A 72,089-nucleotide genomic window follows, 5' to 3' on the forward strand; every position below is an offset into this window, starting at 1 on the left:
CATATTTTTTATTGGACCAGTCAAAGGTGGACTGGCCCTCCCCCAAAAGTCCGCACTTTCGGAGCCTATCCTCGTGTAAAAGGTATAAGAGAGACCTCCTGCCATGTGGGAGTTGGAGCAGGGTCTCTCTATGCTCCTTCATTGTCTCGTCAAGAGTGGGACGCTGAAAATTGGCTGAAAGACAAGACATATTTCTACTAAGTATGGATCTAAGAGCTAAAATCTCGAGCACAGAAATAAAGATAACGAGAATACTTACGAATCCGCCTGAACGAGTAGTGTCGAGACGGGGACAGACCGTCTGTCCAGAAGAAGGCCCTTTTGAAATCAGGCGGATGATTGGGAAGATCTTCAAAGACCTTCTTCTCCTTGGGATAGCTCGAGAGATAATAAAAGCCATCCCCTCCCTGAGCTCGGGAGGGTTTACTTTTCAAACAAAATAGATATAAAATCTCTTGAGGCGAAGGTCCTTTCCACCCCATCTCGTGGTATAAGGACCTCAGGGCAGACAGCACCCTGTAAGAATTGGTGTTGAGTTGGAACGGAACCAACCCAATGAAATCCGTGACGTCTTTGAAAAAAGACTTCAAGGGCAACAGTGCTCCCGCCCTCATGTGTTCCTGGCTCCATGCCACGTCTTTCACATTGGCGTCGTGGCCCCCAGGGGCGAAGCAGCTTCGTTCATGGTCGACCGGAGCTCGACACTTCAAGGAGCCTGACAGGCTGAGGCCGTGGAAAGCCAGGATTTATGTTATCTGACTAGTTGTGGTAACCGAGCTCCAATAATGCTCGGCTTCAAACATTTCTCTCCTCGGCTGCGAGGAAGAAGGTTCCCCCATTAGTGAAAATCGGAGCTCTCCTGGATGGTATGCGACAGTGACCTTTAGTGCAGGGTCGAGGGGAATCGGCCTAGGTCCTGAATTGGATTCCGGATAGAGGACCTCCCGAAGAACTCTCCTCTTCCCCTCTATGACCTCGTCTATCTGGCGGCGGTAATGAGCTCGAATATCCTCCTGCTCGTGCGGAAGCTCGTACTCCCTTATCCGACGTTGATTCGGGGCAAACAGCGATTCTGGGCTCTGGGTTTTTCGCTCGTAAGGGATTGCCAACAACGACCCCCACCGTCTTTCCAGATTCTGTGACATCTAGCGAGAAAGAAAAAATGGTGAAGGCCATGCATGCAAGAGTTGCGAGCTCGAAGTTACGAGCTCGGGGTTTAGGAACAAAACAAGCTATATATTAAGGCCCTTATTAAAGAGTCAGGACGTGCGTTCCATGAAAAAGGAAGGAGAGTGGATAATTTTTTGAAAATCCCAAAAATCAAGGGAAAAAATAGTGGCGGTTAACCAGAAAAGGCTGCCTTGGGTTTCGTGCATTTGTCAAGGCCCATGTTTTTTACCCGAAATCTTGGTGCACAAGAAACATCTCTTAAAATTTTAAAACCCAGAAAACAGGAATCTTGCTCAAACATCAAAACTGGATATGAACCAGCGATGTAAATCCTGTGTTGGGAGTCTAAAAAAAAAGAAAGCCAAGAACCTATCGGATAGAAACCTCCTATAATATTATGCTAAGGATGTAAACTAGTACATACACATACACAGCAAGAACAGCATGAACAAAAACTAACAAAATGGAAAACAAAGATTGCATACTTACACAATAATGGCGTTTGCAGAGAGATCGTTGATTGAAGGAGAGGTTGCAAATAAGAACTCACGGACTCGAACAAACTAGGGTTTCTTTGTTTCTTTGGCTAAGAAAACATGCACGGGATAGAAGCTTTATAGGAAGGTCTCTGGTTCTGTTTTTCCTTTTTTCTTGCTCCTAGTGAACGAAAATAAAGAAGAAGATGATGAATGGGGTCTCAAATATATAGATGAAAAAAGGGGATTAATCCGGGGCGTTGAATGAAATCCTTGCTAGATCCAACGGATGGGGATCAATGACAAGATGGCGCCGAAAAGGTGGCAGACGGATGATCGTGGGCATGTTTCCAAGGTACTCAAGTACCAAAAATGAGCAATACCCAGCTGACGCGTGTCCATTTTCAAAAGTGTATGACGGTACAATTCTCAAAGAAATTAGTTCAAAAGTTTCCTTCTCTTAGGATTCGAACAAATACTTTTGAGGGGGCAAGATGTTATACCCAGATTTCGAGCTATGTTAAATATGACCTCGAAAGGTGGATTCGCAGCAAGTGGACTCATAAGGTTTGAAGTATGCTCCAGGATTGAATATCGAGCCTGCAAGACATAGACGACCTCGAGTATGGTGACCTCGAAGTGTTCATGATCTCGAAAGGTAGTTTCCGAGACGCATCTATCTTCAGGAATGACCTCGGATCAGGGGGTCCGAGCCTGACGAACGTACGATCTCGAAAGCCATGTGACCTCGGGAGATGTCTCTAGCTCGAAAGCTGACGAGAAACCTGGGAAGCTAAGGCCTTGGAGATATATGATGAAAACCTTGAATATCTATAAGTGTTGTCCATACGAGATGTAATCCTCATTTATTACTGTAAATCCCCTAGAATCGTGGGATATTATTTGGTTAGTTATACGTCCCCTGGTCTTCAGGGGACGTTTTCTTTTATATCTGATTATAGGCATTTAAATCCGTTTATTTTATTTACACAAAAAGAGTAACTACCCAAAATATGTGGGATAGTATTCTGCAGCCTTCTCTATAAATAGAGAGGTCATGCACCATTGTAATGGATCGAAATTCTGAACATTGAGAGAAAACTCTGAAGAATCCATGCCTAAGAATTTTCAGAGATAATCTTGAGTTTAATAACAGAGACTCGTGGACTAGGCAGATTTAACTGCTGAACCACGTAAAAATCGTGTGTTTGTATTGTCATATTTTAATCGGCCATTATCAGTTATTGTTTACGTGCTCTCCTTTCACTGTTGACGAAAAACGGCGTCAACAAGGACAAAATGAGGATAATTGGGAGGATTTTCAAGAATTAAACATAGAAGAGGAACCTCACCAAGATGCTCAATCAAGTTCATTGGTGGTACTAATGATGAAGTTTATTGCTAAAAGCAATGTCTTGATTCACAGCCAAGCATCATCATTGAGGAATTTGGAAAATCAAATTGTGTTATTGGACATTGAGTTGTGTAATAGACCCTAGGGTGATGTGCTTAATGATTGGGAAAATTCAAGGGGGAAAACTCAAAGTGAAGATGTCAATTTGGGAAATGGCAAGGAGATGGAGCCACCAATGGAAGAATTTCGGCATCAAGTGGAGTCCTCTTCAATCTAAAGTGACAAAGAAAAGGGAGAGAAAATAATAATGTTGAATGCTATCTCTACCCAAGAGGTGGATAAATTATTTGAGAAAACTAGTGAAGAAAGGCTAATCCACCACTACCCCTCATGCAACAAGTACTTGGTCCTCAATATAGTGAGCTAATGGTAATGGAAGAGTAAACATATGATGATCCCTATTGACCACCACAACCACCACCTCCATCAGCATCATTTCTTGGCATCCATCATGCTTATTTTTCCAATGAAATTCAAGTTGAACATTGGAGCTCACAAATTCCACTTCTCGCCAAGCTTGAGGGCATCCATAATGAAGACCCATATGAGAGGGCATATGCGACTCTCTATGGGTGGAAGCCTCACTTTGATGTGTGCTTCTCCGTAAAGTCAAGCCGACAACTTTAAACCAACCGCTCCTTGGGAGGCAACCCAAGTTTCTAAACTTTGTTTTAATTTAGTTTTATTAAATATGTTAATGCTTGAAAAAAAAATCAAAAAATTAAAAAAATTGAAAAAAAAAACTTAGTTATTTTAGTTTTAATTTTTGTTATTTTAATTTCATTTTATTGTGATGTTTTTGGAGTAGTTTTGTGTTTGTTGATGAATTTCAGGTGTTAAAAAGGAAGGAAATGGTGTTTGTCAAGTAATTAGAGGGTTTGATGCTTTTGCAGACATTTTGCTGAAGCAAAACAGGGAGAAAAATGGGTGCTTTTTCCGAAAAAAATGTGAGTTCTACTTGCTAGAGCAAATTTTTTACTCATAATTTTGTTGCAGAGAAAATTTTACTCATATAGTTTTGCTGCAACGAAATTTTTACTCATATAATTTTGCTGGAGCAAAATTTTCAAGATTGGGTAACACAAGTCAGAGGGCTTCACAAGCCTGTGAGAATGGGACTTGGGTTGACAATGGTAGCTGAGTTTTCTTTAAAAGAATTTAAAAAAAATAATAATAACAAAGAAAAGCAAGGTTGTTTGATACCCTCTCTTCTTCTTCTTCTCTCTCAATTACTTCCTAACATGGTCGCCACCCTCCATCATCTCCACCACCACTCCAAAATGAAGACAATCAATTCTAAATCAACCCTATCCCTTCGGATGACAATTCTAAAGGAAAAGAGATCAGAGTTTTCTTCACTCAGCTCGTTTTTTTTTTCTGTTGTTGTTTTTGTTATCAACTATATTGTTGGTATCTTTGTCTTGTTTCTAGTTTTTCCTTGTATTGTTGTTGTTTTGTCATTCTTTTTTAGGATGTACTTTTTCTTTGTTAGTGTAGTTGTGTAGTTTGTCTTAGTTGTATTTTGTTCTCGTTTTCTTAAGAGGGTTTTTGTTTCTTTAGTAGGTGCTTAACTTGGAGCTTAATGATGAACCATCTAAAAAAAATACATCAATAAAATCCACCATTTTGCCTCTTGTTGTGTGATTGACTAATATTACTCAAGTGTTAATGGAGTTGGAAAAATATTGATGATTGTGTGGATCCCAATTTTGTGTGCATAGCTTGACCAATAATTTCTTGAACCATTAAAGTTAGCTAGATTTTCTGGAGAGTTTAAGTTTCTAGAATTGATTAGTGGTTCCCTTGAGGTGAAATCCTAGACAACACTTAACCAAGGATATGATTTAGGTCATCCTTGGACCGTTTGAGCCTTTAGAGCCAACCATTATATACTTTTTATCCCTAGTTACCCCTTTGAGTTAAAATAAATCATTTACTTTCTATACGACATGCTAGCCTAGCTATATACACTTCCATTGACCATACCCTTTAAGCACTTTGGTTTTTCTTAGATATACATCATAAGGGAGGATGAGAGGAGTGTACCTTTGTTGAGTGGTATTTTAGTGAGTGCTTACATTGTTTTCCTTTTTTTTTTTTTTAAATATTGGGGACAATGTTGATTATTAAGTTTGGGAGGGGGGAGTGTGTGTCTCATTTTAATGCTTTCTTGCCATGTATATATATACATATAATTATAATTAAAATAATTTTTTGTTCAAAGAAAAAAGTGCACCCCTAAAAAAAGCAACAAATTTTAATAAAAATAGAATAAAACAAAAAGTTTGCAAATTATATACATATATAGTTAAAAGCATGTTTGAGGGTGTAGCATCTTATAAAAAAATTATGTCTCATTTTCTTTGTTTCTTTTTTTTTTATCTTAGCAATAAAGGATAATGTCAAGAGTAACATTGATTTTTGCGAGGTAATCTTTTGGGGAAGTGTTTCTGAGCTCTTACTTGGTCTTAAGAAAATTAAGGTGTTTTTAAGGTGAATTGAGCCTAAAATGACTTCTTTTAACCACTCTCACCTAAGCCTTATATTACAAGCATGATAAAGTCCTTTTGATCTTTGGTTTAGTATTTGTCTACATTAATGGAGATGAATTTATTAAGTCAACCTATTGAGACAATTATTAGGCTTTAGGATCAAAGCTTAGTTTGCTTTAGGGGAGAACTGAGAATGTTTGGAAAAAGTTATGTGCACACTTTAGGGAGAAACACTTAATTCTTGGTTTGATAGCATTATTAACATTTGAGAATTTGGTTGAAAGCATTTACTAGAGGCATAATCATCATCATCATTCATCATCTTTTTAATAAATTTCGGAGACCATTTCCCATTTTAAACATACTACTAAGTAAACATTTCCTCTATTTTTATGTGTCTATGTGGTGTTTAGCTTTTGCATTATTGTGTCTTATTTTTGTTGTCTTTCAATTTTTCTTTAGTTGTTCAATTTTTGTTGTCTTTTGTGTGTTTTGAGTATTTTTAGATTCATCACTCGAGGACGAGCAATGACATAAGTTTGGGGGTGTGATAACTCTTCAATAAAGAATTATTTTTCTTATATTTTTAAGCTTATAAATATATAATTTGGAAGAGTGGTGTTTTCTTTTTGTTGTTATTTTTAGTTCATTTCTTTTCTATTTTTCTGTTGTTGTGAGTTACTGTGTCTTTTTAGTTTTTAAGAGCTTAAAGTGTGAAAACAATTAATTTATGCATGAATTATCCAAGAAAAAGATGAAAATAAAATTGATTTCTAAATTGTTTTATTTGTGCTGAAATTTCAGATTTTGTTATTGCAAGAGAAATTTTGTTGGAGCATTTTCATTAGGATTCAAGTGGGGAGTTTTAGCATATGGGGAAGATACACTTGGAATGCCATTAATTGAGTTGATAAGGAGTGATGAGGTGTCAAAAATCAAAGGCAATGAGCTGTATTTTGGAGAATTTTCAAGAAAAGAAAAATAAATTGGGCAAAAAATAGAGACAAATGATGTCGAGCTTCTAATTAGGGAAAGATTGGTACCCTAGCATCATTAGGCATCTCTTATTTATATGAACATTCCCCTCTGAAGTTGAGAAGCTGAAGATGGATATCGAACTCTGGGATTAGTGTAGCAGCTAGTATTCTTGTTATCAAATGACTTAAGTGATGTCGGAGGACTCGCTATGAGGATGCAAAGATCTGATCCCCATTAGAACTCGACCTATCCCAATATCCCTCGCCACACACTCTCACCCAGCTTCATGGTCACACTGATAAATGTTCACTGTCTTGCTATCTAAACTCGAAGATTCTGTTTGTGTTTCGTGCAGACACCATTTTAGAAAGGAGAATCCTAAAGCTACCATTGGAGAAAGAGGAAAAAGGGAAATGAAGAAGAAGAAGAAGAAGAAGATGATGATGAAGAAGAAGAAATTCCAAGCTTGAAGAGGAGAATCCAATGAAAAAAAAAAGAAGAGGAGGAAGAAAAGATTATTGATTCATCTTCTTTGGCTAGTTTTATCCTTTTTAATCTCATTTAAGTGTGTAACTTCTAGCTTTTCTATTTAAATACCTATGGGTTGTTTTGATTTTTTATTTGTGCTCTTGAATTTAGCCATGAACTAAATCTTTCGAGGTTTGAATTATTAATTAACTCTATGCCTTAGTGTTTAAATTTCTAGCACTTTATTTTAGCAAAAATACCCATTTGTGTCATTCAAGTGTGCTTAATGATGAATTCTTGTTGTTGGTTGGCCATCAATGGCAAGATATTGAGTTATATTTGTGTTGGAAAGTTTGAATATAATGGATGAACTTGAATGACACAAGTAGATAATTTTGTTAGAATATGTTTTGTTAATAGTATAGGAATGTGTTATTTTCCTTGTGTAACGATTGTGAATTGAAGCTTAAAATTGAATTCTTAAACTTGATTGGCATAGGAATATGTTTAATTAGGTAAAGGAATTAATACCATAGGATTTGGGAAAGTTCTATGAGCTTATTTGGAATTTTTGTTAACTTTGGGAAATTTGCTAACATTTTGTTGCAGCAAACGTGACAGGCGAGAGGTGATCTCTGGTTTCTCCATGGCAAGACGCAAGAAGAACAGCCAAAAGCCTGCTTCAAGATCTACGGTGACTGCTTCTCCTTTTCTCCAAGAGACGTGTGAGGGGCAGAGGTCTGAGCTGGAAGAAGATGTACCAGAGGATCTGGAAGAAGTGTTCAAGGATTCGATGGTGGAATTTCCAGAGTTTGGGATTCGAGGACCAATGGAAACTGAAGGGGATTCGTCTGGCGGTTTGAGAAATGGAGAGATAGGGAAGGATCCGGATGCTGGTGAAGATGACTATCTGAGTCAGGCAAAGGATAAATGGTCCCAGTTTCGCTCCTTGTTACCAAATCAGGGAGGGGCTAAATTCACATTTGAGGAGCCAATTGTTCGGGGAGGCCTTCGAATTGCCCAGGTTGACTTGGAGGAGATCCAAGTAGAGACTTCTTTCTGGAACTCAGCTGTGGTTTGTATGGTGCTTGGGGCTAACCCACCGTTTGCTGTTTTTGAAGGATTCATTAAGAGGATTTGGGGTAAGCTAGGTATTGATAGAATTGCTCGGCTGAATTCTGGATTTACACTTGTTAAGTTTCGAGATGAAGCCACTAGAGACTTGGTTTTGGAAGCTGGGGTTCTGGACTTTGATAGAAAACCAGTGATGGTGAAGCCTTGGTCGGCTGATTTAGACACTCTTAAGGCAGTGAAATCTGTTCCCGTTTGGATAAGATTGTCAGGGCTTGGGCTGTAATATTGGGGTACTAAATGCGTAAGTGCCCTTATGAGCACAATTGGGAACCCGTTATTGGTAGATAAAGTTATTAAGGATAGGTCTATGATGCGATTTGCTAGAGTGTTAGTGGAGATAGAAATTTCTGAGGATCTCCCTAAAATTGTTCAGTTTCTCAATGAGAAAGGGCAGCTAATGGAACAACTTTTGGAGTTTGAGTGGCTTCCAACACAATGTAGAGGTTGTAAAGTGTTTGGTCATACTGAAAGAATGTGCAATAGGAAGCAAACTGAGACTTGGAGACAAAAAGGTCGAAATGGAGAAGTTGAGGCTAAGCAAGGTGCTGTGGAACAGGTGCCAGTTGCAGAGGATAAGGGTGTTACTAGTGGGGAAAAGGATACTGATACACAGAGCACAGCTGATTTGGGGTTGTCTGAAGCCCAGGGAATATAACAGCTTCAGGGTCAGTTCACATATACATCAAAACAAGTAGTCGAACCAGATAGGAACACCAAGGATAGAGCTAATTTAGAATGGACTACCCCTAAACGGGTAGGGGGTACTAAGAAGGAAACTCTAAAGGCACAGAATAAACTGAAAAATTCTTATAGTGCTTTGCAAGATAAGGTGCTGGAGGTCACAAACTTGGGACTAGCAACAACAAGTTTGCTTATTGGAGAGTCACAACATTCTTAGCTGGAATGTTAGAGGTATTAATAAAAGGGAGAAACAGATTTCTCTGAGTAAGTTTTGTTTTGTGAATAAAATTGGTCTTGGAGCCCTGTTGGAGACTAAACTTCGTGGTGATAAAGTTGGAAAAATGATGAGCTCTTTTTTCATAGGGTGGAATTACTACTCGGGTTCTGCTTCAGAAGGTCGTATCCTGATTATCTGGCAGCATCAGGTGATATTTGTTGAGGTTTTGAAGGAGAGTGACCAGTTTGTTCATATCAGTGTTAAAGAGGTGAAGTCTAATAAGTTATTCTATGTTACTTATGTGTATGGTAGAAATTCTACTGAGGGAAGATTACCTCTTTGGGTTGATCATGCTGGGTTGAGTTTCCCAGCCAATCCATGGATTATGGCTAGGGACTTTAATGCTGTTTTTTAGGGTACTGATAGAGTAGGTGGCCGAACCATTTCTGCCCTTGAGTTGGAGGATGCTCAAAAGTGGAGAGCCTTGGGTTTAGTTGATGAGTTGCGCTCCAAAGGTTCTCATTACACTTGGACAAACAAGCAAGATAATGAGAATAGAATTTACTCTAAACTAGACAGAGTTTTTAAAAATGAAGAGTGGTTGGATTTGTTCCCTCAAGCTGAAGTTGTTTTCAACTGGGAATTGCTCTCTGATCACTGTTATTGCATTATCAAATCGGGAGCTACTGTTAACTGTGGTTTTAAGCCATTCATATTCTTTAATATGTGGACTGACCATGTGAGCTTTAAAGATACTGTCATGCAGAGCTGGAGAAAGCCTATTAAAGGAGTTGGGCTGGTTCGAATTGTTAGGAAACTGAGTAGACTTAAGGTAGTTTTGCGCAAGTTCAATAAGCATTTTGTGGGAGATGTTGCTCAGAATTATAGTTTGGCTAAGGATAATTATCAAAATGCCCAAGTGTCTCTTCAAAAGAACCCCCACTCGAAAGAGTTGCAAAGAGAGGAATATTTGGCTGGTGAAAGATTTGCTTATCATGCTAGAGCATATGATAGTTTCCTGAGACAGAAAAGCAAAGTTGACTGGCTTCGATATGGGGATGATAACACGGCATATGTTCATGCGTGTTTAAAACAAAGAAGAGCTTTTAATTGTATAACCTCAGTTGTTACTGAATCGAGTCAATTAATTGAGAAGTTTGATGATGTTGTGGCTCACTTTGTGACTCATTTTCAGAAAATCATGGGTAGCAACAGTAGTGCTTCGGTTCTTATTCAGCATTCCTGTTTCAGTCTTGGTCACAGATTGTCTTTAGATCAGCAGATCAATTTAGTTAGGCCTTTTACTAAAAAGGAAGTGAAAGACGCCTTGTTTAGCATTAGCTCTATTAAAAGTCCGGGGCCGGATGGGTACGGATCTGGCTTTTTCAAAGCTATGTGGAGCAATTTAGAAGTTGAAATTTCAGAGGCCATTTTTGACTTCTTTGAGCGTGGTGACCTGCCCGAAGAGGCTAATATGGCTACCATTTGCTTGATTCCTAAGATTGAGACTCCAGCTAAGACAGCGGATTATAGGCCTATAGCTTGTTGCAATTCTATTTACAAGTGTATTTCTAAAATGCTCTGTGATACATTGGCAACGGTTCTTCCTAGCTTAATCCATCAAAATCAAGGAGCGTTTGTTAAAAACAGATTGTTGGCGCACAATATTCTTATTCTTCAGGATATTATTAAACGCTATAAAAGGAAAAATGTTTCCCCTAGGTGTGTGATGAAAATAGATCTGAGCAAAGCCTATGACATGCTGGATTGGAATTTTATGGAGGATATTCTCACAGCGTTTTGTTTTCCAAACAAGTTTATTAAGTGGATTATGGCGTGTTTGAAGGACCCCACTTATTTGATCCTTATGAATAGTAGGATTCAAGGGGAGTTTAGAGGTAAAAAAGGTCTTAGACAAGGGGACCCAATCTCTCCTTTGTTATTTGTTCTAGCTATGGAATACTGTACCCGGCTATTATGTCAAGCCTCAATGGACAAGAGTTTCAGATTCCATCCGAAATGTAAACCTCTGAAGATGGTCAATCTTTGTTTTGCCGATGATTTGGTTATATTTTGCAAGGGAGTCTCAAGCTCAGTTCAGATAATGAGGGATGGTTTTACTGAATTCTGCTTGGCATCTGGTTTGTCTGCTAACATGGCGAAATCTCAGGTCTACTTTGGGGGTGTGGCCGAAAGAAAGACTCATCAATTGCTAGATAGGCTTCGCTTCTCTGAAGGGGGCTTTCCTCTCAAGTATTTGGGTGTTCCGCTGCGAACTACGAAATGGAAGGCTGGAGATTGTGCTATTATCATCACAAAGATTCAGCAGAAAATTCATACTTGGGCTAGTCGTCGTCTCTCGTTTGCTGGGAGGGCTCAATTGATTAATTCTGTTCTGTTGAGTATTAGATCATTTTGGATGAGCATTTTTATTCTCCCCAAGAGTGTCACCAAGGAAATAGATCGCTTGTGTAGGAACTTCCTCTGGGGAGTTAAAGACAGCAATACTAACCGTTGTAAATTGTATTTCACTGCCTGGAATCAAGCGTGTCTTCCAAAATGCATGGGTGGTCTTGGCTTTAAGGAAGGTTGCACTTGGAACAAAGTGCTCCTTGCTAAGTTTGTTTGGGCTGTTTCTACTAAGCAAGATATTCTTTGGGTGAAGTGGGTGGACTCAATTTATCTGAAGGGTCAGGATTTCTGGGCTTATATAGTTCCCCAGGATGTTAGTTGGTATTGGAGGAGACTAGTTAATCTGAGACCTGTTTTTACTGCTAATGGTTTAGCTGAGGCAATCAAGAATAATAAGCTCTGCTTGAAAGATTTGTATCACCCGTTACTCAACAAGGAAAGAGTTGCCTTTGCTAACATGGTCTGGTGTTCTTTGGCTGTGCCTAAGCATAGGTTCATCTTTTGGCAAGCTACACTTGGTCATCTTCTCACTCGAGACAAGCTGCACTACTGTAATCTGGAGTTGCCTTATTTGCTATGTCCTGTTTGTGAAGTGGAGCAGGAATCCCATGCTCATTTATTTTTTGCTTGTCCTTTCTCTCAACAGGTCAGAGCTCAAATGATGGACTGGCTGGGTAGGGATTTATTGCCGAGCTCTTATGAGCATTGGTGCTCCTGGATGAGTGGTAATCCGAAAGGTCTGAAGCATCAGGTCTTGGTTGCAGCTTTGGCAGCTTCTGTGTATATGATTTGGAGGAATAGAAACCATTGTTTTTTTGAGTTTAGTTCTTTATCTATTGGCAATGTTACTCAGCAGATCAAGTTCTATTTGAGAAATAGATTAGCCAGAATTCCTAAATTGAAAGTTAGGATCAGTGAGTTAGCGATTTATGAGTCGGTTGTTCAGTTGTAATTTTGTTTAATTGGCTCGGTGGAGCTTGAGATGTATCTGTTCTGTTTGTTTTCAATATATTCATCTTTCCATCAAAAAAAAAAAAACGTGACAGGTTACTTGACACAGAGGAGTTTAATAGTTCAAGCCCATTTCACCAAATTCAAAGCCATCTTAGTTTATTTCAAACATTTTCAATTTATTTTTCATCACTATTAAATTGTTTGGTAATTGATTTGTGCACAATTATTTCCTAATTCAATCCCTGTGGAGACGATACTTAACATGTCATTATATTACTTGTTGACCGTATACACTTGCACATTATTGATCAAATTATATCACAAGTTTTTTGCGTCGTTTTCAATGATTGAATTTTGTGAAATTTTATTACTACTACAAAAATAGGCTTTAACTTCGGTTTTTATACATAGAAATGTTGGGAAATACATAAAAAGAAAACGAAGTTAAAGCTGTTGATGGACTTTTAACTTTGCCTTTTGGTTTAACACTCATAGGAATGAACCTATTACTTCGGTTAATTACGTAAAGTGAAGTTAAAGGGTAATAGTTGAAGGGGTATTTTTGCGAGAAAAATGACGGAACCCTTTAACTTCAATTTTTTGCTAAAAACCGATGTTAAAGGTGCTTATATCCAAAGCCCTTCGGCTTCTCCCTCATTTTTGAAATGCTGAAACCTCCCAAACAAAGAACAAAAACCTTCATTTCCACCGTGAAAAAAATGAGGGTTTCGCCATTTAGCACCATTTTCCCTCATTTTCTTCCATCAATTTTGCTAGAAAACTCAAATATATCATAGAAACTTGTTTTTTTTTTAGTTTTGAGTGAAAAAAATAGTGTCTTGACAATGGTGACATGTGGTGGTCGGAAATACCTATTGTATTTTGTTTTTCAACGGATTTTCATCTTCTATACAAAGTTTTGATGTTTTTTATATATATTATTTCAGATTTTTTTTATATAATATATTGATAACGTATATGTGTTTATGGTTGATAATAGTGTTTCAGAGTTGTATTTGATTATTTAAGAATGTATGAATCTTAAAAAATGTGTTTGTGTTATTTTTTTTATTAATCCGAATTTAATATTAATGTATTACTAAATTTATAATTTATTTGATTTATTTTTTTATTTTATAATATGTTTTTATTTATAATAATTATTTAGAAAACTAATGAAGTTTATATTTTGTTGTTGTTATAATAAAAAAAGATCAAGTTAATATCTAGTTAAAAAAAATCATTTGTAAAATATAGTTTTAATGTTTAGATATGTTGTTGTTGTAAAAAAAATTCAAGTTAACATTTAGTTAAAATAAAGTTTTATTTGTATAACATGCTTTAATGTTTGCTACTAGTTATTATAAACTCAATAATTATAATATTTAATTTTCTTTATATTATTTCTAGGACGGTTATTGTTTTGGAGGTAATTTGGTTTTTCATTGGTGATTACTAGCTTGAAGATTAATTTTAAGGTGAGTGAGAATTTTATTTTTATTTATTACTATTGTACATATTTATAGAATTATAGTTAAACCATATTGAATTTAGTGGAAATTAGGTTTGAAAACTAGTGAAGTAGGTTCTAATAAATTTGTGTGCTGAGGTGGTACAATGATGAAATTATGCATGTTGATTATTGTGTTTGTTTGTGTTGAATTAATAGGTACTTATGAAATTGTGATATGTTACAGAAACAGAGGAAACTCTGCCCAATTTTTTAAGATTTATCAATTGAATATGTTTTTAAATATGTAGTATTTATTCATAGAGTTATAATTTAAACTTTTTAGGTTTGGTGGTAGGTTTTGAATAAGATATCGAGAATTTGTGCGATGTGGTGATAATCATAAGTCCCTAGTTTGAAGTAACCATATCATTCCTCTTGACTAGATAAGATTACTTTGAACTAGGATACCGTCAAAATTTAAGGCAAGCATTCAAGATGAAAATGAATTAACAATTCTATTGTAATTGGAGACTAAGCTTTGCTTTTTTGGTATGAGGTATTCCTCCAATTTCTGATAAACTTTACATGATTACGCTTATCTACTCTGTGAACTGTTGCAAATTTTAGTTGTAAATTGAATGTCAACAAGTTTGGGTAGCCCTATTTATATGGGAAATTCTGCTAATTTTTTTTTAAAAATATTTAATACTTAAGAAATTTCAATATTTCAAATAATTACTTAGGTGAACTTCACATGTTTAGTTGTATGAAAACTTTAGAAGTTTATGTGGTACTTAGCTTTTATTTCTGTATGAATGTGTATATATATGTACATTAAGCCTATATAGTTTGTGAATTTTATTTTATTTTATGTTTATTGGAATGTTCAAATATATTTATTAATATTAAAATAATTACAAATTAGAATTAAAAAAATAATTATTAAAATATTTTATAAAAACCAAATTAATAATACAAATAAAATAAATATATTTTTTTTAGGAAAAAATATCTTTAATTTTGGTTATTATGTAAAACTCGAAGTTAAAGGGTACCCTTTAACTTCGGTTTTAAGATACTTTTAACTTCGGTTAATATCTCCGCGAGATCCGAAGAATAACAAGCGAAAAAATTGAAGTTAAAGCCTATTTTTGTAGTAACATGTTTGTTAAAATCAATTGCTTTTCAATTTGGTTTGGTAATTTTCATTTGTTTATTTTATTTTTCCTTATTCTATTTTACGCTTTTTATTTGTAGATTTCTTGCGAGATACTTAAGATGTCACATCAACAAGTCTTCTTGAATTTTGTTCAACATGACTTGGAGCTTTTGTACAAGGCATGGTGGAGATACAAAGAGTTTCTAATGAGGTTCCCATGTCACGAATTGTCCAAAGAGTGTCAATTAGAGGCTTTCCTCAGTGGGTTGAATGTCACAACAAGACAATAAGTAGAAAGAGGAGATAATACTACCAATTTCTATCAAGTGTCAGTGGATGAAGCCTATTGAATGTTGGAAGACATGGCAGAATTCAATGAATGGTAGAATTGGAATTGTTCAATGACCAACCAAGGGTGGGAGAGCAATTATATCAATATGGAGCCAACTTTTGACACTTGTACTCAAGTACAAAATGAGGATAATTGGGAGGATTTTCAAGAATTAAACGTAGAAGATGAATCTTACCAAGCGGCTCAATCAAGTTCGTTGGTGGTACTAATGATGGAGTTTATGGCTAAAAATGATGTCTTGATTCAAAGTCAATCGTCATCCTTGAGGAATTTGGAAAATCAAATTGGGTTATTGGCTATTGAGTTGTGTAATAGACCTTATGGTGATGTGCTTAATGATTGAGAAAATTCAAGAAGGAAAACACAAAGTGAAGATGTCAATTTGAGGAATGGCAATGAAATGGAGCTACCAATTGAAGAATTTGAGCATCAAGTGGAGCCCTCTTCAATCTAAAGTGAGAAAGAAAAGGGAGAGAAAATACTATCGTTGAATTCTCTCTCTACCCAAAATGTGGATAAATTGTTTGAGCAAAGTAGTGAAGAAATGCTAAATACAACACAATTCCTTCAACTTCGGTTCTCCATAGAACATCCATATCTATATGGTTATTCGAAAATCCCAACAACTCTGCTTCCTCCTTATTCCTTATTTCTCCACAAGAAAGCTAGCCCCCCACTCCTTCCGTCAACGTCGACAGAGAAGAAGCAATCAAACTGAATTTGCCGACATAGCCATTCAACTCTATCTTTTCTACATAAAGTTTCACGTAAAAAAAATAAAACTGGGCCTCTTTTTGGATAATGATATGGGATAAGTTAAAAATTAGCCAGTTTAATGAGTTCTTATCTAAAATTACCTCATAAATATTTTTAGTCTAGTTCTACCCATTTTTATCACAGACAATTCCAAAAATATCATTCACTACATGGTTCTCTTCTAAAAATAGTATCTACAGATTATAAAGGTATAATAGATATATTGATTGAAATAGTGAGTATTATACTAAAAGTTAAAAATTATAAATAAAAAAGAAATGACTTACCTAAAAGTGGCTACTCGATCTAATTTCTACTAATGATATCCTTCATGAATTATAAAGCCCGTGGGTTCCCAAGCCCACGGCAATTCTAGCTTAAGCAACTCATTTCTGCTGGCGGCCCGGTTTCAATTTTTTTGGAAGCCCATCATCACTTTGGGCCATTGTGACATCACTAGTTTCCACATCATCAACCCCTTGAGCATCTGTTACACGCCTCCTATTCTGTTCAATTATCACAATCCTATCATTTCGAATATCTTTCCCGCCTGCTACTTCTTCATTGACGGCCATATTCTCACACAGCCATTATTAGAGACCACCAAATCTGGATGCCCATTATGCCCACTTTCCTCTCCCTGATTCATACTACCCTCCTTAGTCAGCTGTGCAGTATGCGAGATACCAGGATAAAAAATAAAGGCCATTACCTCCTGCCTTGTAGAGTGAAACCGACCCTTTACTGTAGTCGTCCGCTTTACTGGAATGTCGAGAACTTGACGCCGATCCACTCCTTAACCACTTTGCTCCACTGGGAAAATTCTAGCGCCGATCCTAGGTACTTCTCTCATCCACACGTCATATGTCTTCTCTATTAGTTCAGCAGATTGATAAAAGATCTTGTCACAGAATCGTTCCGAGTGTCCAATAACCCCACAAATAAAACAGAATGTCGGTGCTCTTTCATATTTGAACTTCACCCAAAACTAGTCGCTAACCTTTTTCCTTAGCTTCACATTTCCTTTGAGAGGGTGATCAATATTAATTGTAACCCTGACTCTTAAGAACTCTCTCCATACACCAATAAAGTTGTTAGGGTTTGATTCAACGAACTCACCAACGTAATTTGGACCCTTATATCAAGTCTATTCATGTTTAACGACCTTGGATTGTCACCTTGTTTCAGCCTTTCAAAGATCAATTGCATCTTATTGCAAGTCTATGGGCTCCCTTCGATAACCCTTCTAAAGTCAACTTCATGATAAAAGTAGAACAAAAACAGATTATTCTTTAATGCCTTCACATACATTCCCATTCCCGGTTTCCATAATATTGCCAACATATTCTACATTAAATCAAAATCAATGATGTTCTTTGTCATGAACCTCCCTACCAAACACCATCGCATATCAATACCATCCTCCTCTTCGTTGATAGAATCATAAGATATGCCACCACTCTCTTCCTCTTCCAGACGTATTCTTGGACATTGCTCTTCCAATTCCCGCAGAGCACTATTACTGGAGGCCATTATCCTTCACTCACGCACAGAAACAAAGCAAACTAGACTAACACAACAGATAGAATACTAACCATGTCAAAAGAAAAGACTCAGACTAGTTAATCATCAACATTAATTCAGCAAAAAAAAAATCATCAATAATTTCTGCAGAGATAAGATAGTAAATACATTTATCTTTATATATGAGATCAAATAAAATATTTTCATCATTTCGTATTGGAGAAAAAAAAAGAGAGTCAAATAAGACTCGTGTTCTTTTAATATGCATATATATCTATTGTAGTGCGCTGGGACATTGCACGGTGGGGCATGGGGATCCTCTGTCTAGAATTTGTGTACCCTTGTGTGTCTACCAATGATTTTGTGACAAATCATTTAATGATTTCTCTAATAAAACTTAACACTCAATTGCGGCCGTTTGTTACTCCATTACTTTTTGTCCAATTTTTTTTTTTTTTTTTTCTTTATTCATATAATTAATTACTTTTACTACAACCACCACTCTTACTATTTTTGTTTATATGTCTTACTTTACTACTGCATTATCTTATTCTATTTTTGTTGATATGTACATACACGTGTACATGTATTTGTAACCAATTCCATTTTTGTTTTCATAATATTCTAATTTTTTGTTTCCTTTATTTTTTTAACTCAATATATATAATATAATATAATATATATTATTACAATATTTGAGTTTATTGATTTTTTGTTAATTACTCTTTTCTTTAACGTGCTGTTATATAACTTAATCAATTTTTTTTTATATTTACAATAGCTATTTCTTTTATATAAATATTATTATCATTTAATTAAACCAATTATTATTTCATTTCTTTTATATAGACCGTGACTCTTTTTTTTATATAAATGTTATTGTCATTTAATTAAATTAATTCTATTTTTTTTCTTTTATACCATAATTTTGTGGTAAAAAAAATTTTATGGCTTTTTTTTTAGTGCTAAAATGTAGACACAAAAGCCAACAACAGTAGTTTTGTAAAAGAAAAAAAGCCAATAATAGTATTTAAAAGAGTAGTTGTAAAAATATCATAAAGATTACTATAGAAAAATAAAAAAGAAGTGAGTGAAATTAATCAAAACTTAAATAATAACATGTTTAAGAATTGTCAATAAAATATTTGCATAAAAAGTGATTTAGTTATTTTACTATGAGCGTCTATCTTCAACTTTTAATATAAGTGTTTTCCTTCAAGTAAATAAAATATGAAATACAAATGTACCTGTTGTAACAATTCCATCATACTCATATTGTTATTTAGATTAGTGTAAGCATTTTGACTTTCATGCTACAAAATAATAACGTGTTATTCTCTCAAAACATAATATTAATAAGGAGAATTATATATATTTTAAAATAAATAAATAATATACGTACTTGATTAAGATTAAGTGGAGATATACATAACTCTGAATTTTGCAATGGTTGTTGAGCAAGAGGGACTTCAAAATGAAGTTGTCTATCTCTACCAAAAATAGATGAAGCCTAAACAAAGAATCTTACGTCAATTAAAACAATAATTGGCATAAAAATTAGATATTAAATAATAAAAAAATAGTTACATACTTGTGATGCACCAAAAATGAATGGATCATGTTGATATGGACCATCAAAGCTAGTTTGATTAAATTTCTTTCCGCTTCCACTTGATCCTTCGTTCTAAAAAAGCATAACATAAATAATTAAATTATAGAGACATAATATTTTAAATTACTATAAAATGTAGATATAATATATAACATCTGATGTGAAGAAACCTTATTGCGCTCAACTTTTTTCTTCTTTCTAGCTTTTTCAAGAGCTCCTTTTGGCCTGCTAGATTTACCACGAACCTTTCTTTTTGTCTTGATTCCTTTAATATTATTCATCTCTCGGCTGGAATATTGATTCTCGTCATAACTATGTATAATTTGCTCATTTGATGGATCGTCAATTTCTTCCACAATCTTTCTTAGACCACTCTTAGCATAATTGTATGCTTTCTCACTCTTTGATGCCTTTGTTACAACACAAGTTTGAAATAATCTACACAACTCTTGATAACGATTCACCATAGCAATTTTAGGATCTTCACTATGGTCATTTGCTGCACAATTATCCAATTCATCTCTCACCTTTGCCTTAATTGTCCATCTTTTCAAAATATATCGAGAAGGAATTTTCAATATATTTTTTTCAGAAAGAACTTTAAGAGCATGCGAGCACAAAATACCTGTGAATTGAAATTTCTTGCAAGAGCATGTCACTGTGTCATCAGCTGAATCGTATTCAACAATATGATGAAGATGCCTTTTCTTAGGGAAAATTTTGTACTTAAACAATGTCTCATTCTCATCGAATAAAGTAATAACACAATCATAACTCTCACAAACCTGAGTTTGAAACATGTTTAACACTGCTGGTGTATAAAAACTTGATGCATGCTTCAAAATTTCAACCTCAAATGACAATTTTACTTTTCTTTGGGTCGCTTTGAAATCAACTTGTAACTCCTCATGGCGACGATAATCAAGCAATCTTTCAAAATTTTCAAAAAAGCGTAAAAGATTCTGTTTATAACTGACAAAACCTTTTATTGCAATGTTCATACTCTCACTTCTTTGGGTAGTCGTCATATCAGCACAAAATGTCTCTCTACCATAAACCAAAGCCCATTTCTCTCGTAAGTTATACATCTGTTTTAACCAATCATTTCCCTCAAGATCATATTTGATAAGCATATTATTCCATGCTTCGACAAATTCGCTTTCTTCATCATAATCATATATGCAGTTACTGAATTCTTTTGAAAATTCTCTAAACTTCTCAAACACATTGTTAAGATGTTTTGTCGCATTTTGATATATGTGCCAAATACACAAGCGATGATATGTTTCTGGCCATTGTGAAGATAATGCTTTAGCCATAGCGGCATCTTGATCAGTAAGATTTGTCTTTGGCTTCTTCCCAGACATTGCTGTGGCAAAAGTATCAAATAACCACATAAATGTTTCAGCAGTTTCATCATATAAGAGTGCAGTCCCAAAAACAGTTGTTTGTTTATGATTATTTACTCCAAGAAACATAGCAAAAGGTCTTCCTTCTTGGTTTTTCCGATATGTAGTATCAAAACTAATAACATCACCAAAATGAAAGTACGATGTTATCATAGCAGCATCCGCCCAAAAAATATTGGTTATTAAATCATCTACATCAACTTGTATAGCATAAAAAAAGTTTGGATCCTTTGATTGCATGTGCTAAAGATATTCTAAAACACCACCTGTTTCTCCTAGTCTCATTTGGATCATCTGTTTAGTCCGTAAATAATTCTTATAATCAAGTGGAATCATACCAAGATTTTCTCGTCCACCAGCTCTCCTGCCATTAATTCACAACTTTCTTTTGGAGCGATCCCCGAACGGTCAGCCATATCGATTTCAGCTGCCTGAGCAGCAGTCACTCTTCTATGTGATCTATGCAAATGACTCTTATTAGGACTCGATGTTACATGAGTATGTTCTGCAACAAACTCAATTACACAATAATTATCAGTTTGACGAGAAGTAACTTTCATTCTCGCTAAACACCCAAATCTTGTCTCAGCTCTATGATACTTTACATTCATATCTCGTCTATCTCTTCTGCGGTATCCTTCACAAGAACAACAAAACATTCTATCTATCATTCTACCATCTTGATCTTTTTGTCCTTTACTTCTACGAATACTAAATCCAACCTTAAAAGCATAGGAATTGTAAAAATTATATGCTTCTTCTTCACTTCCAAATTCCATATCAATTTTTGGTATTTCTTCATCTAAAATTTTAGAATGAATTATCTCTATTCTTTCCTTAGCTTCAATATTTTTTGTACTTTCAAAGTCTAACTTTCGACATGACCGATACTCTTCTAGATTATGACATTCCATAATCTTTAATAAAACAATCTGCAAATATAAGTATGTTGAAAAATAAATGATACATTCTCAAAGCAGTCAAATAATATTCAAACAAAATAACAAAGAATGCAAAACCATACCCGTAGATGAAAACCGTATTTGACTCTATTTCAATTAACTATTGTTGTCTTTTGAGAGTGCTAATTCCTGTAAGTAATATAATTATGTATCAAAATTGTATTATTCTCAATAAAAAAAATAAAAAATTGTATTCATTAAGTTTTTAAATACATATATAAATATGTTTATATTGATTTATGTACTAATATAATACACATGAATATAGAAGAGATATCACTTAAATCTGAAACTAAAAAAAACTTAACTCAAAACTATATAAGCTACAATTATAATTATTTATATATATACATAAATATGTCATATATATTGTTTGTGTCCATCACACTACAACAAAAATGAGTTTTAGGGGCGACGTGTCGCCCCTAATACTATACTCGTGGCATATTATCAGGGGCGACAATGTCGCCCCTCATAATTAAGTATCAGGGGCGACGTGATACTATACTCTGTCGCCCCTAATACTATACTCGTGACATATTAAAAATTATCAGGGGCGACACGTCGCCCCTAATACTATACTCTGTCGCCCATAATACTATACTCGTGGCATATTAAAAATTATAAGGGGCGACACGTCGCCCCTAATACTATACTCTGTCGCCATAATACTGTACTCATGGCATATTATCAGGGGCGACAATGTCGCCCCTAATACTATTTTTTTTATAAAAAAATAATAAAATTAATTAAATAAATATAATTTTAAATAATTATTTATCGAAATTATTATTTAAAATTTAGATAATTGAAAACAAATATATTAAAAATGAAAATATTATATTAAATATTCAAATAAGTTTATTAAAATAACAATTGTACATATTCATAATACATTAACATAGCAAATATTCATATTGTTCATAAAATTTAACAATAATTAGTAATAAAATAAACCTAGTCTCCTAAATCAGCTGTCTCGTCCTCCTCCCTGTTGTCTTCTTGTTGTGGTTGTTGCGGTGGCTGGGGTTGTGATTGCTGCGGTGGCGGCATCGGCCAAGGATATTGGGGAGGTAATGTGGACGATCCAGCTCCATACATGTAGGGATACGATGGCTGGGAGGACAGTGGAATCGGACACGGATAAGGTGTTGCTCCGTACATATATGGAGGTACCATATGTTGAGACGGCGCTGCCCCGTACATAGAAGGATGAGTTGGAGCTGGAGGTTGAGAAGACAAAGCCCTAGAAATATGATCACTATCAGGCACAGGCGGCATCTGAACGTTTGGTGGACGAAATGAAGGTACAAAATATTGAGTTAAGAAATTAACTTGATCAGTCAATTTCTGGAGATTATTCTCCAATTTTTCTATATATTCTCTTGAATGATGAGGATGAACTTGAGACTCGCTGAAGTGAGAGTGTTGGGTAGATGATGACCCCGACCCCGACCTCGACCCCGACCCCGACCCCTTCAATTTGCGGCCCACTCCTCGCACATGTCCACGCCTTTGGCCTAACACTTTTTGTAGCACATCCACCTGATCAACTGATGTCGGACTATCATTATTAGAAGCATCAGTGGATGTTTGTTGAGTTTGTAACTCAAAATCAGCCTTCAGTTTTTCCTGTTTTCAAAAAATGTTAGACACTAACATTAAATATAACTCTATTAATATTAAAAAATATAATTCAAACTTACATAATCTTGGCGAGCATCATCGTTCACGAAATCATTTGTTGATTTCTTCCAATGATAATCCTTCCATGACTCAATGAGGTCCGGGTTCGTCTAAAAAATATAACAAAAATGTTAGAGAACATATAATTTAAAAGAACATAATGTTGATAATATTTTATCTTTTACTTACTTTTTCAAAACGGACGGCTGCCAGCGATTTTGTACCCTACGTTGTAGAATACTTTTATTTCTTCCGATTTTCCTTATTCTTTATGGAGCGCGCAATAAATTGTGGACTTGTAAATAACTGACAGATCTGCTTCCACTCCTCCTTGTTAACATCATTGGTTGGGTTGTTTAGAACCTTATCCCAATCCTCCGGTCCATTGTAGTGTTTCTCAAAGTGTTCATGTATTAGTGTTTTCCTATTACGGTATCGGTCCTTCATCTCACGATCGATACCATCTAAACACTTTAAGGAATCCTCGCGGCCCGCTATTTGATAATAGTACTAAATTGAAAATTAAACATATTAATAATATATGTACTATATTAAAGACAAATTTTTAAAAAATATATTTAATACTATTTTTACCTGAATTATGCCAAGGACCTGATCCTTGTATTGTTTAGGCACTAACTCCCATGAACCGTAATGTCCGGGAACTTTCATTTTAATTTGGGTTCCCATAAGGCGGACAAAAGCAGCGTGCTCGCCCCCAACAACCTTGTACGTTCGTGGGCAAAACGTTACTTCCAGTGGTTTTCCATTTTTACGCCGCCTCTCCTCTAGATCTTTTCCAATAGCTGCGCCACGACCCTTTCTCTTAGTTGGGATTCCTATATTTTTTTTAATTAATAATACATAGAATATTAGTATATACATGATAAACATATGTAAGTAAATAAAATAACAAAAAAATTACCTGAGTCGCATGTAGTCGGGATCCGGTGGAGGATCACCGCCAGCGTCTCCACCGTGAGCTCTAGCCACATCTGCTGACATCTACTAACACGAAAGTAATTTAACCTATCTATTTTAATATTTAATTATTATTTATAATTAATTTATTGAGTATTATTTCAATTGATTAGGTAATTTGAAACATGCTATTTGGAAACGAATTTTTTATTTCTCAATATGTATAATACATTGAACACTAGATACAAAACTAAGTAGAATAGTCACTATCCTCACTAATTACATCAACATCTATCGGGCACACATCATCAGTATTATCATCACTAAGGTCGACAATTAATTCATCCTCATCTTCTGCTTCTTCTACACTGTCTGCCATATCATCTTCATTGTCATTAATAAATCCATCATCTTCTTGAACAACTAAAGAAGGTCGATGGGACGTGTTGACTTGAGTCGCTGGTACATCAGATTGCTGAACAACCAACTCTCCGAGATCCACAGTCAAAACAAAATTCGATGAGTTGGTGTCATGTACAACATCAACATCAGCAATCATATCTGAAGCATCTGGAAAGTCCCAAACTTGCCGATGATTCACTTCTTAGACAACTTTCCAATCTCGTCCTCTAACGAGATCATCGATGTAGAATACTTGTTTTGCTTGACTAGCTAGTATGAACGGTTCATCTTTATACCATTCACCGCTAACATTGATACTAGTAATATTATTTACAGTGATGGTTTTCTTTTTTTTCGGATCTGTATTGAACCATTTACATCGAAATAATACCACCGAATAAGAACCAGTAAAAGACAGCTGGAGTATTTCTTCAAGTTGCCTGTAATAGTTAAAACCTTCTGTTCCAGCAACACACACTCCATTTTTTTGTGTAATTCGATTCTGATCTCGATTGTATGAGACAAATCAAACTCCGTTCACTATACATGCTTGGTAGGAGTAAGCTAATAGATCTGACCCAGATGCTAAAGCTAGTAATTCATCAGCATGCTCTAATGACCCAAGCTGGTGCAAGTCATATATCTAATAATAAAGAAATATATTAGAATGAGAATGTAATTTGTAGTATGCAATTTTCTAAGTACAAGTTACCTTCTTATGAAACCATGAACGAAACTCTTTCTTATGTATCAATTTATGATTGGCAGCCATATCTCTTTGTTGCACCTCAGTTAGGTGTTCCCTGTTAATTAATTAACAATGTCAATATTGTTAATTAAGGAGTAGATTGAACAAAGAATAAAATGAATATTAATTATGTACTAACTCTAAATACACTTTAGTTTCTGGAGAATTATCCAATATGAACCACTTAGCTTTATTTCGAGTATTTTCATCGAGGGGCACGGGAATTCCCTTACTAAGAGGACGACATTGAGATTCAAACACTGTGAGGTGTCGATTCACATACGGTGCATCTTCGTTACGATCAGGCTGATTAAATTTTGTTTCCACACCTTTGAAATACATTGAACAAAATGTCAAAACCTCATCTGCAACATATCATTCTGCTATAGATCCTTCAGGACGAGCTTTATTCCTGACATAGTTTTTTAATTTTTTCATGTATCTTTCAAAAGGATACATCCACCTCATAAATACAGGTCCTCCCAATATTGCTTCAGCAGGCAAGTGCAAAACCAGATGGATCATTATGTCAAAGAATGCTGGAGGGAAAATCAACTCCATCTTGCATAAAATAACAATCAAGTCATCCTTAGCTTTCTCCATATCAGAAACATTCAGTGTCCTAGAGCACAATTGTTTGAAGAAATTACACAATTCAGTGATGGTAGTTGATATAGATTCTGGTAAAAACTTGCGAACACCTACTGCAAGTAATCGTTGCATTATCACATGACAATCATGGGACTTTAACCCAACAATGTTTGAGTCATTGTCTGTGACTTTTTTCTTTAGATTAGAACAAAAACCATCGGGCAACTTCACTCCTTTCAAAAATTGACAGAAATCTCGCCTCTGTTCAAAAGTGAACACGTATGGAGCATGCGGTTTCATTAACCTTTTATTGGCATCCTCGTAAATCCACAACGATTTCCTAACCCCCATATTCTTTAAATCATGTCTTGCATTAGTGGTGTCCTTAGATTTATCATTATCTAACAAAGTCCCAAGAATGCTGTCGCACACATTCTTCTCAACATGCATCACATCTAGGTTGTGTTTTAACTGATTTGAACTCCAGTAATCAAGTTCATAGAAAATACTTTTTTTCCTCCAATTACTTTCCCCTGCACCTCGCTTGCGCTTCACCCCCCCCCCCCCAAATCTGTCATGTTTACCAGACACTTGAAGCGGTAAAGCATTGACTTGATCTAAAACTTGTTGACAAGTAAATTGTTGTGGAGGATTTCTTTTCTCAACTTTGCCATCAAATTCTTTGTCCCTTCTATACTTATGATTACTCCTCAAGAATCGCCTATGACCGACATACGATGTCTTACCAATCACTCAAATGGAAGTGGTGTCTTCATTGCACGTTGGACATGCTTTATACCCTTGCCCGCTCCAACCAGACAAGCTACTACGAGCAGGGAAATCATTAATTGTCCACAGAAGGGCTGCACGCATCTTGAACAATTCATTCCTTGTGCCATCTCTTGTGTCGACCCCGTTAATCCACAATTGTCTTAACTCATCCACCAAAGGTCTTAGAAATACATCCATGTCTTTACCCGGTGGTTTTGGCCCAGGAATAAGCAGAGTTAGCATAAAATACTCTTCCTTCATGCATAGCCAAGGGGGGAGATTGTAGTTCGTCAAAATCACAGGCCACATGCTATATGATAAGCTCATGTTGCCAAAAGGATTAAACCCATCAGCAGCCAAGCCTAGACGAACATTTCTAGGATCTTTTGCAAAATCAGGATGGGTGGCATCAAAGTCTTTCCATGCAGACCCGTCAACCGGATGACGCATCACCCCATCTTCTATTGATCTCCCAGTATGATGCCATAACATGTCATTAGCTGTATGTCTTGAACTGTACATTCGCTTTAATCTGGGAGTCAACAGAAAGTAACGCATCACCTTGTGTGGAACCTTTTTCCCCTTCTTCTTTTCATTGACCCATCGGCTACTCCCACACACATGACATGAATCTTTGCTTGCATGCTCATTATAAAATAAGGAACAATCATATTTACACACATGGATTGATTGCTATCCCAACCCTAACTTACTCAGCTTCTTTTTCGCCTCATAGTGTGTTGGGGGAATTTTATTATCTTTCGGAAATGCAAATTTTGGTAACTTCAACAATTCATCGAAAGAGTTATTTGGCCACTTCCCTCTAACTTTCAAATGCATCAACTTCGCCAAAAAGTTTAAGGATGATATCCAATCACAACCCGGATACAACTCAGCTTCAATCTCGTCGAACAACTCGTCATAATACTGTCCCATTCGACTGCCAGACACACCATCTGCTTCCTCTGCATTTGTCGGTAAGAGGAAATCATCAACGACGTCAACCATCTCGTCTACATCTTCATTCTCCTCAACTACCTCATTGGCAACACTAGCTTCCACCTCGCCGTGGTAAACCCACTTTTGATAACTCTGTTGAAAACCCTTGTCAAAGACATGAGCCTCCACTGTATCTATAGTTTGTAGTTTAACATTCAGGCACCTCACACACGGGCATAAAATTCTCCCGTCGCAGTCTACGTGTTCTTTTGCCATTCTCAAGAAGGCTTGGAGACCGTTCCAATAAGCATCACAGTTACACTTCCATAATGCCGTCCAACTCTTATCGATCGGCATCTACGATAGAAGAATAAACAATAATTAAAACTTATTGACTATGTGTGTGTGCCCTAATCCACATTTTCACTCCACTTCTATAAGGGTAAAGAACCTATCCCATTCAGATTTGTAATATACATATAATTTAATCTACACTCTTAAAATTGTTTCGTTTATGTAAAAAATTCGGCAGCACCTCCCTATAGTTCTCATAAGTGGGCAAACTAAAATTAAGTTTGCCCACTTACGAGAACAAATAAGGAGACACATATTGAAATCTCTATTAATGAAACAATAAAATGAGCACTAGATCAAATTATAGGTACACAACAAATCCAAACTATCCATGCGGACACATACCGTCCTGGATAATTCGGAGAAGCATATTTAAGAGTTCTTACTGACTCAGCTTCACCGAACGGGTCTAAGGCTTTTCGTGATTGAAAATAATTAATAAAACATTATCACTAGGTGATAATATATAAAACGTCTATCCAATCTTTGGTGATCAAATTTTATCACCAAAGAAAAGCAACAAATAAAGAAATATTTTTTAACACTAGATGTTTTATGATCTCTTATAAAATCTTATGATATTAAATTATAATTTTGTAATTTATTTTGAAATTATTTATCTAACTTTTAATTTATTTTTAAATTACTAAATTTGTTAATATTAAATTAAATTATAATTTTTTAATTCATTTATCTAAAATTTTAATTTATTTTGAAATTATTTATCTAATTTTTTAATTACTAATTTAATATTAAATAAAATTATAATTTTTTAATTCATTTATCTAAATTTGTAATTTATTTTGAAATTATTTATCTAACTTTTAATTTATTTTTTAATTACTAAATTTGTTAATATTAAATAAAATTATAATTTTTTAATTCATTTATCTAAATTTGTAATTTATTTTGAAATTATTTATCTAACTTTTAATTTATTTTTAAATTACTAAATTTTTTAATATTAAATTAAATTATAATTTTTTAATTTATTTTGAAATTATTTATCTAACTTTTAATTTATTTTTAAATTATATATCTAATTATTTAATTTATTTTTAAATTACTAAATTTGTTTATATTAAATTATAATTTTTCACTTTATTTTAAAATTATTAAATTGTTAATATTAAATTAAATTATTTATGTAATATTTTAATTTATTCTTTAATTTATTTTGTTAATTCTAAGTATTTAATGTCTAATTTATTATATTATTATTTATTTAGTCCTCTAACTCTACCAAAATTTTGACAGCATAACATTTCTGTTATAACATATCCCAAAAATTTAAAACCCTACAAAAAACACTCAGAAAATTCCCAGAACATTCACAATATACATATTATTAATCAAATTTAAATACTAACACATACTACAATTTTATACACATATATAAATATATCACTAAACACATCTCACTTTGTACACACATTCACATATTAATTATATTAATTAAACCAATAACATAATTAAAAAATAAATACCTTGATGCCACAAAATTATATTATACTAGTGACCGAATTTCCAAGAGATACTCCTTCAATTTCTACACAAAATCAACCCAAATAATTAAATTAAAACAAAATTAAATCAACTTAATATATATATATATAAAAGCAATTATATATATTCTGAGTTGGGTTTCAGCTTACCTGGACTTCGGCGTCTGAGAGATCGGAGAGCAGACCGAGAGTGAGGGTGAGGTGAGGGTGCGACGACAGAGAGATCGAGAGTACTCTATACATAAATAAGAATATAACTCTCAAAAACATCAATAATGTCTAAAAGCAAAAAAAATCAAAATCCAATTTCTTTTAACAAAAAGTCACTTATTTTCACTAACTATATTTAATTAACCACTCACTTATTTATTCCACTCACTTATTTTCTTTAGAAGGTTCACTTTTTCTTCCTCTGATTGATCTTCTGGACAGCTCTAGAATACTATTAACTCCTATACGACTTCCCAGTGTGATACTCTTGTCATGAAAAAAAGAACCTGTGGACTGAAAATCAACCAAAAACCCTTATTTTTAGTAATTAAAAAGGTATCAATTTGGATAAGTTCATTCATTCTATCCAAATTTTAGTTCAAAAAAACACTCTGGATTAGTAAGTTATGAGATCATTATGTACTGTTAATACTTCTTATAATTGTAGTAGCTTTTTCTTTCTTCTTTCCACAAGTGAATTATTTAGACCAGAAAATGCTCATTCATGCACATGCTGATCAGGGTGCACATTCTCTACTTTATTTCATCAGTAATGTCACAACATTATTTGGGCATCTTATACAATTACCAAGCATTACAATGTTCTGACAACAAAAAAATAGGAGGTTTATGAAAGAAAAAAAAGCTCCTTTGCCGAATTTAACGTAAGGTGTGTGTGCAACACTGAAAAGGTCAGTATGTGATAGCTTTGATTATTGAACAAAGCTTAACAAGACACCAAATCTAATACTATACTATGGTCTGGTGTTCACAACTTGCTTATTAAGAAGATATATATTTATATATATTGTGTATGTATACACACATGCCCATACACATATAAGCATTATTCTAGTCACATGGAGTGTGGGAAATAGTGGAGTCCAGTCCTATCATTTATAATCTCAAGGCACACTTACTATATCTTTATATACATACATATATATATATACTAGAATAGATCAGCAAATTATGTAAGCAAAGAGAAATAACATGCAAATAATCAAAGTAAGAACCTCTTTTATATCACTTATGGTCAATGCAATGCGCACCTCTTTATTTCACTTATGCTCAATACAAAATATAATGTAAAGATAAATACATACATACAACAATATTTCTGCTATGCCAACAACAAGACTAAGAACATAATATAAAAATCTATTTCAGGTTTCCAATCTGCAAGTTTTACATAAAGAAACTTATAGAAAACCCAAATATATAAAAATAGACACAAACCCAGAATATTTTTAGAGTGAAATGAGACCCAAAAAAAATCATAATTATCTGCATAATAATATGTAAGAACTCAATCTCCAATAATAGAAAAAAATATCCAATCACAAATTCATTCCCAAAACTTTTATATACAATCTAATAATCTTACATAATTTTTAGTAAATTTAGATCTATTCAATAAAATCAAAGCCAAAAAAAAAACAACATATACATTTTTATATATATTACCTCATATAAAGAGAGGGCGGCGGGACCTGCAAGGAAAAAATCAAAACATTTTCAACAAAAAAGAAAAGAATAAAACAAAACAAATATAAATGAGAAAGAGAGCAGAGGAAAACTATATATATATGTGTGTGTATCACCTGAAATAGAGAGCGCGACAGGAGATGCAAGAGAAGGGGGAAAATTAAAACTTTTTCAACAAACCAAATAAATCTATATATATATATTTATATGTATAGGAAAAAGCTATTCAGGTGAGGATATATACGAGAAAGACGCTGAGAGTGAGAGAGAGGAGCCGTGGGTCACATAAGAACAAATAAAATAAAAACAGTTGTGGATCTTACCTCATTTGAGAGAGCGGAGGAGAGAGTGAGAACTGGAAGACATAGAGGCGAAGGGGGAAAATTTGAGAGGGAGGAAGATTTGGAAGAGAGAGAGGCTAGAGGCGGCAAGGTTCTGAGGAGTAGAGAAAATATGAGGGAAAAAAAGGGGTTTTGACAAAAAATATTTGGCAAAAGGCACGTATATTTGGTGCCTCTCCAAAAAAGCGCATAACGACGAATTTGTCATGCTATTTTTTTTTTATAAAAATGAAATTACAAATAATTTATTAATTTATTTATATTTTAAAAAATATAATATATGTAACATTAATTAATAAATATAGATATGTATATGTATATGAATGGATCATAGAGAGAGAAAGTCAACCAAATGAACAAATCTGAGCACAACAACGCAAATGCATATTCAAATTTGGCTGAGAAATTCAAAATTCCATAATATTTGGCTGCCTAGTTTACCTCAGAGAAAGCGGAAGAGACTGTGTGATCGCTTGGTTCTTACAGAAGCTGAGTTCGGTGGGGTCGTTAGGGAGAGAAAGCCGAGAGCTGAGTTCTTGCAGAGGCTGAGTTCAGTGGGGTCGAACGGATCTAGAAGGCTGAGTGTGAGAGAGGGAGACTTACAGAGGAGAGACTTACGGAGAGAAGGTTGGGGTTTGGGGTTTGGGGTCTGAGAGGATATAGTGAGACCCAATTTTCGTTTGGTGTCTGGAGGATTTGGGGTTTGGGGTATATAGGATATTACAGTGGGAAAAACACATTTTGGGGGGTTTTTTTATTTGGCTTGCAGGGAAATAGTATTATTAATAAAATTTTATTTAAAAAAACTTCTTTTATTAAATATATAATAACTAATTAAATTAATAATTAAAAAAATTAGACAATTAATGAAAAATTATTTTTTAACTAATAATTACTCTATGTTGCAAATTAATAATTAATACTATTTTATAAATATATTTGTATAATATAACATTTTTAAATTATTTTCAATATTTAACCAATAAATAGAACAACTCATTTTCAATATTACACTAATTTTATAAAATATGATAAAGAATAATGTAGTTAAATTACATTTAAGTATATTATTCTTTATATCATAGCTAATTTAAATTTTAATATAAAAATTATTAATTATAAATACAAAAATTAATAATATGGAAAATTTAGAAACAAAAAAAATATAGTTTTAAAATTTTTTAATAAATACATAATTTTTATAAATATATATTTACATAATTTAGTTTTTTTTTTAAATTAAATTATTCATTTAACAAAAGTAAAACTTTTTAAATTCAATCTATTCTCCATTTCTAAATTTTAATGTCACTTATTAATCATTCCAAGAAATAATACATAATTTGAGACATAAACCCATCTATTATCTCATTATATAATTAAATTTTAATTTTAATATAAAAAATTATTATAAATACAAAAGTTAATAATATGAAAAATTTCGAAAAAACAATTAGTTTTAAAAGTTTTTAATAAATATACATAATTTTCATAAATATATATTTAAAAAATTTTAGTTTATTTTTTAAATTAAATTATTTATTAATTATATTTTTAGATTTTTTTATTTGAATTTCGACGACATTTTATAAGAGATGTTTACATAAATATGGGAAAAATATAAATAGTTTCTAAATTTATGGGAAAAAAAATAATTGTACAAAATATGGTAAGTTTTGGAAAAAAAGTTTAAAATATGGTAAATAAATTACCATAAACTTAATTCTCTTATCTCCTCACCATCTCTGTCTCTTCTTCTCATTCCTTTCTTTCTCCTCTCCCATTTCTTCCTCATTTCATATTTTCTTTCTCACGATCTCTCCTCAGATTTCTTCCGGCGATGTTACCTTCGCCGCTGCCTCCGACGACGGCGACGACGAACTGGTTTTTCTTCTTCTTCTTCTTCTTCTTCTTTCTTTCTTTCTTTCTTTCTTTTTTTTCTTCTTCTTCTTTCTTTCTTCTTATTCTTCTTCTTCTTATTTGGTCTTTCTTATTCTTCTTTTTCTTTCTTCAAATCTAGTTTTATTCTTTTTCTTCTTTTTCACATCTGATTTTGAACTTCATATTTTATTTTTCTGGGGTTTTTTTTTTTAAATCTGTTTAAGTAACCAAGTACTTGACTTCAAATTTGATTTTTCTGGGCTTTTTTTTCTAAATCTATTTAAGTAACCAGGTACTTGACTTCATATTTGATTTGATTTAAGAAATGTACTGAAAAAAAAGTTGACTGCTATTATTTAATGTAGACTAGAGTAGTATAAGAAACTAGGTAGTTGAATATTTTATGGTACTTTTAACATATGAAAGCTTAGGTTAGGTGATTAGTTTTTTTGGTTGAAAATGGCAAAAGTTGTCAAAAGGTTTTTCCCTGTGATGTTTAGATCAATTGGATATAGCTTTAGCAGCCAAACGTTCATCAAATAAGGTTCTAACATAAATATTTATGTGTTTATTAATTATTTAAAGAAATAGAACTAGAATGTTTGCTCAAAAAATGTATCGATAGGTTTACAAAATTTATTCATAATACAAGTACAAGAAATAAAAAAACAAGCAAACAAAACTTTTGATTTTTCTGGGTTTTTTTTTTCCAAATCTGTTTAAGTAACCAGGTACCATGATGTCTGATTCATTTTATTCATATCAGATTTTTTTTAGACCTAGGTGTAACCAGTTACAATAGCGATTAATTTAGATTCTTTTGTTTAGATTTGATTTTGTTTTCACACCTGACTAAGCAACCAGGTACCATAGCAATTGGTTCTTTTTTTTAGATTTGATTTTTTTTTCTTAAGTTTTTTTTTTCGAATTGTAAATAATATTATATTTTAAAAAAAATACAATATAAGGTAATTAATAAATAATAATTAGTATACTTAAAAAAAACATATCAAGAAAATAGCATGGTAGGTCGATTTATAAAACCGACCTACTAAGTACCTACTAAGTTGCATAATAGGTCGGTTCTATCATTGATGATTTCTTGTCATAACATAAATTTTTTATGACTATATGTCGTTTTTAATCTTAACAAATAATTATTTGTGACTGAAAGTATTATACAGTAACAATTTGTCCTTGAGCAAAAATATATTTAGTCACAATAAATTATTATTTTTGTTGCTAATACTTTTAGCTACGGACTTTTAAATATATTTTTAGTCACAAATTTTATTGTAATCATGGAAACAATATTATTTATAGTTAAATCTTGGATCTGAATTTTTTTCTTCCAAAATATGTAAGATCCTATCACAATTACTTTATTACAACGATAAAAGTAGTAATTAGTTACAACTTTTTCTTAGTTCAAGAGTAGTAGCTGGTTACGATTTTGAAACCAAAAGAAAAAAGTTTTCCCAAACTTGTAACCTGTTACCAGTTTTAAACTTGTAATTGTTACCAGTTTTAAACTTGTAACTGTTACCAGTTTTAAACTTGAAAAAGTTGTAACCGGTAATAATTTATCTCATTGCTGGTTACCTGAATAAAATTTTGAAAAAAAGGACAATTTCATATTCAAATTCTCAACTCATAAATCAATTGTTGGTCTCAATTTTTTTAATAGAATTGTAGATCGACTAATATTGATCTTGAGTAGCATAAAATCAATCGAAATTGTGAATGAAAGTTTACAATATGTGGGAATGTGGAAAATTTTGAAACTTAATTGCCAACAAATAAGAGTATAAATCCTGTAAATTTTTTGGTAGAAAAAGATAGTGATCGAGGTAGAATGACATATGAAATTATATTATTACATTAATTATCTCTTTAATTAAAATTTTAAGATGGCATATATGTAAGTTTCACTATAAATAATATTGTTTCCATGATTACAATAAAAATTGTGACTAAAAATATATTTAAAAGTCCGTAGCTAAAAGTATTAGCAACAAAAATAATAATTTATTATGACTACATATATTTTTGCTCAAGGACAAATTGTTACTGTATAATACTTTCAGTCACAAATAATTATTTGTTAAGATTAAAAACGACATATAGTCATAAAATATTTATGTTATGACAAGAAATCATCAATGATAATTTATGTTATGCATGGTAGGTCGGTTCCTTAAAAACCGACCTGCCATGCTTCTCTTTGACTAACATGATAGGTCGGTTCCCTGAATACCGACTTATGAACATATATTAAGTCGGTTTCTGCAGAACTGACCTACCATGACCGATGCCTGATGTCCAGATTGTAGTAGTGATTGGCCGCGGCCAACATGATCTCCTGGTCGCGGCCTCCGCGCGAACATGACCCAGAATATGACCCGTGGCCGCGGCCGTGCGACAAATTTTTCTTTAAAATTTAAATTTTAAATGTAATTATTGGGGGCTATAAAAGGGATTAGGGTTAACTTTTATCATAACTTTGGATTGCGATTTTTAGAGGCTAGAGCAGCAGAGGAGGAGGAAAAAACATCATCATCTATATTCTTCAATCTAGTTTTTCATTCTTCTCAAAACACTTTTATTTTCATTGAATATTTATGTTTATGAATATGAAATATGATTATGGAGTAGTTTTCTTTATAGTTAAGGGTTATTTCAAAACCCTAGACATGATATCTTGAATGCATTGATGAATTTTTTTTTTTATTCCCTTATATTAAATTGCTTCTATTTTTCTATTTGAATGTCATGGATCTTGTAAAATCTTGTTTAGATGGCCATTCTATAATAATTTTAACAAATGGCAAAAATTTCAAAACATCAAGGGCGACTCATACCAATATTAGAGGCGACTAATGATGTGTCGCCCCTGATTCTAGAATATTAGGGGCGACATATAGTCGCCCCTAATCATTTTCACAAGTAGCAAACATTCAAAACATCAGGGGCGACTCATACCAATATCAGGGGCGACTACTGATGTGTCGCCCCTGATTCTAGAATATTAGGGGCGACATATAGTCGCCCTTAATAATTTTAACAAATGGCAAAAATTTCAAAACATCAGGGGCAACTCATACCAATATTAGAGGCGACTAATGATGTGTCGCCCCTGATTCTAGAATATTAGGGGCGACATATAGTCGCCCCTAATAATTTTCACAAGTGGCAAACATTCAAAACATCGGGGGCGACTCATACCAATATCAGGGGCGACTAATCATGTGTCGCCCCTGATACTAGAATATTAGTCGCCCCTAATAATTTTCACAAATGGTAAAAATTTCAAAATATCAGGGGCGACTCATACCAATATCAGGGGCGACTAATGATGTGTCGCCCCTGATACTAGAATATTAGGGGCGACCTATAGTCGCCCCTAATAATTTTCACAAATGGCAAAAATTTCAAAATATCAGGGGCGACTCATACCAATATCAGGGGCGACTAATGATGTGTCGCCCCTGATTCTAGAATATTATGGGCGACATATAGTCGCCCCTAATAATTTTCACAAGTGGCAAAAATTTCAAAACATCAGGGGCGACTCATACCAATATCAGGGGCGACTAATCATGTGTCGCCCCTGATACTAGAATATTAGGGGCGACCTATAGTCGCCCCTAATAATTTTCACAAATGGCAAAAATTTCAAAATATCAGGGGCGACTCATACCAATATCAGGGGCGACTAATGATGTGTCGCCCCTGATTCTAGAATATTAGGGGCGACATATAGTCGCCCCTAATAATTTTCACAAGTGGCAGAAATTTCAAAACATCAGGGGCGACTCATACCAATATCAGGGGCGACTAATCATGTGTCGCCCCTGATACTAGAATATTAGGGGCGACATGTCGCCCCTAATAATTTTCACAAATGGCGAAAATCTCTCAACATCAGGGGCGACTTATACCAATATCAGGAGCGACTAATGATGTGTCGCGCCTGATTTTTAGAATATTAGGGGCGACATATAGTCACCCCTAATAGAGTTGCATCTAAAACCAATATTTCTTGTAGTGTCAATGAAATAAAAGTGAAACAAAAAAATGCAGAAAGTAATGGAAACAAAAATAGGATGTATAGCATATACATATAGAGTCATATATTTAAACTCAAAAACTGGAGAACTTGCCGTGGGAAAAAAATGTGTTCTTCAAAGCCTAGAAAAAAATAGCTTAATAAATAAATTGGCAGTACAGTTGCATATGTACATATAAATAAAATAGTAAGACAGTTGGCAATAGTATAGTAATTGATTAAATGAAGAAAGAAATGATAATAATATTTTTATAAAAGAAATAGCTACTGTAAAAGAAATGAAATAAAAAATAATTGGTTTAATTAAATGATAATAATATTTATATAAAAGAAATAGCTATTGTAAATATAAAAAAAAAAATTGAGTAAGTTATATAACAACACGTTAAAAAAAAAGAGTAATTAACAAAAAATCAATAAACTCAAATATTGTAATAATATATATTATATTATATTATATATATCCTTGAGTTAAAAAAATAAAGGAAACAAAAATGGAATTGGTTACAAATACATGTACACGTGTATGTACATATCAACAAAAATAGAATAAGATAATGCACTAGTAAAGTAAGACATATAAACAAAAATAATAAGAGTGGTGGTTGTAGTAAAAGTAATTAATTATATGAATAAAGAAAAAAAGGAAATAAAAAATTGGATAAAAAGTAACGAAGTAACAAACGGCAATTGAGTGTTAAGTTTTATTAGAGAAATTATTAAATGATTTGTCACAAAATCATTGGTGGATACACAATAGTACACAAATTTTAGACAGACGATCCTCATCAGCACGGTGGACCCATTTTATTAACAATAATTTTTTTTTTTCCAAAACTTATATGTTTAAGAATACACACATAAATATACATGCACAGAAATATACTAGATACAAGCAACGTGCAACATTCAATATGCATGTTTGCTTAGTTTTATTTATAGAATTTATTAATTATTTTTATTAAATTTATATTAATGTCATATAAATTTAAATAAATATCATAATTTAATTAAATAATTTATTTATTTATGTTTAAGTTTATGTTTCTTCTAGTTTTTGAATTTGGAATTGATAACAAGAAATTATATATTATATGTTTAATGTAATATTAAATATTATATGTGGATTTTAAATTTAAGTTTTTTGCTAGTTTTTTTTAAAAACAATTTTTTGCTAATTGAAAGTAGATTATATTATATGTTTAATATGATATTATTCTAATAAGTGAGTTTAAATTTAATTAAATTTTATTTAATTTATAAAATGTATGATTTTATTATTTTTAAATAATTATCATCGTAAAATATCTCAAAAATATCTTAATTTAATTTGTTTAATTATTTATTATTTTTAAATAATTATCATTGTAAAATATCTAAAAAATATTCTATTTTAATTTATTTAATTATTTATTATTTGTAAATAATTATCATTGTAAAATATCTCAAAAGTATCATATTTTAATTTTTTAATTATTCATTTTATTTTATTTAAGTTTTACTGTTTACAAACTACCATTAAATATAAGAATATTCTGTTAAATATAAGAATATTCCATTAAAGTTAACATTAAAAAAATTAAAAACCGTTAAAACCAAGAATTTCCATTATCTACACACTTATTATGTAGAAGAGATATATACACAACTATATATTACATGCACATGTATACAATTATTTAAGGACATAATTATTTGCCTCTTGAAGTCTAAATAGCGATCTTCCTATCCAACACTTTGAGTAATCAGACCACGATCTTCCGAAGTATTCTCTATACCTTAAGATGTGGGTGGGCATATAAGGAACAAAGGTTTGAAATTTAGAAATCACAACTTAATCTCAATACATGAGTACTTAGATTATGAATTGAGAAAGGTTGGAATAATAAGAGAAGAAGATGAGAATTTCTTGTCTCACAATTTTCTAAATCTCTTTTGAATCACTATCTCTCTTGTTCTCCTTTTCACCACATAATATATATATATATATATATTTATATATATATATATGAGGGCACTCTTAATGGTCACTACCCATTAATGATTACTTTAATAATAACTATTAAATTAAGATCAATGATCCATATTTATAGTTGTTAATCAATATTTCTAAAAATAAATTTTGATTTTTAAATTTTTGGAAATGCTACCTCATTACATGGAGGTCACATATTTATTAAATTAAAGAATTCAAAAAATATTATTTAAGCATTATATATGAAAATTCGAAATTAATGTAAAAAAATCTTTACATATTGGTGACTTGCTATACCAAGTCACTATATTGTCATATCATCATAATTGTTAGTACTCATCAATGGGTAGTAACCATTGCGAAGTCTTCCATATATCTAGGTTGTACATTACATCATTATTCATAATAATAATAATAATAATAATAAATTTAGGTAATGTCTAACTTACCAAAATTTGAAAAAAAAATATTTTCAAATTATTAACTAAATAAATAAAAATATGAAAAAACCAATATTGATCCTTTATCAATACCATACGGATGTATGGCACAGTCCTTGGACTATGTTATGCGTGTGGCACTATTCCCATTCATGGAATATTACATTTTTTCTATTTTTTATTTATTTAAATAAATCAATCCAATAAAATATGGTATCATCTTTTAAGGAAAATATCACAACCATAATTCAAAATTCAAATTAATGATTATCATTATCATCATCTTTTATAAATCAATAAATCAAAACTATTTTGACTTACAATTTTTATTTTCTCTCACTCAAATATTATGATTAATTTCAAAAATTATTTAATTTATTATTATATATATTTCGAAAAAATAATTTTTAAATAAATAAATAAATATATTTTCAAATTTTAATAATTAATTCTAAATTAATTATTCAAACTCAATTATCATATAATTGTATACTTGACCCGAAGAATAACATTCTTCTCAAATTTCCAAATTACAATTTTATCCTTGTATCAACCCTTACCTTAATATCACTACAAGAAAAAACAGTATTCATAACACTTAAAAACTGCTAACCGGGAGTATTAATAATGCTTCTGAAAATGCTAACATAGCCCCTGTTATTAAAAGTCTTGTCTTTTCTATTAGATTATTCGAATGTTATGCTCGATGTTATCTTAAACTATTCAATAACACATTTTTAGTTGCTATAATATTCAAATAATAACATTTAGTTAGAGTATTTGGCTATAAATTTGAAGTTTAATCTTATACTTTTTGCATAACACTTTTCAACAGTTGCATTTGATTATTTTGATAACATTTTTAGTTTGTTATATTATATAAATCATAACGATTTGTTACGCTTATAATATGTTTTTAAATCATAACATATAGTAATAAAATTTTAAATTTTATTTTGATAAGTATACTTGTATGGTTTTTTTTAATTAAAAGATTTTCATTATTGTATTTTGATAAAAAAAAATCAAAATTAATCATAAAATGTAATTCTCAATAGATTGATAAACCATAAGTATTACATTAAACAATAACTAATTCAAACCATGAATGTGTCTACTTCATGAGATCTTAGTTCTAACTTAAGTTTGAAAGCATAACATAATAAAGTTTTTATAATCTTGAACAATTTTTACTTCAAAAATGAAAAATAGAAACATTACAAGATACACAAAAGTAAACCATGTATGAAACTTGCTCCATCCTTCAATTCATCATCCTTTGTGCACTTGTCTTTGTTGTGAGTCCATTTGCTTAGCTACAACAAAATTTAAATAATTAATGCTTCAACTTAAAGTTATAGTAAACTAAAAGAGTACATAAATAAAGTTAATTACCTAATTATAACTTTATCAGTTGGCCATGCAATTATACTACCTATAGCATCTTCTATAGTACACATAACTGTTGAAGGCCTCCGCAGAAATGCATCATTCTTTCTCACAAGATCTATCCCCACTTTCATAGCACTAGGCCCAAGAGGAACATGGTGAACCTCATCCTTTGGGTCACTTAAGATAAAATAACCTTCTGCAATAATTTCTCCAGATCCAATCCAATCTAATATTTTGCATTTGGAGCCAAATGTGTGGTTCTTGACACTCTAACAATATATCAATAAAACAAATTCAGCAGCAGTAAATGATTTTATATTGAATATTATATGTTATAGATTTTATCATTTTCATATAATTAGTATCATAATTACCTGAGTAGAATGAACATGAGAATTTGATTGAACATTGACATTTGATTGCTCCTCACTCTAAGTAGATGTATTCTATTTATATGTAAGAGAGAAAGACATGAATTCAACATCAAAATTAAAAAAAAAAATACAAAAGTAAAGACTAACCAAAAATTAAACATCAATCTTAGTTCTTATTGCAATCCAACCACATGAAAATATAATTTCAGCATCAAAATACTTACTTGATTTTTCATTAAAGAAACAATAAGTTGCTCCATGTGTTGTATTTTGTCTTTCAAATATTTGCATTGACCTTCTATCATCATCAGATGGTCATCTCTTTCTGACATAATTTGCAACTTTGACCGAGTAACTCCTCTTCCAAAAGCTCTCATGTATGTATTTTTTTCCGGACCAAGGACTTTTGTGAGGATGTCTTCATTAACACTTGTAGTTGAAGACATAGCAGGATCTTTCTTATATTCTTCAAACTAATATACCCTCACAATCATCTCTAACATATTGTTCACCTTCCACTACATTATATAACCTAGATTCAGTAACTTCAGACATTATAGGCATGAATTCCTGCTCATCATAATTTTTCATGTCATAAAAAGCTCTAGGGGGTGCCCAAATCACCACATACCAATTGGAAGAATCATGTTCTCTTGAGTAGAAGACCTATTTAACTTGTGAGGCTAAAATAAAAGGGTCTCTACCAACAAACCATTGACTTTGGTGTAGATGAACTAAAGTAAGACTATCCTCCACCCTAACACCGCTAGGGACATTTGCCCAATCACATTTGAAAATTGGAATCTGAACTATATAGTAATCTAACAAGATTATCTCCCTTATAACCCCATAGTATGAAACCAAATTAGGAACTTGAGTACATCTTTGGCACCAGATCTACACATAGTTGTTGCTTCAATTGAGACACCACTATTCTATGTGGACTTCTCAATGTCATGTATATGGAATCTTTGACCATTGATAATATATACAGTGTAAGAAGCAGCATGTTTTCTGGGTCCATATGCTAGCCATTTCAACAAATCAGTTTCATCACAAGTTGAGGAATGCATAGGAACCTATAAAAATAATAGTATGACATTGTTAATTTTCTGAATGATATTTAAAACAACTGATATGAACCAGTTAGTTTGCATTAATTTACCTTTTCCTTCATCCATGTTGAAAAAGTTTGTATATGTTTCTTTCAACGTAATCCACTATTTCTCTCATATATTTTGTTTGTTTTTTTCAACTCCTCTAGGTGAATCCTAATTTATAGGACCAATGAGTTAGTATTACTACATTTTTAATATAAAAAAATAATAATTTCTAATATCACTCACTTACTCTAGAAAAGGCTCCACAACAGATGTATTTAACAGAATGTATCGATGTGCAATTTCTAACAACTCATCTGACAATATAATTTCTTTCCTCCTAGAAATTGGACGAACTTCAAGTATCACATCATTTGACCACTCTTCATTTTGACCTTCTTTTGTGTTTAGTTCAATTGAATGGTCAGTGAATTCATTACAAAAGCTCACACACTCATCTACAAGATAACACTCTGCAATACAACCTTCAGGCATTGCTCGATATTTGACATAATCTTTCAATATCTTTATGCATCTATTAATCACACAATTTCTCAACATTAATAGAATGTCCAAATAAACTAATAAGAATAAACAAAACAATTAATTTTTAGTGATTCACCTCTCAAATGGATACATCCATCGAAATTGGACTGGTCCACATGGTCGTGCTTCTCGTCCAATATGAACCACTAAGTGAACCATGACATCAAAAAATGATGGTGGAAAGAATCTCTCTAGTAAGCATAAAGTTTCAATAACATCATTTTCTAATGTCATTATGCTTTCTCTATTAAGAACACGTTGACATATTCGATTAAAGAACGTGCATAATCTTATTATAGCATCTCTTGGACCCAATGGCATCAATCCTTTTATAGCCACCGGTAGTAATTGTTGCATCAAAATGTGGCAATCGTGTGACTTAAGGCCCATGAGCTTGCATTGTTCCATTGAAACACAATTTCTAATATTTGAGCTATATCCATCGGGTACTTTCAATGAGAACAACCTTTTACAAAATAATTCTTTCTCAAGCTTTGATAGTGTGTGTAAAGCTGCAGGAAGATAGGTTCTAGTCCCCTTCTCTTGTGGCTGTAATGCACTCCTAATACCCATATGTTGCAAATCCAAGCGAGCTTTTAGTCCATCTTTACTTTTTCCAGCAACATTTAGCAATGTATTATAGATGCTATCACAAACATTTTTCTCTATGCACATCACATCCAAATTGTGACGAACATACAATTCCTAAAAAAATTGCAAAAGAAATAACTAATGAAATTCCTCCAAAGACAATAATTTACACAAATATCTTTTATAGGAGTAGTAAGAATGTGCTAACCTTCCAATAAAGTAACTGAAAAAATATGAATCGCTTTTTCCACATTTCTTTTGAATCATCTTGTTTCCTTTTCTTTGAAGTGGATTTTCCCCAAACATTCACAAAATCTTTAAGGTGTTCAGCAATTGTAGTCCCATTCATGATTCTTGGCGGATTTCCATGCTCTTCTTCTCCATCAAACCAACTTCTTTTACTCTGAAATGGATGGTCTTCTTGAAGAAATTTCCGATGACCTCGATATGAAAACTTCCTGCTATGTTTTAGCCACTCTGAATGAGTACCATAACCACATAAGGGACAACTGAAACATCCCTTACTTTTACAACCAGCAAGGTTCCCGTATGCTGGAAAATCTTGGATTGTCCACATCAAAATAGCCCGCAACTTGAAATTTGTATTGTTCAATGCATCATGAGCATCAACTCCCTCATTCCGTAATAATTTCAAGTCCTCTACGAGAGGTTCTAAGTATATATCAATATCATTCCCAGGTTGTTTAGGTCCTGGAATTAACATTGATAATAAAATATTCTCCTGTTTCATGCACAACCATGGGGGTAAGTTGTACATGACCAACAATACAGGCCAAACACTATACTTAGAACTCAAATTAGTAAATGGGTTAAATCCATCTGTGGAAAGGCCAAGTCTAATATTTCTCTCTTCATTTGAAAATGATGGCCATTTATCATTGACTAGCTCCCATGATGCTGAATCCACTGGGTGATGCATTTTTCCATCGCAACTTTTATTGTTGTGATGCCATCTTAATTCCTTTGAAATTCTTTTAGACATGAACATCTATTTCAACCTAGGGATTATAGGAAAGTACCTTAAAACTTTTGCTGGGACACCATGTCGAACCTTTTTAGTCAATTTATCTGACATCCAATGTGAAGTTCCACATGTTGGACATTCTTGCAAGTTTTCTTTATCTTTTTTAAACAAACAACAATCATTAACACATGCATGAATCTTTTCATATCCTAAATCAAATAATCAAAGAAATTTTCGAACCTCGTACATAGACTTGGGGATCATATTATCTAAAGGAAGCATATCATTCAAAAGTCTTTAACAATTCATCAAAACTTTTGTTAGACCATCCATTAGTAGTTTTAAGCTTATACAATGCAACAATTAACGATAACTTAGTATATTTAGTGCATTGTGGATATAATGGAGTGTCTGCATCTTCTATTTTTTCCATAAAAGTGTCATCATGACCTTCTAGATGACTTTCAAAATCACAACCATCAATATTTGTAGCCCTCAACAAGTTGTAAGAATCAAAGGTTTCCATTGTCTCTACATCATCATCTCTTGATAATTCTTCCCCATGATGAAACCAGATTTTGTATGTTGGATCAATCCCATAAATGACTAAGTGTTCATACAAAATGTTAATACATTGGTGACTTAAGTTTCGACAAACTTTGCATGGACACAATAACTTTTTTGAATAACCAGCCAGCTTTTCTGCCATTTCTACAAAATTCTTAGCGACTTCTCTATACTCATCCGAGGCTCTACAATTCAAAGACAAGTTCATATTTATAATATATTAGTAAAAAATATAGTAAGTTACTAATTTTACTAAGCTAGCACTAATTAAATCCCTAATTCTTATTACTTATTGAAGCGTAGCCAATTTTTATCCAACATGATCACGAACTTAGTTATCCTGTTCTAACCAACAAAAAGAAATTTTTTGATAAGACTATGTAATGGTAAATACAAAATTGTATCAACCAAAATATACTATATGATTTTATTGTTAAAATTACGTGATTTTGAGTTCAGAAATGAATTTAAGCTGTTTATTTAGTCTTATTGCTAAACTTGAGATAATTCTGTCATTTCCAATCCTCATCTCAAGGAAATATTATATTAAACGAAGTGATTGTGTAGGATAGTTCTTCCAAATTGTTAAGTTCAATTTTTTTTTAATTTTCTATTTGTTTGGTTGCAAGTTTCAGCCAGATGTTTGGTTCCATTGCTACTAACTATCAACTGCACATAACAAATAAAGGTAAGGCGCCTTTCAAGTACATTCTTTTGTTGGATTTACTAAAGAAGTAGCAATAATTTGAAAATTCCAAATGAAGTGAAAAAAAATCATCTAATAAACCAAATCAATTGGTCTCAAAAAGAACGAAGAGAACACCCTTTGAATAATCAAGAAATAACAATCGTAGAATCACATTGGCCACACCCACTTGAAAGCCAAAGTGCAAAGCGATATGAAAACCAGCTCAAAGAGCCAACACTTCAGCCACAAAACACTAAATTGACCTGAGACACCCTGACACCAAGAATTTTACACGTACAGCAAGTATTTTATAGGTACTTGAAAATCACAAGTATACGAGACATGTAAAATCAAATACAAAAAGTCTTTCTTATTATTATTGAAAACACAAGAATTCCCTCACAATTTGATGTATATGGGGCAAAACCTAGTGTTTATCAAACTAGTGTTTGAAGGGAAAAAAAATCTAATTATATCAATAATAATTAAGGATAATATTTATATAATTAAAATATGGTGGGGTTAACTTTAGGTAGATGCACAATTTGCTAGCTAAACACGAATCTCAAGTCTCTATAATGAATTTTTTTTTTTTTAGACATTGTCAGCAAGTAGATCAAGCTAAAGAAGTATTGTGACTATGAATCCAAAAGAGTAATTATAAAATTAATTATTGATTGTAATGTACAAGCTTTTCAGAAATTAATATAATTTTTTATGTAGTGGCTAAGAAAGCAAACCAAATATTCTACCAAAAACAACACCTTTATTTTGATGAGAAGAGAAGAGAGAATGCAATCATATTCAAATAAACACAATTATATCAAGAGAATTAAAGTTCAAAAGAATCAAATACCAAGAATAAAAAAAGGGTAAATTATTGACCTTCACTGACAAATGAACCATAGAAATAGAAAATCATGAGAGAAACATATTGAGATCAATGTTTAAAATTTCGTATTTAAGCCATGAGGCATTTTGTCTTTGTGAGGCGAGGCATTCGCCTCAAGCTGCATTGAGGCATAAGCCTCAGATATTTAATTAAAAATATATTTTTAAAATATAGGATGAATGATTCAAAGTTATAAAGCATAACATGTCTTCTAAAACTCAAACATAACATAAAATGTGTCACAAAACTCAATCATAAATATCTCACAAATTATCTAAATTTCTAAAATAAAGATGAATCTAGAACTAGAATCTTAGATGAATATTTAATTCTACTATCCTAGAGCAAACTTGATGAGAAATCAACTTCCAATTCATCATTGCTTGAAGTATGATTATATTGTAAAATCCATTCATCATCAACATCACCATCGCCCTCTTCCATCACAACTTTTTTTTAGTTTCTAATCATTTACTATCTACACATAACAAAAAAATAACCAAAAGTTATGAAATAAAAATATATAATAGAAAAAAAAAGTTAAACTTAATATACCTTAATTCTCCTCTTATGTTTGGAAAAAAAGCTTCAGCTATGTAAGGAACAAGACAACTTCATTTTTTATTTTAGTTTGTTTTGTTTCTATGATTGAAAAGTAATGAGTGACGACATCAATAGTAATGAGTGATGACATCAGTAGCTAAGTGTACAGAAAGAGTGATTATGTTTTCTAAAATTATTTGTTTTAGGGTTTATTGGGCTTTTTATTTTTAATCAGTTATGTGTTTTTATTGGGCTTGTTTTAGTTATTTAAGTAAAAGCCCATTACTGTGAATGAGGCAATTTTGCTATGCCTCATATTGAGGCGCGCCTCAAAAACGCTTTTTCAAACATTGATTGAGATTATACATTTCATAAATAACTAACAGAAACTCATAAAACATTCCAGCCATATTTATTAACCAACCATCTATCATTATCAATTCAAAATATTCAAACAACACGCAAGTTTTCTTCCTTATCTCGCCACAACACACAAATTTCTCAGAACCTACTTCACTAAGACACACAAGTTCTCAACCTTCCATTATCACCGCAACACACAATAAAAATAATCTCAGGACCTACTTTACTATGGATGAATATCTAAGATATTCAAACTCCTCTAACATTTGCAAAATATTTTAACAAAAATAAAAGAGAACATACCTCTTGCAAACTGTTGCAAATAAAGTTCCTTCCAATTTGAAATCTAATGAAGCAACTAAAATGAAAGAAAAATTACATACCAATTAATAAACTATCAACATCATTCGACCTTTAATTAGGAGTCATCATTAAAAAAAATTACAACTCTTACAACCAAGAAACTATCCAAACCCACTATAGAGTCCTTGGAAACTAAAGCTCACAAAATAAAAAGAACAACAAAACTCTTAAATACAACAACAAGAGGCAGCAAAAGCAATAGAAAAACTAATAGCAGAGGCCAACAATAATGCAACAGTTTGAAATAAAACCAACAATAAAAAGAAAAGCAGACACAACACACATAGAAAGAACAAAAAACCAAAAACAGTTTGTATTCTAATTTAAAAGGATGAAAAAAATCAGATTTATTATCAATACAAATAAGGGAAATGATAAATCCATAAAAGTTTGTTCTATCTTGAGCATATTCTCTACAATAATGAATACCTTGAAAGTGAAAAAATAGCCAAATGAACCAAACCTAGCTGAGATGAAAATATGAGATCCCTTTATAAATGCCTCAGTTCCCTAAAATTGCTTGTCTTCTTTTCTGAATTTCTGCAAGAGTCCTAAAGAAATTTAGAAACTTGTGTAGAGAACCCAATAAATCAAAAAGTCATGTCACAATTATCTCATATTGAAATAACAACATGCTTATAAGATCAAAATAAAAATTACATGAACAGAGACATAGATATTATTCACATGCTCAAATGATCATTGATTAAAAAAATATCAACATTCTTGTGCTACTAAAACCTCATACCATAGACAATAAAGCTTATAGGATCAAACAAGCAAATCATATATCAAGTCGAATTGCAAAATATACCAACCCTAATAACAACTAGGACCTAAAATCAATCAAAAAAATCACAACCCCATAAAACATACTTGGATGACGGAACCCCCTGCTGATGTAAATTAACCGTGCATGGAAGCCAATTGTGAGCAGCTTTCCAAACAAATAATATAACTTTACGAGGAAGGTCTAGTGTCCAAAGCATCTTCCACCATTTCACTAGTCCGCTAGACGAACTGGCTTGACCCAAATAAGATTCACGAATAGCAAAGCAAATTATGACAATTAACAACTGAAATTTGAGACTAAAGTATCCTCTCGCGTATATTATTGAAGGTTCAGAGGGAAAGGGGGTGGAAACTCAAAAAACAACATGCTCACAAACATAAACTGTGAGACCATGATATATTATTGAAAAAACATAAACTCACCAACCATTCAAAAACATAAACACCCAAAGGATCAGAAATAGCTGTCCAAATAAGCATTAGCAACCAGCAAGTGTCATCAATTATAAAACCAGTCAAAAAAGAAACAAACTTGTAGCTCATTGCAGAATTTAGGAGCCAACATCACAAATTCATATGGACATCCCAACTCTTATACTGCCAATACTACTGCACAAAGGAGAGATGCACGATCCATGAACTAAGTATACATATGGATTTTTCTCTGGAAATGCAAAACTCTCACCCCTTAGGCCTTTAACTTAAAAGTACTCTCAATATATGTAATGAAGTCCGGCACACCAGATCTTCAACATGCATTTACAAGTCTCTTACTCTTGATATCATGCCAAAGCCAATAATTAGTTTCAGTCCTACAAATTACAAGTATCCCATTGCTCAAAAAATCTACTCCAAAATAGTCAGAACGTTGACCAACCCCACTTGAAAGAAGATTGCTCAAGTTGACCGACAAATGCTTGAACCAAGAATTCTTGTCACCATATTTTTTCATAACCCAAATCTCAACTACTGTGATTTCATCCAAAGTGTAAAGAGAGAGACACCCAGAAAAGTTATATTTCATATTTCATATGGTATCGTACCTTAAAAAAATGTAAGCAGAGGAGAGAATATCACCTGAGATAGTTGGCGTGAGGCAGAGATAGAACTCTGAAAGCTTGTGATAGTCGGCGTGAAGTCGTGAGGTAGAGATAGAACTCTGGAAGCTTGAGATAATCGGCGTGACTTCGTGAGGCAGAGATAGATGAGTTGAGACGAGAGTGAGAGGGGATATGTGTGTGAGAGAGAATGAATGTAAGAAAGAGAGGCAGAGAGGCGGTAATGGAGGCTGAGAGAAATTGTTTGGGTAACTTAGATTTAGGGATTAAAATTTAGTTGAGAGGGATTAGACCCAAAAAAAATTTCATTTGGCACCTAGAGGTGTATTTCATATGGCGCCAAAATAGCTTGCTTATTCCGTGTTTTTATTTTAATCATCCATTAATAACACTTTTAAATATGTGTCATTTTTTAATGTAATATATACTAAAAATTGTTGTAGTGTATGGTGTTGATAGAGCCACCCTGGGGACCTATGGACCTATAATTTCAAACTCCAATAAATATTAGATTATTGATCAAAGCTCTTTGATTAAGTAATTATATTTGTTAATCTCACGATTATTCCACTATAAATATGAGATTGGACTCTTGATAATTACAAATATATATTTAAAGAGTACTTTATAAAAGAATAAAGTGTCCATTGATATAATCATTATATACAACGTTAATCCTATATTCATGGTTCATAATTAAAAGGGAATACAATTATCATTTTACTCTTTTAACTATATCTAGTTCCCAGAGTACTATTGGCTTTACTAGTGAAAGTTGTGTCACAACAAGTTTGCGATGTGAACACTCATAATCTTTTCAATTCCAAAAGTCAACTCAATAGGGAGCCATTATTCAATCTATAAAAAGGAATAAATTTCATATCTGTTAAACTATGTCCCCAGCCATATATATCATTGAGTCTCCAAAATAATTATTCTCAGCCTGATCATTCTGACAAACCTTAACGCATGAATCAAAAGATCAGATGACATATATATGGATTCATAGTAAGCTCAGGATTAAGATCATTGTGTATATGATCATCGTTTGATGTGTTTGATTAATTCTACGAAATGGTGTTTAAACAAGTATTAACAAATCACATCTGGTCCAGTTCTATATATCACTATATATAAAGTACATTCACTAAAGTGTCCTACTACACTAGTGACTCGGTTCTAGGTCATTTGTATTCATAATACTAGCGAACCGTAGTAGTAGTAATTAATCTAAAGATTCCATAACTTTATTTTACTGCGAACTATTTTAATTCATTATCTCAATCTCAATCGTCTCATATCAATATGAGATTAAGACCACATAGATGAACTTTTGAATTTTCTAATATTTACTTAATATTATCAACATAATATCGGACATAGTCTATATATATAATAATTCAATTCAATTATTTATTTAATTTAAAACATTTGTCAACTACAATTGCTTTCAAAGCGCTATTCCCAATAATATCTTCATGCATGTGATGTTTACACAACTCTTGATGCCATTGGAAAGGTGATGTCACTACAACAATTACAGGCATTTGCGGCGTGGGCATTAGCGGCGGGCTCAGTCCACCACTATTGTATAGACTATTAGCGGCGGACAAGGGTGTCCGCCGCTAATAATATTTGAGTATTTTAAAAAAATATAAAATATCTATTAGCGGCGGACATACCATTATTAGCGGCGTATGGTCCACCGCTAATAGACGTAATAAAAAAGCCCGGGAATTTTTTTAATTACTATTAGTGGCGAATAATCATCTTTATTAGAGGCGGCCTATCCGCCGCTAATAACATTAGCGGCGTGTCATATTACTATTATTAGCTGCGGACTACCCGCTGCTAATAATAATATTAGCCACAGGAACTAATAATAGCGGCGAGACCCGCCGCTAATGCTCTTGAGCAGTTTAAAATTTCATCGCATCCCCTCTTCCTCGCCTCTCTCATTCTCTCTTCTCCGTCTGCTCTCTCTAACCAGACGAAACATCACCCCACTCGAAACATCACCCACGCTGAGAAACACCGAACCAGTCGAAACATCACCCACGCCGAGAAACACCGAACCAGACGAAACATCACCCACAGTCGCCGCCTTCGTCATTTGAAGCGCCGTTTGAAGGGACTCCCGTAAGTTACATTTCATTTTCAATTTCTACATAGTTCCTATTTCTATAATGCCCTTGTTAAAATTAGTGTCATCTGTGCTGCAGAGAGGTTTTCTCTTGTTATTCGTTCTTTATTGACTCAAGAGGGCATCTATTTCACATTGGAGCCAAACTTCAAGTTTCTTGAGGTAGGAGGTTTCTTGACAGATTTTTCAAATACATTGACTCTAATTATAGTATTCTCTTATATAGGAGGTTTCTTGACAGATTTGTATTAATGATATATATTTTTCGCATTTGTATATGAGCTTACGGTATTCAAATGTTTAACATAAAAAATTGTAGAAATTTTGGAACTTTTAAGTTTTGAGAATTTAATTACTATAATTTAAACTTGAGGATTAAATTGTAATATTGATTTAGTTCATCTCAGTTAGGCCATTGATTTTTCAAGGTTTTGTTTTAAAAACTTTTTCATAAACTCCATTTCTGATCATCTTAACCCAGTTTTGAATTTTCATCTTTGATTGTTTTTGTTCTGCTGGGTTTAATTGTGTTTCTGAGTTTTTCATTAAAAAATATACATTTTTATTTGAAATTCAAATTCTTGAAGCAGAGACTTACTCCCAAGTTCCCGGTTCAATTCTTAATTTGTTGAAAGGTAAACTACATGAAGTTTTTGTTTAATCACTATGTTTTTTTTTTGATGTGTTGTAATCTAGCTTCTTGTTATCACTTGATGTATTTTTTTTCTTTATTTTGAGTTCATATTTGCATGGTTTGGTTTTGTGAAATCTTGCAAAGACGAATGATTTGATGACAAATAATTATTTTGTAAAATTATTATTATTATAATTTGTAATAGAAGAAAAAAATTATTTAGTAGTTAATTAGAAGTTAATTTATTTTCTCTGTTTTGTGATTGGTGGATGTTGACTACAACCATCAATTACAGGGATATTGACACAGAAATGATAAGTTTAAAATATTATTAATAAAATAATGAATGAAAAAAATTAATAAAATTTATCTAATTATTTAAAAAATAAATTAGTCTAAAAGCCAAATAATAATTAATTTGTAAAATTATTATTATTATTACAAATTAAAAAATAGAGAATAACATTATCTAATATTAAATAGTTATAAATTACATGAATATAGAAATTGATAATTATATTTAATAAAAGTTTTAAAAATTAAGAATAAATAATTATATAAATAATAATTTATTTTTTGATTAATTTTTAATAATTTAATTAATTAAATAATAAAAGTTTGATATAATATTATTTAATTAAATAATTTAATTTAATTTGTTTATTGAATAACATTGTTTAATATAAATTACATGAATATAAAAATTGATAATTATATTTAATAAAATTTTAAAAAATTATGAATAAATAATAATTTATTTTTAATTATTTTTTATTAATTTAATTAATTAAATAATAAAAGTTTGATATACTATTATCTAATTAAATAATTTAATTTAATTTGTTTATTGAATAACATTATTTAATATAAATTACATGAATATAAAAATTGATAATTATATTTAATAAAATTTTAAAAAATTATGAGTAAATAATAGTTTATTTTTTGATTAATTTTTAATAATTTAATTAATTAAATAATAAAAGTTTGATATAATATTATCTAATTAAATAATTTAATTTAATTTGTTTATTGAATAACATTATCTAATATTAAATAGTTATAAATTACATGAATATAGAAATTGATAATTATATTTAATAAAATTTTAAAAAATTATGAATAAATAATTAAATAAATAATAATTTATTTTTTGATTAATTTTTAATAATTTAATTAATTAAATAATAAAAGTTCGATATAATATTATCTAATTAAATATTTTAATTTAATTTATTTTTTTGAATAACATTGTTTAATATAAATTACATGAATATAAAAATTGATAATTATATTTAATAAAATTTTAAAAAATTATGAATAAATAATAAATTAGTTTAGGAAAACAAATTAATTTGTTTATAAATAACATTGTCTAATAAAACATCATAAAATAGCATAAGATATTATAATATTGCATAAGATTTCAAAAATGATAACAAATCTCCTTTGTCATCAATTTCTATTCACATTACTAAAACTCACACTCTTATAACACTCTAGATGGCGATTGACAAGACTTGGACAACATTGAGAAATCGTGGTTGTCAAGAATATTGGAATGGTCTGCAAGCTTTTTTGAGGATGGCGTCGGAACATAAAGATTCTGATGGACGAATTAGGTGCCCGTGTGTGAGATGAAATAATAATAGATTTGAATCTTTAGATGTAGTTCGGGCACACGTATTCGATAGGGGTTTTCATCAAGCTTATGATAAGTGGATCTTTTATGGTGAGGTGGAAGAAATTGTTGATGATGAGGTGGTTGATGAGAATGAAGACGATGAGATGATTCACGTTGTGGAAGACTTCCTTTTACCGACAACTGAGGAAGTAGAAAGGGATCCCGGTGGCAGTCAGTATTATGACGAGTTATTTGAGGAGATTGAAGCGGAGTTGTATCCTGGATGTGATTGGATTTCATCCCTGAAATTTTTAGCAAAGTTATTGCATCTAAAAGTTAGAGGGAAGATGCCTAACAACATATTTGATGAATTGCTGAAGTTGTTAAAGCTTGCATTTCCTAAGGAAAACAAAATCCTCGGATCGTACTACGAGGCGAAAAAGAGATTGAAAAAGTTAGGGTTGGGATACGATTCCATTCATGTGTGTCAGTATGATTGCTGCTTATTTTACAATGAGCATGCATCTAAAGAGACATGTCCAGTATGCGTAAGTAGTAGATGGATTACTTCCGAAATGATGAAAGGAAAAAAAGTGCCACACAAGGTGATGCGTTACTTTCTGTTGACCCCTCGGTTGAAAAGATTATACAATTCAAGGATTACAGCAAAACACATGATATGGCATCACGCCGGGAAATCAAAAGATGAAGGGGTGATGCGACACCCGGTGGACGGCTCTGCGTGGAAGGACTTTGATGCCAAGCATCCTGATTTTTCAAGGGATCCCAAAAATGTTCGTCTGGGCTTAGCTGCTGATGGATTTAATCCATTTGGCAACATGAACCTTGCATACAGCATGTGGTGTTGGCAAACTATAATCTGCCACCTTGGTTGTGCATGAAAGACAATTATTTCATGTTGACCCTCTTTATTCCTGGGCCAAAATCACCCGGTAAGGACATGGATGTATTTCTGAGACTTTTGGTGGATGAGTTGAAGGATTTGTGGGTTAACGGAGTTGATACAAGAGACAGTACGACCAACAGGATGTTCAAGATGCGGGCAGCCCTTTTGTGGACAGTGAACGATTTTCCAGCTCGCAGTAGTTTGTCTGGATGGAGTGGTCAGGGATACAAAGCTTGTCCTACGTGTAATGAGGACACAACTTCCATCCGAGTGATCGGTAAGACATCTTACGTTGGTCACAGAAGATTCTTGCCAAGTACTCATCAAATGAGAAGAGACAAAGAGTTCGATGGAGAAGTTAAGAGAAGACGTCCTCCGAGACGGTTTACTTGTGAGGATATACTAGAACAAGTTAATGCTCTTGCAACGCAAGTTCCAGGAAAACATGTCCAGCTTAGGGGTGTGAAACGTAAAAGAGGAGTAGATGAAGGTAATTGGAGGAAAAAAAATAATTTTTACGAGCTTGAGTATTGGTGTGCAAACAAATTAAAACATAATATAGATATCATGCATGTTGAGAAGAATGTGTGTGATAGTCTCCTTGGCACCATCTTAGACAATGATAAATCTAAGGACAACACTAATGCCAGACATGATTTGAAAAAGATGGGTGTGAGAGAATCATTGTGGATTTATGAAGATGAGAATGGGAAGCTGATGAAGTCGCACGCTCCTTATGTGTTAACTCCGGCGTAGAGGCAACAGTTTTGTCAATTTATAAAAGGAGTTAGATTTCCAGATGGCTTTTGTTCAAATTTGAAGAAGAAAGTGTTCGAGAATGATACAAATATTCTTGGGTTGAAGTCACACGATTGTCATGTGATAATGCTGTTGGAAAAAGCTTTTACAGGATCTTTATTTATTTTCATGTATATCTAATATTAAACAAATTAATACGAGATAGCCTAAAACATGTTTCTAAAATTGAATTCAAAGAGAAACAAATAATATAATACTTACAGTATACGCAGCGGAATTAAAGAGTCATTCTTTTAGTTTCTCTAACTCTTGTATCCTCTCTGTCGCAGAGTATTACCAAGAAACTGAACCGATCTTCTATTTTCTTCACGATCTTCCAATGTATCCTTAGAACCACCTAGACTAGTGTGGGCAATTCTCAACACATGAGATAGATATAGAGAGAAGAAGAAAAAATAACAAAGTGGCTTAGAAAAGGACTTGTGTTTAGAGAGAATATAAAACTATCAGAAAATCTGACTTGTGACTTATTTGTCGTCTCTTAAATCTTCTCTCTAAGCACTCCTTTTATAGACTCAATTAGGCCATTTAATTTAATTAAAAAATCAATAAAATAATAGCCATTTTGAAGCCCTAGGTCGAAATTATCATGGGCTATAGGCCCGTGAAATTTCCCATTTGATTATAAGCCCATTGGACTTAAAATCAAGGCCTGTATTATTTTATATTGATTTAATTATTTAAATCCTTTATCAAATTAATTATTTATAATTTGAACCTTGATTTAAATTTATTTATTAATTTAGATACCAATTTATCTTAATTAATAAATCTGCCAAAATTTCTCTTTTCTTCTCAAAATTACACAACTCTGTGAAACTATCCAAAATTGACCTGGTCAACTTTGATAATTCTAATTGATGATTAAATCAATTAATTGAGACTATCTAGATGATTTTATCCAAGGTACAATGGGGAACATGGGTCTATGAAATCAAGCTCCAATAAGTTATCATAAATCTAACAAATAAATTTACTAACTTATTAATTCCCCGTGACTCCACTATAGACTTGGAATTGCACTCTTAAATTCATAGAACGCTCTATAACAAATATATATACGCTATTAATTATCCATTGTTACAACCATAATTGTCACTCAATCCTCTATAGACGGTCTACAATGAGATAGGACTAAAATACCGTTTTACCCCTCATTGTATTTTATCCTTAAAACACTTAGTTCCTTGTAAATGATATTTCAGTAAACTAATTTAATTACTGAAATGAGATCTCTATCATTTATCACCTTGAACCAAACTAAAAGGAAACCATCGTTTCACTTCTTCATCAGAAGCTATAGATGTTCATATCTATAATTAACACTCCCACTCAATTATACTACCGAGTTCCCAAGATGTAAGTATGGGCTAGTCCGTAGGGTAAGCTGGTAACGAACAAGTCAAAGAACTCAAATAATACAATCAGTTAGAATACTAACCACTCAGAATTGAGATTGAATTGACCTATGGTCAACTATATGATATGACTAGAATAGATAATAACAGTATGTTTACATATCTTATCAACTGTCAATATCGGTCCTGTCCGATGTAACAAATACATCCGATCTTATCTACTTTGCTAATGTTCTGGAAAGAACATAACACTGTAATGTGTAAGTAGATCATATCGTAGATTGGCAAGTCAGTGTAAATTCGGTGCACTGACTAATCTTAGGACTAAATTATTTTTGAACATATAATCATATTTATATTCCACTGTGATTACATCACTATAAATAAGATTAGCTATATGCTCGGGATTTAATAGAAGTTTATATTAAACAAATAATCATGAAAATAAAACATGTGAGCAAAGTGATTGACCAAGTCAAAAAATGATTTTATTCTTTTATTGATAATAAAATGAGATTACAAAGAATTTGGGTTTTAATTAGGGCATAAAACCCCAACAAATGCAACGATTACTTTATGTCGGTGTTCGAAAGTTTCTTCCAAAATCTATATCGAGCACTATTGCAGAATTGTGCAATTTCTTCAGGCAAATATGTTCGAGGACATTAAATGTTAAAGATATGGAGGAAGCACAAAATGATCTTATTCAGATATTGTGCAAGAAGGAGTTGATTTTTCCTCCAGGTTTTTTTGACATAATGATTCATTTGGTATTACATTTGCCAGAATAAGCAATATTGGGTGGCCCGGTATTTATGAGGTGGATGTATCCTTTTGAAAGGTACATGAAAAAATTAAAGAATTATGTGGGAAATAAAGCTCGCCCTGAAGGGTCTATCGCTGAAGGCTATGTTGCAGATGAGGCTTTGACCTTTTGTTCAATGTATTTCAAAGAAATTGAAACAAGATTTAACCATCCTGATCAAAATGAAGATGCAACTTATATCCCATGAAACCTTACAGTTTTCCAATCTCAATGTCGTCCACTCACAAAGGGAACTTTGAAGCCTCTCAATCATAATACTCGTGAAATAGCTAAGTGGTTCATACTTGAGAATTCTCCTGAAATTGAGCCTTATTTAGAGTAAGTTTATTCTCTTATAAATTAGAACATGTGTGGTTATTATCAATTTTTTGTTATCAAGAATCGTAACACTATTCTAATTAACAGCGAACACCTACAAGAGATTAAACAAAAATACCCAGATGGTGATCATGATCGTTTGCATAGGAAAAATTTCTATTCGTGGTTTCATAAAAAGGTAGCTTTGAACTTTGAACTTTGAACAGTGATTTTATTAATGATATATTTTGTGAATCTAATACCGTTTTATGTATTTAGATATATGACTTGCATAAGCTTGGGTCTTTGGAAAATGGTGATGAACTGTTAGCTTTAGCATCTGGGTCAGATCATTTGTCAACCTTTTACCAAGGTTGTATAGTCAATGGTGTTCGATTTATTGCACACGACCGAGACAAAAAGTGCACCACACAGAATAGTGGAGTGTCTGTTGCCGGAACAGAAGGTTTTAATTATTACGGCACGCTTGAAGAAGTAGTGACACTTTCTTTCACTGGTGCATATTCAGTGGCATTATTTTGGTGCAAATGGTTTAATACAAATCCAAGAATGAAGAAAACAGTCATTGAAAATAATATCACCAGTATAAACGTCAATGGTGAATGGTACAAAGATGAGCCGTACATACTTGCTACTCATGCTAAGCAAGTTTTCTATCTCGATGATCTACTTAGAGGTCGTGATTGGAAAGTTGTAGAAGATGTGAATCATCGACAGATTTGGGACATTAAGGACAATTCTGATGAGGTTAATGATGTTATTGATGTTGTACATGAAACAAGTTCATCAAATTTTGTGTTGACTGTGGACCTCGGAGAGTTGATTATGCAATCTGATCAACCTACTGCATATGTTGGAGCTGATGAAGAGGGTGACGACGAAGTTGATATGTCAGAACATGAGGAAGTCGCAGATGATGAATTGTTAGTTGAGCTTTGTGAAGATGAAAATGTGTCTCCGATTACTGATGGAAATGATAGTGATTACTCTGTTTAGTTTTTTCTATTTGTTTAACAGAACTATATATTTAAATATAATAATTTTTTTTTTGGAATTATTATTATTATGAATTCAATGTGATATACTTCTATTTTAATGCTAATTACTAACTAATAAATTTTAAACTGAAGTATAATGTCAGCTGATATAGCTACTTATCACGGCGGAGATGGTGGGGGTCAAGACCCGCCACATCCTTCTAGGGTACCATCATCTTGCGAGTCAGGTTAAATATTGCATATCAAAATTATTTTTAGAAATTATATTGTTAGATAAATATAACATCAATACTAATACTGATTATTGTTAATAAATTTTAAAGCCCGCCGACGAGAAGAAAAGGTCGTGGCCTTGCTAGTAATAATGTTCTTGAAGAACGAAGGAAAAAAGCCGGGAAACCATTGGATCTAGAGCTTGATCATGTGATCAACAAAGTAGTTGGGCAGGAGGATCAAGCTTTTATTCGCATGTTGGGCACTCTAGTTACCATTTTGTGTCCGGGACATCATTTGGATTTTGCTGATGTACCTCAACAGTTTAAGGATCAAGTGCTTGATCGCATGAGGGTAAAAAAATTACAAATCTTGTACTTTTCATTATTTACAAAGTTATCTAATTTGTATTTTCTTAATGCAGTATTAATATAATATAGACGGTCATCCACAACGTGAGTCAGTTCTGGCAACTGTCAACAAGGAGATGGGCGAAAGATATTGCGAGAGAAAGAATAATAGACATAGACACTTCAAAAGTCATTATGCTGGACCAAAAGATTTGGAGAATGTCCTCTCTAAGCCACTTGACCATTGCACTAAGTAGGCTTGGCAGAATATTTGTGAAATATTTTTTAGCGAAAGATTTTTGGCTCGTTCCGCTAAAAATCAAGCAAACAGAAAACAAATGAAGTATGTAACAACACAAGGCACAAAGTCGTTGGCAGCTAAGCGTCACCAATATGTAAATGAAGATGTTAATTTAATTTTATAAAATAACACATTCTGAAACATTTTGTTTACATTTGTATAGGAGAACCCAGATGCGCATGTTGTTGATACTTGGAGGGATGCTCATATGAGAAAATCGACAAAATCTTTTGTCAATGAGGCAGCTCAACAAGATTATGTAAGTGAATGGTATTGTTTTCTTGTTTCTAATGTTTCTAATGTTTGTTCATAATGTTATCTTTATACAGGAAAAATTGGCGGCAGAGGTTCAGAGGTCACAGCTTGAGAGGCAAAGTCAACAACAGAGTGAGGCATCTCTAAATGTATCTAGCGTTGATTCGTCCCCGGTCGATCAATACAAGATACTAAGTAAAGTACTCGGGGAGAGATCTGACTACCAAAGAGGAGTGGGTTATAGGGCGAAAGGGAAGGCAAGAAAGACATCCTCTAGCTCTACAGATCAAAGTCAGTCCCAAACAAATACTGCTGCTACGCCTAATGAAGATATGACTATTATGGCTCTGATGATGAAGGCAATGCGTGAGATGCTTCAGTCTGTGGTACCTGAGCAACCCAGTAAACTGTATGACCCAAGGTTTGACAGTTTTCTGCAGAGGTATTTGCCACCACAATCCGAAGGTGGTTCGTCTTCTCAGAGTAACACTGCCAATCCTGACCTTCATACATCGCCACAACAGCAGTACCAGCCTCCTTCACAGCATCCGCCACAGCAGCTGTACCAGCCTCACCCACCATATCCGCCACATGTGTTGTCGCAACAACCTCCTCAGTATCATAACCAATACATTTTTGGACGCTCTTCCCAGTCTCCTCCACTATATTTCAGCTTTACCGATTTTCAAGGAGGATCGATGCAGCCTCCGCTACCTAATGTTAGATATGGGGAGGTTGGAGGTTCGTCGCAGCAATCATATGTGAGATATGGTGAGTTTGGGGGCGGGTCGCAGCCACAGCCTCGAGATCAATTTGGGGACCTCACGCTCGGACGATCATCACAGCCACCTTATATTCCTTCACCGCCACAGCCACAGCCACAGCCGTCACCCTCACCGCCACAGCCACAGCCACAGCCGTCACCCTCACCGCCACAGCCACAACCACCGCCACTGCCACAGCCGTCGTCCTCACAGCCAAACCAAAATGTTGAAGATGAGGACAATTTCAATATTAATCTTAATGATTTTATTTAGTTACTAGTTTATGTATTTGGACTGAATTAATACTGTATTTATTTTTAATGACAATAGCTATATTTATTAGGTTTATAAATATTAAAACTATTCACATTAATTTTAATATTATTTATGTTTAAATTAATTAAATGTTTATTATTGTTAAATTATATTATGAATTATTTTTAAAAATAATTAAATTTAATAAATATTAATTTATTTTAAATAAAATTTAAAATATATTATAAAAACAATATTAGCGGCGGACTCCGCGGTTAATAATACTGAATCTGACATATGTATTAGCGGCGTGTGTGTCAGTCCGCCGCTAATAATGATTATTAGCGACAAACAATTAGGCGTGGGGTATTAGCGGCGGATGTCGTCCTTATTAGTGGCGGAGTCCCCCGCCGCTAATGCATGAAATTCTTGTAGTGTGTTCAATGTATTCAATTATTTAAATGATTAATTTGTCTTTTTTCCTTTTATATCTTTTATTCTTCACTGTTTAATGTTCACATAAATATATATATTAATATACATTTATTGCACGATACTAATGTTTTGATTTGAGATCATTAACTTCTGAAACTACTGTGGTCATCTTCAATTCTTAGATAACTAAGATGTTTTTTCGTATGTTTTTTCTTCAATCTTTCTTTTCCTTCTTCTTCTTTAACTAATTTAATTTGCATAATTTAATTGTTAATTTTGCAAATTTTGAGGAGGATTATAGAACAATTTATCTACTTTCGGCAACATCAACTTTAGTTTTGGGAGATTAGAAAGTGGAAGACTTTAACTCAAAATTTGTTCTACATTTTACTTTGGAACAAAGCCAACACACTTTGTTAATTTTTTAAATTCAATAATCAAGCAATCTTTGCCTGTATTTGCCATGTAATGGAATTTTTTACGTATACAATATTTATTTGATAAATCTTAAATTCTTATTTAATTTAATGTTCTTCATGATTTTTTTAATTAGAACCTTTCTTTATTTGTTAGTGGACAATATTTTTATCAGCTACCAATTTGAAAATATTTTATTAACAAATTTTACTAGCAAAATAGCATTACAAATCATTATATTAATAAGACATAGTCTTTTGCTAGCTACCAAATTTTGGTAACAGAAAAGTTTAGTAGATATAAGATTTAATCATGTTGCTACTAAATATAATATTTTTCGCTACTAAATATTTAGTAGTAAATAATTTGCATTTGTTACCAAATTTGTTGGTAGTTATATACTTTAACGACCGAAAATTAGCTACAAACTAGCTACCAAACAATTTGGTAGCAAAAAGTCTATTAACTATAAAAAATATATAGCTAAAAAACTTTTTTCTTATAATAATTCATGGAACGTTCAAGAAGGCATCCCAAATTCCAAAGTCCCAACCCCAATATCTGGTCAATGCAATTTTATTTTATTTTTTTTGGCGGGGGGGTTTATATTTCAGTCATTATTGAATGCAATTACTCTTTTATCATACGACAAAATTGATCAACAGGATGGCCCCCACACCACAACCCCACGTACGACAGTAATTGATTTTGAGCTCTATAGCTATGGCTTCATAATACTGTCGAAGCAATAATAATCCTTATGCAACTTGCTCACCCTATAAATACTAATCCTATTTCGAATCAATAAGAAAGTGACTAAACCTCCACACCCAACAGAAGTTAAAAATTATAAATGAAAAATTGTATTTCGAAAACTCATTTCACGTCCATGTATATGATATAGACCATGCAAATGTGAACGTTTTCAAATTTTGACCACACAAATCGTTTTCTCGAAACAGTTTCGGGTCCAAATATAATAGGAACGGAAACGCTTTCCCGGTTTTCTAATGTATGGAAGACAGTTATCAATGAAAACGACGGGAAAAAGTCAAGTAAAGGAATGGGAGTGCTAGAGTGATAAGAATTAACAAATATATATATATGTATATTATATATACATATACTTATAAACTTTATATATGATATCGTCCCCGGAATCGGCCTCCCCCGAGAGATTATGAATAATGAGTCCATTTCGGATCGTCCTTCATAGGTAATTTTACATAATTTAAGTACGTACTATTGTTATATTTATACATATGCTTATAGCTTGCATATTGTTTTCTTCCAAAGAAAATAGAGAATGATATTTATTACCACCGTCCTGTTATATTTTCTTGGTGATCAATAAGAAACAGAGTAAAGACCGCGTTATTTATGTTAGACGGCTTTAAAAATAAAGACCTCGGTACCGAGTTATTTAGAATACAAGATACAAGCCACATGCCATATGCAATTTATAGAATTTATAGAATTATTTCTTAATTTTATTTATAGAATTTATTAATTATTTTTACTAAATTTATATTAATTTTATATAAATATTCTATTTTAATTAAATAATTTATTTATTTTTATTTAAGTTTATGTTTGCTCCAGTTTCTGAATTTGGGAATCACAAATCTTTTTTAAAAAAGCAATTTGTTGCTAATTGACAATAGATTATATTATATGTTGTAAATCCTAAAATTGACATATTTGATAGAAATATCTTTTTAATTAAAAGATCAATTTTTGTTTCCCTTTATTGAAATTCTCGGAAATTCACTTTCCTTTTTTGTGAAGTTCGGACTATATTAGCTTCCTTATTTAGCTTTATATTGTCTCAATTTGATTATAAAGAGAAGTTATATCTTGCAAATATTCAATACTTACCCAAAGTCATTTATGAAATATTTGATTATATATTTTCGTGCAACTCAAGAATTGACATTCAGGAAACTGAATATTTAATGTCATTAATTGTTCTTTCTATTTTGAGCATATTTTTTATCCGACACAGGTCTGAGCTGTCCCCACCAAAATCGTATCTGTTGGATCAGCATCTTCTAAAAAAGGCAACTTTTTATCAATAAAAAATATTTTCGATTATTCTTGCCTTTAGATTCTTTCTCAGCCTTTATGAGCACGAAAAATGACTCTATAAATAGGGCTCTAAAGGCAATGAGAAAGAGTGAACTCTTAGATGCATAACTTGTGAGTGTATTGTAATATTTGTGAGAGTTCCTTATTTGTATTCAAGATCATAAGTATTCACGTGATCTTGTAGAAATATGAGTTTTTAGTTTTTTAGTGGTGAGTTTATACCATGTTAATGAGTGAATACACATTGTAATCTGAACACAACGTTTATAGTCTTCGGGAGAAGATTTTTACAAGCCTTGCGTCGGGAGGATGCAAGCACTCGCTGGCCATTGAAGGGAGTTCAAGTGGTTGCGTGTTTCAATCAAGATCAGATTAGTGAAGAGAAGTACAACAAAGTTGCGACAAATCTCAAGAGGGAGTCTTGTTTTGTTTAAGTCAATATTTCGTACTTGTGATTCTTTATTAATTAGTTTATTCTCTGGGCGTGGCCCCAAGGAGTAGGTTATCCGAAAGGGTTTCTGAACCTCGTAAAAATTCGTTGTGTTCTATATTGTTTTGCAATGTCTTTTTATTGTGTTCAGTTTCTGTCGTGACAAGTTCGGATTCTGTCCCGACAAAACTACAATCTGTGTAAACAGTTAATTAACATTCCGTACTTTAATTAATTCACATGGTTTAATTAATTTGGTAATTACTAAAAACGGAATTTCATATGTTTAATATGATATTATTCTAATAAGTGAGTTTTATTTAAGTTATAAAATGTATGATTTTATTATTTTTAAATAATTATTATTGTAAAATATCTCAAAAATATCTTATTTTAATTTGTTTAATTATTTATTATTTTTAAATAATTATCATTGTAAAATATCTCAAAAATATCATATATTAATTTTTTTAATTATTTATTTTATTTTATTTAAGTTTAAGTGTTTACAAACTACCGTTAAATATAAGAATATTCAGTTAAATATAAGAATATTATGTTAAAGTTAATATTAAAAAAATAAAAAACTGTTAAAACCAAGAATTTATGTTATCTATACACTTATTATATAGAAGAGATATTTATTTTTTCAATTTTCTCTTTTCTATTATTAATTTTTATTATTTTTTATGGGTTGTTAATATATTATTTTCCAACTAGTGTATATGTTTTTTGTGTATCATATATCATTTTTTCGATGATATTTAATTTTTATTTTGTTATTCATAAAGGTAGTATATAATTGTGTATCATAATATATACATATTGATGGTAGTATATAATTTTGTTAGCATTGTATATAAATTTTTGAGTAATAATTAATTTTGCAAGTTTTGTTGATATATTGTTTTTCAACTCAATATATGTATTTTGTGGTATGATATATCATTGTTTTGTAGATAATTTTTTGGTTCTACCTTGTTATATGTAATGGTGGTATATAATTTTGTTAGCATAGTATATACATTTTTTTCGTAATAATTTTTTTAAGTGTTGTTGGTATATTATTTTCCAACAGTATATATGTTTTTTTTGTGGTATGGTATATTATTTTTTTGTAGATGATATTTAGTTTTTATTTTTTATATATAATGATGGTATATAATTTTTTTAGCATTGTATATTCAATTTAATAGTTGTATATAATTTTGTTAGGATGTTATGAATATTGTTTTAGTATTTTTTTTTTTCAATTTTTAAGTGTTGGTATATTTTTTTTTATATATAAGGATGGTATATTAATTTTTTTTAGATGATATTTAGTTTATATCTTGTTATATAATTTTATTAGTATAATATATTTATTTTAATGATGATATATAGTTTTGTTAGAATGGTATATACATTTTTTGAGTAATAATATATTAATTTTATTTTTTGTTAAAAAATATTTATACTGTAAATAATTTAATTATCATGATATATTAATTTTTTTTCTTATGGTATATAAAATACTATTGTACATATGGTATTTATATGTTTAATAGCATGATAAATCTATTTGTTGTACTATGATATATCAAATTAATATACCATGTTAGTAAACTTATATACCATAAACATTATTTTAGAAGAAAAAAAAATAAAATAATATGAAATAACAATAACAAAATTTGATATATTATAACATATAAACAATGCATATGTCTAATTAACAATAGTTAAAAAAAAACATGTAAACTTTATATAATATAAACCATACAACTTTGATATACCATCCCACAAAAAACATAGGAAATATTACAGAATGCACCGTATAACTCAAAAAAATATGAAATATACGACATCTTACATTTTTACGATTACTTATTTCATTTTTATGGTATTTTTCTTCGTTTTTTATACCATCTTCTTGACGCAGTTTTTCGCCAACTGTGGATTAAGAAATTTGACAATAGAGATATTAGGTGTTTTTGCTAAACCGTAGTTGAACAAATGAAAAATATCACAAACACTCACACTTTTCCGTGGTTCAGTGGTTAAAATCCACCTAGTACATGAGAAAATCTTATTGATGTATTTATGACTCTGGAAGAAATTGTTGATGACAATTTCAGTAGTGTTTCAGTATATAGAGAGTTCGTCCCTTTTTCAATCTATTCCCCTGGTACTTATAGAGGTTTCTCCTGGACAACTTTGGGTAACCGCGTATATAAATATGGTAAATAATTAATTTGGGTAACTTCCCATTTACATAAGGATATGATTGCATATATAATGTAATATGTGTAATAAAATATGGGCCTTTATGAGGAAAATAAAGAATCTCCGAGTCTTTTGGGAGCCTTCATTGTGCGTCTTGATCAAGCTTCCGCGAGCTGAACACTTCGTTCAAGCTGGATGTCGAAGAAATAACCTAACCTGACACGGGCCATGTGGGGCGCGAGTCCTCTATTTGAGAGCCTTAAAAACTGAGGTTTTTCAGAACTCGCAAAGAATATTTGTGAGTCCTAAAAAATCTGGTTGAGTGCCTTTAAGTAGTTTTTTAGGACTCGTAATGCGTGTCCTAAAAGATCCAGTTAAGTAGCGCGAGTCCTCTATTTGAGAGCCTTAAAAACTGAGGTTTTTTAGAACTCGCAAAGAATATTTGCAAGTCCTAAAAAATCTGGTTGAGTGCCTTTAAGTAGTTTTTTAGGACTCGCAATGCGTGTCATAAAAGATCCAGTTAAGTATCTTTAAATTAAGTTTTTAGGACTCTCTTTGCATGCCCTTAAAAATAATTTTTTTTTAAAAATGCACCTACAATTTTCATTTTAATTTAAAAAATATATCCCTTTGAGTGTCCAAAATGTATTAAAAGAAAATACTAAAAAATGCCAAAAAAATTTAAAATAAATTTAAATTTCTCATTAACATGTATTGTAAGCTAGCTTATAACATCTTTCAACATTTATCAATAAAAAATTAAAAAAAAAACAAATACATAAAAAAACTCAAACCAACTATAAGTCCTAATAACAATCTAAATATTTCAATCTGATACTCTATTGATGGATCTTACAAATAATGTCACTCTAAAATTGTTCTAATTTTACATTATTTATAAAAGGACAAACCAAATGGTGTATGAGAAGTGTGTGTGAAGCTTGTCCCCTCAACAAAAAGCATCAGATTGCAATAAATATAATCTCAGAAGTTCTCCTTAGCTGTCCAGTGGAATATAGAGCCATTATCCCTCTGGTTTCTGAATCCATGTAAGATTGCAACAAAAATATTCAGAACATCACAAACCAAAACACTTGGCCTACAAGGAATTAAATTTTAAATATATTTATATACATACTGCAATCAAGTACTAAGCCAGTGAAAAATGCACATATGATGAATAAAACATGATGATTTAAAAGCTCCAAGATTCCTAGGCTGTAGAGTCCAAGAACTTTACTTAGCTAGTTAGATAGTAGTAGCAATAGTAATAGTTGTAGTATTTTTATGACTGTGGATTTTGGTTCAGACCGGGATTTAGTTGGACACTTGTAGATTTTATAAGTTTAACCTATAGTTTAAGAATATTAATTATAACCTAAGGTCTAATTAATATAAATGATTATGAAGGTGATATTTATTATAATATAAGGTTTAGATAAACCCAATAAGGAAATGACACTTGTCATGTGTATGTTTAATGAATAATTAAGTATTTTGAGGAATAAAATTATTAAGAGTAATATTTGAATATCCTAGGGTCTGCCAGCAGCTTTGAAATCGTTAGAGGACTTAGTCAAGGCTGTTTACTCAATTCAAAATAGGCTGAAAAAGTGCAATTACGTGTATAATATTTCAGCGTATGCCGATATATCGCAGCACTAGGGGGCGATATATCGCCATACGGGGATACGAAAAACACGTAACTTCGCACGGCCACCTCGATGAGCCTCGGACATATTAGCCCAGGCGATATATCGCCTACTAGGGGCGATATATCGGCTGTAGTGCCAGATTTTTGAACATTTTTTAAACCGAGCTTATTTTATTCCTTAACCTCTTGATAAGTCCAGAATCTTTTTGACCGAGTCTTCAGCCTCTGCTGAACGATTATTCAAAGATTTTTCAATTAAAAAGCCATTATTTTATTCAAGTTAAATAAAGATCTTTTTATTATTGAACTCTATATATAGGACCTAGTACCCAGCCATTTATTCATTCATCAAGCTAAGTTCAGAGTCTGCAAGGTGCTAGGTTATTTTAGAGTGGTTAAACACTTGGGTTGGGGATATAAGCTTTATCCTTATAAGCTTAATAAACACTCGAGAAGTAAGGTTCATAGTATATTTAGGTTCGAGGTGTAGTTCGATTATAGAAGCATTCGAGGTATTCCTTATTCTAGTTCATTTCTGTGTTATTCTTATAGTTTTTCTACTCAAAATCCTAACTCGTATTCTCTATTCTTGGTTAGGCATCTAAGATTTTGAACGTAAGATTCTTGGTAAGTATCTTTTTGATGGTATAGTTCGTTTATTTCATCTCTTTTCTTTAGTATACTCACCTTTCTATTATGGTTTTTAGGAGTGTTCCAAAGTCCCGATACTGTTCTCATATCCCGGTATATTGGTAAGGAAAATATGATAAGATTTTATATGTTATATGTTATCTTATGTTATGTTGTGTTCTGAAATGTTATATTATGTATGTTGGTAGACTTGGGCATATGACTTGTATAGCTAACAAGCCCCAATAAATTTATGGGCATATGACTTGCTTAGCTAGCAAGCCCCACAAATCTAATGGACTTATGACTTGATTAGTTAACAAGCCGCAAGTAGTATAATGGTCATTGTAGTATATATGACATATGTTTATGATATGTTTTTAGAATATTATATAAATTTTATGTAGATGATGTATGTTGTTAGTTTTTCCTTACTGGGCATTAGGCTCATTCCTTTATGTTTATATGTGCAGGTAAATAACTATGGCGGCGGGAAAGGTTCTTGGCAGCTTGGGGATGTGTATTGAGGCAGAATGGAATCGATGGACTGAGCGTTCGATTAGAGGATGAAGTCTTTAAGTCTTTAAATTATGATTTCTATGTATTATTTTCCACACTTGATTTTGTAACCCATTCATTTAAGTTATGATATTTATGTATTCAGACCTTTTCTTTATATAATAAAGTTATGATGTTTTCATATGTACGATTTCTTATAATTAGTATAGTAGTTATTAATGGTCCAAGAGTCTAGAATAGTTGGGTCGTTATAGTTGGTATTAGAGAAAACGGTCCATCCGCATGAAATTCTCCTCGATACACACACTCAAAGCTCTGAATCTGACCGCCAAGTAAGTGTTTAAGTTATAATTATTATGTTTATATGTATAGCTAACGATTTTAGCATTTATGTTTTGAGTTAAGAATGAACGAAGCATTAACCTATGAGGATATCCAAGCCATTAAGGCTTGAAAGAGAATTAGAGAACCGAGAAACACCGTAGGAGTGCTAGAGAGAATCACTTGGAGACTGCTTTTGTTCCACAGAGAAATAGGTCACCTTCAAGAATCTAAGCAGATCATGATGAGAGCAACGGAGCAATAGGTTTTAGTAATTAGACTATTTAGAGATTTTCATACCGTAATTACAGCCTTAGAGGAAATATGGGAAACAATGGATGATGAAGATGAACTGCCAGTAGCAATGAGATACTATTTTCACTTAATTAGGTTCACTTCAAAATCAGAATTTCAGTTTACAAATGAGCAAAAGCATAGAATTTTTACGAACCTTCCTCGAGGGCATTTTGAGGCACATGATAATGAAGACTATGAAGAGTTATATGATTATATGCTAGATGAAGGATCGGATATAGAAGATCCTGATTTTTAAAATAGTTAGTTTCATTGTTTGTTTTATTTATTTGTTTTATGGTTGTAATTAGTGAAAACTCTTTTCCAAATTAATATCATGTTATTTTGTTATCATGTATGAGTTTGATTTTTTTTATTTCACAATCATAATAAATAATAAATAAAATAAATAATGACTAAGTTCGGTGAGGGTGGATACAAATCAATGAACCAAGTTTCTATGTTGAGAGTTAGGGGGCCATAGTAGTGGGAACGATTTTACTGATCCCAGCCCTCCCTCAATATGGTTAACTTTGGAACAAAGATGAGTTTCGAGCCTGAAAATAAAGTCATATAGGAAGATTAGAAACAGACTTAGAAAATAATAAAGATGGCTTGTTTTTCTAAGTATAGAAACCCACCCTAATAATAAAGCAGACTTATATAATTTTTTTTCCATAAGAAGTCATAATCAATAGGTTCGAGTTATGTCTGTTTAGAATAATTTTTTGCCTTAGAGCCTATTAAGTAAAGTTCTAACATGTTTCTTTCAATTGTTAGAACTCTGCTGTGATGTCGCTCCGAAGATCTGCACGCACCAACGAAAACGCCTCCAACGTTGCTCCAGTGAACAATGAAGCCCCTCCAGTTCGCAGAAGGGGAGTGCGTGCTACTGCCAGCCGCAACGCGCCAGCACTGCCAGCTGACAACACCGCAGAGATCGCCAGACTGCAACAACAAGTCGAGGAACTTTTGCAGCAACAACGACGACAGGCTCAACCCCAGACTCAGCCTCCACCGCAGTCGCAGCCACAGCAAATGGCCACAGCACCCCAACAAGTTGGTCCATATGGGGGATGACCAGTGGCAAACTATGCGCCATATCCAGTACATCACTTGGAGCCAGTTTATGA

At 32.3% G+C, this 72,089-nt stretch overlaps 3 protein-coding genes across 3 annotated transcripts; 1 reads left to right on the top strand and 2 right to left on the bottom strand.

Moving 5' to 3' along the window:
* Window positions 1-8,385: 8,385 nt before the first annotated feature.
* Window positions 8,386-12,394, top strand: LOC133821078 (uncharacterized). The gene is made up of 3 exons (XM_062253590.1): window positions 8,386-8,762; window positions 9,031-9,298; window positions 9,446-12,394. The coding sequence occupies exons 1-3, from the start codon at window positions 8,386-8,388 to the stop codon at window positions 12,392-12,394; spliced, it is 3,594 nt and encodes a 1,197-aa protein (XP_062109574.1).
* A 6,513-nt stretch (window positions 12,395-18,907) lies between these two features.
* LOC133817317 (protein FAR1-RELATED SEQUENCE 5-like) lies at window positions 18,908-21,728 on the bottom strand. Its single transcript, XM_062249805.1, has 3 exons — window positions 19,423-21,728; window positions 19,232-19,324; window positions 18,908-19,150 (listed from the first exon to the last, which is right to left on the bottom strand). The coding sequence occupies exons 1-3, from the start codon at window positions 20,899-20,901 to the stop codon at window positions 18,980-18,982; spliced, it is 1,743 nt and encodes a 580-aa protein (XP_062105789.1). The 5' UTR covers window positions 20,902-21,728; the 3' UTR covers window positions 18,908-18,979.
* A 3,557-nt stretch (window positions 21,729-25,285) lies between these two features.
* Window positions 25,286-42,887, bottom strand: LOC133821091 (uncharacterized). Its single transcript, XM_062253593.1, has 8 exons — window positions 42,876-42,887; window positions 42,703-42,789; window positions 42,193-42,280; window positions 31,562-31,752; window positions 31,218-31,243; window positions 29,691-29,775; window positions 29,523-29,584; window positions 25,286-25,435 (listed from the first exon to the last, which is right to left on the bottom strand). The coding sequence occupies exons 1-7, from the start codon at window positions 42,885-42,887 to the stop codon at window positions 29,543-29,545; spliced, it is 531 nt and encodes a 176-aa protein (XP_062109577.1). The 3' UTR covers window positions 25,286-25,435; window positions 29,523-29,542.
* Between the last annotated feature and the right edge of the window lie 29,202 nt (window positions 42,888-72,089).

This window comes from Humulus lupulus, chromosome 1 (assembly GCF_963169125.1).
Source record: "Humulus lupulus chromosome 1, drHumLupu1.1, whole genome shotgun sequence".
NCBI classification, from domain to species: Eukaryota; Viridiplantae; Streptophyta; class Magnoliopsida; order Rosales; family Cannabaceae; genus Humulus; species Humulus lupulus.

Coding starts and splice junctions, on each gene's coding strand:
- LOC133821078 (XM_062253590.1), top strand. CDS start 8,386: ATGAGCACAATTGGGAACCCGTTATTGGTAGATAAAGTTATTAAGGAT. Junction 8,763..9,030: donor CAGAGCACAGCTGATTTGGG/GTTGTCTGAAGC, acceptor CAACATTCTTAG/CTGGAATGTTAGAGGTATTA. Junction 9,299..9,445: donor TTCATATCAGTGTTAAAGAG/GTGAAGTCTAAT, acceptor GCTGTTTTTTAG/GGTACTGATAGAGTAGGTGG.
- LOC133821091 (XM_062253593.1), bottom strand. Junction 42,281..42,702: donor AACATGCTGCTTCTTACACT/GTATATATTATC, acceptor TATGATGAGCAG/GAATTCATGCCTATAATGTC. Junction 29,585..29,690: donor TCTCAGACGCCGAAGTCCAG/GTAAGCTGAAAC, acceptor GATTTTGTGTAG/AAATTGAAGGAGTATCTCTT.
- LOC133817317 (XM_062249805.1), bottom strand. CDS start 20,901: ATGCAATCAAAGGATCCAAACTTTTTTTATGCTATACAAGTTGATGTA. Junction 19,325..19,422: donor AAAAAGTTGAGCGCAATAAG/GTTTCTTCACAT, acceptor ATGCTTTTTTAG/AACGAAGGATCAAGTGGAAG. Junction 19,151..19,231: donor TCATTTTTGGTGCATCACAA/GTATGTAACTAT, acceptor TTCTTTGTTTAG/GCTTCATCTATTTTTGGTAG.